We start from the raw sequence: 70,840 nt of genomic DNA, 5'->3' as shown, positions 1-70,840 counted from the left end.
CAGATAGATAAGTAGACTATGTATAGATAGAGATATATAGATGTAGATAGACAGATAAAAAGCTGTCTCTGTGTTTTTGTTCAAGTAGCTTGACAATGGAGTTGGAGCATATTAACTGGTAACTCAGTAAAACGTATATAAGTGTAGGGACATATGCACTTGCTAAGGACCAGGTAGTGGTAAGATCAGAGATGCAGGCAAGAGGACTTCCTGGACTCCTGATCATGTGTGAGGTCTCTTCGGGAATGGTTGTCTTCTTTCAGGAGGTCAAGGGCCAGGGTCCTTGGAGAAAGCATTTATCTCCTGAATTGTCAAAGTGGCTCAGAGCACAAGCCTCTTGGGGGTTTCCTCAGAGCTGTGAGAGTCGAGGGGAAAAAAAGTTTTGTCCTAAAACAACTATTTCACGGGATCTCCTGTTCTCAGTACTGAAGTGTGTCTACCTGAGCTTTGTGTGCCAAACTCCAAAGTCCATGGCCTTTACGTATGAGTCACTGTGGAGACGGGGCTTTAACCAGGAAATTCATGTGAAATGAGGCTACTGGGCTGTGCCTAATCCAATCCCCCAGAGCGCCTCCCAAGACAGTGTGGTCACAGGCCCAGAGACAGCCTCCATAGGGAAGACAAGAAGTTGGTCTTCTTCGAGGCGTGGAAAGAAGTTGGGCAGTTACTATTCTCTTCACTCCTTCACCCATTCTTCTACTGGGTTGGGAGAAGTCACTTCTGTTGTTGAATCTTTTGCCATGATGGCCAGAGCCAAGTAATTGGGACCTGCTAAGCAGAGAGCACCTGTGGCTGAGAGTCCCCTCACACCAAGGGAAAGGGTTCTACCCCATGGCACTAATGTGAGTGAGGTGGTGGGATTTCATGGGGCATAGCTCAAGGGAAGGAAGTCTGAGCTTCAGGGATGTGTTCTGAAAGGGGCTGTTAGGATATGGGTCTCAGGTCTTCCATTTTGAGAGTCACAAGGTGAGCCGTCTTCTCTGGCTGCCCTTGGCTTCTGACATGCTGTATCATCGAAGGCTCGAAGGGACTGTGTGTTGTAATGATTAATTCTTTAATATTAATGTTTTTTTAAATTAGTGCACAAAACCTGGGTTCCATCGTGATGTTCTCGTAGGAGTGTTCCTCATGATGGCTCATCTTGGTTTCCACTTATAGATACGGCTCTACACCTGGGAACACCTAGAGACTTCACAAAGCACTGAGATTTAAAAGCTCTGCATTTGAGAGAGTGACAAGAATATTGTTTGCCCGTACTGACCATGCTAAGACAAAAATTAGAAATTCTTTCCATTCACAGTCACTCAAAATACCCCTTAGCAATAAATTAGCCAAGGAAGTGAAAAGCGACGATATTAAGAATTACAAAAAATAAAATAAACAAGATCCAATGGTACTGAACTGTGATCAGAATTTCTGTGTGCTGATTTTGCTGCTTAGGGAGTGTTGCTGTGTCGGGTTTTAGTTTCCTTTTGGATCAAGGCATTTGCTGATCCCCTGACTCACACGGTAAGGAGTGGAGTTCACTGTGTTTAATACGTTGTTCCCTTGTGAGAATTTCCTCTCGAACTTGCACCGTTTACTTCCAGCCTTGTTTTCCTTTGCGTCCATCAAAGGGTTTTCATGAGGCGCTGGTGTTCTTGACCTTGGACTGTGCTGCCTCTGGAGCTGTCACTCACAGATGTCTAGTTTAAGCCCCTCCTGGTCTGTGAGTTTTGAGAGCAGCTTGTGCAGGTGACTGCCCTGACTGACAGGCATGCTGTGCTGTAAGGGAGCGGGAACCCAAATCAGTCATTACTCTCCATCTCTTGTCATCCGCGGCTCTTCACACCATAGAGAGTCTCTAAATAAAAGTCACGTCAAGCTCCTACTTCTCCATAACAGTCAGGCCACGACACAGCTTTGGGTTCACCAACAAAATACAACAAACTAAAGACACCTATAGGATCACAAGGAACCAACCAATGGCTGTAAAGATAATCTAGAGCCTGGAAGGGGGAAAAGAAAAGCAAGCCACACGTTGTATAAGCCCTATATCCTCTTGTAAGACACAAAGGTAGCCAGGTGGTGGTGGCACATGCCTCTAATCCCAGCACTCAGGAGGCAAAGGCAGGCGGATCTCTGTGAGTTCAAGGCCAGCCTGCTCTACAGAGCGAGATCCAGGAAAGGCTCAAAGCTACACAGACAAACCCTGTCTCGAAAAGCCAACAAACAAACAAACAAACAAAAAGACACAAAGGTGGCAGGAGCTTGACGTTTGGGCTTCTAATCCCCTTATATCTTGATGGCACAGGAGACAGAACACGGGTAAAACACAGATGAACCAGGCTATAAATCTTAAGTCCTTTCCTCCAGATGGCCTCCTTAACTTCCCAACACTCTACAACTTCCAAATCCAGAGCCATGAGCTAGGAACTGAGTGTTCAAAGACATGAACCTGTAGGGACATATCACAGACAAACCATGGCATTCTGTCCCTGACCCCAATAAGCTCATAGCCACCTCACAATCCAAAGATTTTCCAGTTGACTTTAAAAGTCCCTGTGACTTAGCTGTTGCAACACTGTCCAAAGGTCTAAAGTCTCTCCTGGGACTCAAGGCAATCTCTTAACTGTGACCCTTAAAAATAAAACACCAAGTACTGCATTCCCCACAAACAAAGGCTCAGGGTATCTGTCTCCATTCTAAAGGGGAGAAATGGAGGCTAGTCCTAGGTTCATCTCTGTTGTTGTGATAAAAACAGCCCAATTTAAAAAAAAAAAAACCTAGGAGGACAAGGGTTTGTTTGGCTGACAATTCCAAGTTACAGCTTATCACTGAGGGGGACATCGAGGCAGAAACTTCACATGGCTAGTCACATCACATCCACAATCAAAAGCAGAAACATGTGCCCAGTTGTTCGATCACTTTCTGTCAGCTGGATTTCTTCATTTGTAGATAGTTTAGGCTCCTTGCCTAGGGAATGGTGCTGCCCACAGCAGCCTGGGTCTTCCCATGTCAATGAACTTAATTAAGACCTAGTTACCCATAGACATGGCCACAGGCCAACTAAATGTCCACCATCCCTCATTGAGACCCTCTCCTCGGGTGATCCTAGGTAGTGTCAAGTTGAAACTGAAGCTAACCGCCACAGGAAACAGGAAGTGAAGATCAAACCAAAGCAAGAGTGGAACTCAGCAGGGTAAATATCAAATGCTTAAGTTTGATGTTTAGTTGGCATCTTGAGCTCAAGATGGCATCATCTGGGCTCAGTGGGCTTGGCAAGCCCTACCTCTCCAGCTCTATTGATTGCAGAACGTTATCTTTGTCAACCGAATTCTGCTCAGCACCTGTAGCTCTTCTTGGAAGACATCCACAGTTCTGGTATCTCCCATAACCTGAGGTCTCCATTGCAGTTTAGGATTCTTCCTCACTGTTTCCTTCACGCCCATTCAAGAGTTTCACATTGTCTGGCTTTCTGTCAGCAGCTTTCTGGGAAGTTGGCACAAGTCCCTTTCACCCTGCATCACTGGTGCACCCTGCATCCCTCCAAAATCAGCACCATGTGGATGATGCCAGAGTCCTGCTTCCAGCTTAGGTACTGCCAAGGGTCCCTTCTACCACAGCTACAATGGTTTCTGAACATCTCCCTGTATAAAACTGGGAAACTTTCCCCTAGATGGACCTGCTGGAGATGGATGCCCTGGGAGTTCTCTGTAAAGTCCCTTTCTTTTGGAATGGAAGTTTTCCAAATGAGTTTGCATTCTGTCCTCAGTCTCAGCAAAGACTGGCTGTTTAAGCTCCCCAAGCATGGGGTCTTAGCCTGTAGATGCTGTTCCTCTTATTCAAGTGCAAGTGTGAGGTTTCCCTTATGTGTCAGTCTCTCTAATGGAATACCTTCCACTGACCTTCTATCCACTATGTACAACATTAACTCTATCATACCTCTTTTTTCACCAAACCGCAAGTTTGCACATCTTTCTGCTTCCCTCGCTCTAAATCTGACCAAGAGCAGCTAGCAATCCACCCCAGCTTGAATGTTGTGCTCTCTTGAAATTGCATCACCAGACAATTTAGTCTATTACTTTTGATTTGGCCACATTCAAATTTCCAAGTCGTGCGCAGAATGCAGCCAGATGCTTCCTGGACTATAACACACAGTCTCTAAACCCATTCACAACAAAGTCCTCGCTCTCCTCTAGAGCCTTACAAACCTGGACCTCGCTGCCCTGATACAAGAGAACATGAGACAGGTTTTCTTTTAAGATTCCAGAGAAGTGAGTGTCAGGGTGGAGAGAATGTAAAAGTCTCAGGCATGAAACAGTGCTTCCTATAGTCCCTAAACTAAAATCTACTTCTACTGTCTTTCTCCCTTACAGGCTGGTACTCCAGAGGGTTACAGTCTTCCCACACCGAGCCAGCACAGCCTCCTACCCAAAGTCCCTGTCTGCCCGGGGCCAAGATTCCCCTCCCTCCCCTTTTTGGACACATGGATTCAGTCATGTAGCCGACTGTCTGCAACTCTTCAATCCGAAAATGAACTGAGAGCGACTAGACAAGCAGGCACCAGCTGCTAGCCAGGGAAAGACAGGAACCTATTGCCTCCAACTTCTTTGTAATCCTGATGGACCCTAAATGTACCTCATCTTGAAAGCAGACCATAAGGATGCATTTCTTATATTAGTAAGGAGAACTGGGTACCACAAGGGTCATGATTGGGGGTTGAAGGGGGGGAGATTAATTGGGAAGGGACAGAGATCAGGTGAGAAGATGAGCGCTGAAGTGACCAAAACAGAAAGGGGAGTGGAGGCTTCCCTCAAACACCTGGAGAGGGGCTCCATCAGAAGTTTCAGGGAGGTGAATAAGAGAGAAAGAGGTGACACACAGAGAGGTGGAGATGGGTGGGTGGGTCTGAAGGAGAAAGAGAGCCTTCAGAGATACCCCCTGAACAGAGGGAATAGCTGACTTCTGTGTCTTTTCAGATGCGGGGAGATGGGAAATTCCACTTAGGCACTCAGTGCCAAGGACCCAGATACTGGCTATGACCACAAATTCATCTGTCAGCTCTGAGGGGGAGGGGCAGGGCTTGCTTCCATCCTCTATGGGATCTATGTGCTTTCACAGCAGGGACCTGTCTGCTGCAGGGGCACAGCTTGATTTCTGGGAGCGAGGCAACTCTAGCACCTGTGATCTAACCGAGCTTGGGAGCAAGCTGCTGTGAAACAGGAAGCAGAAGACTGGCCCTTCATCTCCTGACAGACATCAAAACAGGACACACAAAGCTGATATGGAAAGAAATGGGGCTGGGTGAGAGACCCAAACCCTCACCACTGATGTCCACTGTCTTCAGCCAAGCCCTACCAGCCAAACGTTCTATAGTGTCTCCAAACACACAAGCCTCTGTGTGTGTGGGTGGGTGGGGGGGAGAGGGATATTTCTCATACAAATCATAACAGTGTGTTATTTAGCTCAGCTTAGTCATAAAACGATTTATACACGTTTTAAAAATCCTCCTCTGTGCCCCGACCACACCACCCATTATCACCTGTGGCAGGTGAGAGAGCCGGCCCTGGGAGTGGGTGAGCTAGCCCTGCCCCTCACCGGCTGCAGCACACAAGAGACCGGGCCCTTCACCCATCCTGGGAAGCACACTAGAGCTGACCCTGTTGTCCTGGGTGCAGGTGAGCCAGCCCTGAGGGTTTGAGAGCAGGAGAGCTAACCCCCTTCCCCTCCCTGGAAGGTCCCCTACAGCAATCAGGAGAGAGGGCCCTGTATCTTGTCTGGGCAAACAGTAGAGCTGGCCTTGGTGTTGCGAGTGTGGGTGAACCAGACATGAAGACCTGAAGAGCAGGAGAACTGTCCCCACTCCTTGCTTCAGGCTGCATTGGGTGAGCTAGCCGAGGCAGTTCTGGAGAGCTCGCACAGGTAATGGCCACCAGGGAAAACTGGTAGCTAACAGCCAGGCCCAGAACCATGGCTATGAGCTAGCCCACCCCAACACCCACCTCATCTTCGAACTGTTAGAGCATGTGAAGGGGACCAAACTACAGATCCAAAACAGCAGGATCTCCACGACACAGGACAACAACAGGATATCAAAGAGGAGCCCCGGTGAGAATCCATTTTCCCTGGTGTAGCAGAAGCCAGAGGCCTTGAGACAGACGGATGAGTCCAGTGCTTGGTGACAATGAACAGTTGCAAGCAGATATGAATAGACTAAAGGGTAAACTTGTGTGACCCAACAGGGCCCACTACAGCTTCCACAATGAGATTCTTCTCCCGCCCGCCCCCTTTTTTGTTAGATTTGGTTTTACTCTTTTAAGTTTTGTTTTATTGTGGGGGAAATTTGCAAGAGCAGAGGGAGGACTGGAGGGGTCAGGGAGATAAGTGGGATCAGAATGCATGATGTGAAATCCACAAGTAATCAATAAAAGTAAAAAGAATTTTAAAATATCCTCTACTGCATGAGAAATATGTACATAAATTTATACACATGTATACACATACCCACATACATCTGTGGGGGAGAGGTTTAAAGGTGTGTATGTGTGCATGTGTGTGTGTGTGTGTGTGTGTGTGTGTGTGTGTGTGTGTGTGTGTACAGGGTCTTGTACTAAACCTAGAATATTCACATTTGACTACAAGACTGACTGTCTAGCAAGCTCTGGCATCTTCCTGCCATGGCTTCTTGAATGCTGGGTTACACCTTCTCACTGATGGGGCTAGCTTTTACATTGATCTGAGGGCTCTGTATTCAGGTTCTCATGCTTGACCAACCAAGCCATCCTCCTATCCTGTGATAAATACATTTAATTATTAGTTTTCAGTTTGAAAACAAATGAGAAATTTTAAAAGCAGACACTTCAGTGTGAATCAGGGCAGTTAGTAAAAACCCATCCTCCTATTCAGGCTAGTGATCTTCAAGGCAGGATGACTCATTCAAGGCTCCACAATGAGGCAGAATCTGTCCATCTGACTGCTCTCAACTTGGGGAGGAGAAAGAGGGATGTGCCCACCAGTAGAAATTCTTCAGATGTCCGTATAGACTCTGCACCTGGCCTCAACTCCCACCTTGAGCAGGCATTGCAGAGACAGGACCAGGCAGAATGCCAGCTCCTTCCTCTACCTCCAGCAGAGCCTTCAGCTCTGGATAGATTTCTAGGGCAAGTCCAGGGACATATGCAGCAGCGACCTATCAGTCAGCAGATCAAGGCAAGATAAAAGAACGTGGACTGATCAGAGGAGGAAGCAATGGCACTCAGGGTGAAGGCAGATGTGTGGCTGGCGAGACCCTGGCACTGCCTGCACAGGATGAGGGCACTGGGCACCACAGCAGCACCAGCCCCCAAGACACTGCAACCCTTTGAAGCCATCCCCCTGTACTCCAGAAATAAGTGGCTGAGGATGATACAGATGCTGAGGGAGCAGGGCCAGGAGAACCTGCACCTGGAGATGCATCGGGCCTTCCAGGAGCTGGGGCCCATTTTCAGGTAAGGGCCTTCCTGACCCATAGCTGAGCACAGACAGAGCTTCCTGACCCTCTGGTTGCTCAGGCTCTGCAGAGTATGAGGTGTGCTGCATTCCCCAGTAGGCACCAGGCACTCCCTCCTTAGGAAGACAGGGAGGGAGCACAGGAGGTTATGGGCCTGACTCATGGAGACCATGGTTCTCCATGTGGACAGAGAAAGGCACTGCTCATTGCTGAGAGGACAGAGTGCCAGGAGTGCTGAAGTGGAGAGGAGTCAGGCAGGCAGTGGGATAGCCCTTCTGAGGCTATCCCACTTCTGATAGCCCTTCTGAGGCTATCCCCTTCTGAGGGGAAAGCAAGGGCTGGAGAGGCTGAGGTGAGGGAGCACACAGACAGGGTTGGTTTTGCAGGATGCTCAGGTGGAGGGCAGTCCACCCTCAGCAGCGCTGTGTTCTTCACCCCACAGGCACAACATAGGAAGAAGACAGGTTGTGTCTGTGATGATGCCAGAGGATGCTGAGAAGATATTCCAAGTAGACAGCACACAGCCCTACCGCAATGTCTTGGAGCCCTGGGTGGCCCACAGAGAACAGCGTGGCCTGAGATGTGGCATATTCTTGCTGTGAGTGAACATTGGGAATGAGGAGGGAGGTGAGGCTGTAGTATTGAACGCAGGATGCAGAACTGTCTGGGGTGAATGTGAAGACCAGGCATTGCCAAGCACAGATCGGTCCCATGTCATGGAGGTTGTGGGTCTGGGAAGGAGGGAGATGGCCAAGTAGATATGAGAGAAACTATGATGCTCCACCCAGCACTTACTCTGAACAGGTCTTTCCCAGGGCATGGCTCTCCTTACAACAGCTTATAGCAGTTCTCCAAGGAGGTGGGGGTTCGGAAATCCACTGGCTCAGGGCCATAGCTTCTTCTGCCATAGCCTGACGTCCAGCCATGCATCCTGCATCCCTAGAAGTGACTTCACTCCCAGAGATTTGAGGTAGACAGTCCTGGGGGTGGAGTGGTGGAGAGCAGGAAGTTGGTGGCTCTTGTGGGCTCACAATCAAACACTAGTGGTGTGGTGAGAGAGGGGAGAGCTCCCTCCTGCTGCTGGATGCACATCTGGAGAGGCAATCGGGGCTCCTGGTGACCCTGGCTACATGAGTGGCAAAGGGGTTAATACTACTGGGAGTAAAAAGGAAGTCAGGTTGTGGACAGCTACCTGAGACCACAACAAGAGCAGTGTTTTCTTAGTAATGGTTTAGAGAAATGAGTTCCTTAGAGCCCTGACTGAAATCATCTGGAAGCAAGGAAATGGTCAACAGATCGTGGGGCAGAGCCATGTGTACATGTATGTGCATGTTTCTTGAATCTGTATATTTGTGACATTTAACTTGTTAGTGTTTATTTGAAAGTATGACCACGTGATGTGTCGAGATTTAGGACTTCACTCTCTGAAGGAATGTGTGTATGCCTCAGTGTGCACAGCTGTTCTCTTAGGTTTATACACATAGGGACTAAAGGTGTTCACATATGTTTTTGAGGTCTTGTGTGGGTACATGTGTGTATGTACATGTGCATGAGGTCACTGTCCGTTGTTGCAGGCTTTAGCACACCAAAGGACAGGCATTCTGCATGTGTGGCTCAGTGTGCAAACTCCTGCCTGTCATTTACTGGAGTATCTCCATGGGAGCCCCGTGCCCTGGACTGTGGTTTGTGCATGTTGTGAGTGGTCCTCTGCTGTGGCTCCTGCCCTAGGGAAGATGGGATCCCTTAGCTGAGACAGGCAGATGCTGATGACTCAGAGACCAAACACTCTACAGGACTGACAGGGTGGGTGAGCTCAGCTAGGGCTTCTCCCTCTGTGGGGAGGTGGTATAGATCAGGTGGGCAGAGCTGACAGCAGAGTCTCCTTCTCCCTGGGTATAGATGTGCCAAGTCCACCTCAGACTTAGTGACCTCTGTCCTATACATAGAGGCTATGATGGAAGAAAGAAGTGGGCACAGGACCTGAAAAGCCTGCTTCTGACCCTGACACCCTTTGCCCCAATTTCTTTGAGAGGCAGAAAGATGGGCACAAGCCTGGGCCAGGCCTTTCCTGGGAGGTGTCTGTAGCCCTGCTCTGTGCCCTGCAGAAATGGGCCTGAATGGCGCTTCAACCGACTGAGGCTGAACCCAAATATGCTGTCACCAAAGGCCGTTCAAAAGTTTGTCCCCATGGTGGACATAGTAGCAAGGGACTTCTTGGAGGCCCTGAAGAAGAAGATGCTGTTGAATGCCCATGGAAGCTTCTCCACGGACTTTTATTCCAGTGTGTTCAACTATACCATAGAAGGTGTGTGACCTGGGGGAGCTTCCAGCTTGAGGGATACTGGGAAGGCAGAGGCTAAGAAGGAGAAAGTGAGAGACAGCATTGAGACCAGGGGCCGCCTCAGCTCAGTGATGATATTCTCTCTGCAGCCAGCCACTTTGTCCTTTTTGGGGAGCGGCTGGGCCTCCTTGGCCATGACCTGAACCCTGGCAGCCTGAAGTTCATCCATGCCTTGCAATCTGTGTTCAAGACCACCACACAGCTCCTGTTCTTGCCCCAGAGCCTGAGTCGCTGGACAAGCAGCCGGGTGTGGAAAGAGAATTTTGAGTCCTGGGATTTCATCTGTGAGCATGGTGAGGGCCACTGACCCGGGCAGCACCTTGGGGCAGGGGACAATGGTCACATGATTCCCATCAACTTTCAAGAGCAGGGATTGCTTAAGGACCTTCCCCTGTGATTCCACAGTGTGTTTAGGGTTGCATGACCCAGTAATAGTGGTCCACAAGCTGGAAGACTGAGGTACTAGGGACATGATTAGATAAGATGATGTTGATGTTGAGGGGCCTGTCCCAGCATCATGATTCCATGTTGTCTCTTATTCTACAGTCACAAAATCCATCAAGAATGTGTATCAAGAGCAGGCAAAGGGTCGCCCTCAGTCCTGGAGTGTCATATCAGAGCTGATATCAGAGGGTGCCCTGCCAATGGATGGCATCCAGGCCAATATTCTGGAGCTCACTGCTGGAAGTGTGGACACGGTCAGGATCCCACAGAGCATGAATTCCATCCTGACATCCCCTGGTGTTCCCCCAAAGCACAGTTCCCTCCTCACCTGGGTCACTCAATCCTGTTCACTCATCATAGCCATCCTCTGAGAAGCCAGGGAAATGTCTGAGCAAAGGAAAGGGGATCCTAGCTGGGGAGTTTGTGGGCAAGACCTGTACATCCAAGTCCAGGCACAAGTCAGGTTAGAAGAACCACACCAACAGCAGATTACCCCTCACTTCCTCCAATGCATGAGTGTGCTGTTGGCCTAGCAGGATGGTGAGCAGCCCAGAGTTCTCAGTTGGACTGTGGAGCAGGCATCCTGGTCAGTGTGAACGAGAGGCAGGTGCAGGGGAAGACAAGGATGAGGGAGCGATCAATACCCAAGTTGCCCACTGATGCAGAAGGGAGAAGATCGAAGTGCAGTCTAGTAGGAAACGTGGGTCCAGGTACAATTTTCCTGACTATTGAAGGACCCTTCTTCAAGGGACTGCTCTGGGCTAGGCTTCTTGATTAGGAATAGAGGCCTCTAGAGAAGAAAAAGTAAGTTCTAGAGAAGAAAAAGTAAGAACAGAGCCCACGATGCTTCCACCATAGAGTAGTATTTGGGAGGGGATGAGGACCAGCACAGGGCTAGGGAGTGAGAAGCCAGAGCTGCAGGAACAGTGTAAGCAGAGACCAGAGAGCCCATAAGAGGGAGTCTGAAAAGCCAGAGTTGTATGCACACACTCCAAGGCTTGGGGAGGCAGCAGGCTACCCGAAGCAGAGGACACAGGGCCGGATAAGGCCAACAGGGATCTGGTCCCCATTAGGAAGGGCCATGCACCAGGTCTTATGCCAATAAGCCAGCATAAAACCAAGCTGATATGCCTGATGTGGAGCATGGAGGCAGAGCAGGGACTTCAGGGAGACCCCTAAGAGACTGCTTTTGTGGGCCATATCATTGAAATAGGCATTTTGGATCTAGAGGCTCAGGGCTCATACCAGTCAGGGGTCAGTGTGAAGAGCTATGACCCATTAGAGGTTTGGACAACAAGGCCAATTAGAGGGGCACGTGGACAGCCAATGCAAATCAGGTATCAGGGAAGGTAGATGCGGGTGGCACAGTTTCCTTTAGTGACACAGAAAGACCACGTCAGTGGGCACCAGATCAGTTGGTGAGCACGCAACTCTGAAGGTGCTGAGGTGTTGGCCAGGTCTGAGATGTTAGTGGTCTTCCCCAAGACTGTAGGGCTAGAAGTTTAGGGGAACATGTGAGGAGGAGTCAGGGCTCTGAGGGTCCCGCGTTGCTATTGACATGCAAATTTCCTGGGGAAGGGTATCTTTACAGTAGGGATGCCCTTTGGGAGGGTCAGGGCTGGTGTCTGAGATTGCTCTCTGAATCCGGCAGACAGCAGTCCCCTTGGTAATGACCCTCTTTGAGCTGGCTCGGAACCCAGACATTCAGCGGGCACTTCGCCAGGAGAGCCTGGCCGCCGAGGCTAGCATCGCTGCAAACCCTCAGAGGGCTATGTCCGACCTGCCCCTGTTGCGGGCTGCCCTTAAAGAGACCCTGAGGTAGGTGCTGCCTGCCCTTTCCCTGCTATTCTGTCCCCTGTCTTTTCTGGGGTCCGAGGGCAGCCATGTTCTCTGCTCTTCTTCCTATGGCTGGATGCTAATGTTCCTCTGGAGGTTGGCTGAGCTCAGCATAGGCAGGAACCACACTCTCCAGGGACGTGAGGGAGAAAGGCACAGATGTGGACAGGAGAAGCCCTTCATCGCTGAGGTCTCTCCTGTTGCTTTCCCACCTCCAGGCTCTATCCTGTTGCCAGCTTTTTGGAGAGAGTTTTAAGCTCTGACTTGGTGCTTCAGAACTACCATGTCCCTGCTGGGGTGAGTGATTCCTACAGACTCACCAATTGCCCTGTTCTGCATCTCCTCAAAGAGGAGGCTGACCTTGCCATTGGCATCTGCCCACAGATGGTCCTCAGTATGAATCTCTACTCCATGGGCCGAAACCCTTCAGTATTTCCGAGGCCCGAGTGCTACATGCCTCAGCGCTGGCTGGAGAAGAAAGGGAGTTTCCAACACCTGTCCTTCGGCTTTGGGGTGCGCCAGTGCCTGGGGAGGCGAGTGGCAGAGGTGGAGATGATGCTCCTGCTGCACTATGTGAGAAGCTCTGGGTGGTGCCTGTGGGATCCTGGGGTGTCTGCCTCACCAGAGCAGGCACCCGGGGAGGGAAGGGCCTTAAGGATAAGTTCAAGTAGGATGGGGCCTGCAAAGTAGTGTGGGCAAGCAGAGCCTAGATAGGTCCTTAATGGCAGCTTGGTGGGTGGGTATGGTCTCTAGAGTAGGGCTGGCCTCTCATGGCCCCATAGGAGGTCCTCTTTGCAGCATGGTGGCAGCACTGAGCAGCTCTGCTGGAGATGGGCCAGTGCTCTGCCCTGCTGAGGAGGCCAGATGGATGTCCCTTGTGTTCCAGATCCTGAAATCCTTCACGGTGGAGACACCAAGACAAGAGGATGTGCAGCTGGCCTACCGCTTTGTTTTGGTGCCCAACTCCAGCCCCCTCCTCACCTTCCGGCCTGTCAGCTAGTCACACACCCTTTTTTGGTATCCCAGGAGGCCAGCAGCGTCCTCCTGTTCCGAGGACATGCTACCCCTCATTTCTCCCTTGGGGCCCTATGCCTGTGGCCAGGCTAGCTTCTTGTCTAGGATCTGACAGGTGTGATTCAAGGCCAGGGAATGGCTCTGGAGGCATACTGTCCTTTCTCTGTCACTGCCCCCACCATACACACCCAGCCTCCTACTGTGGTCATTCAAGTGAGCCCATATGCTGGCTTTGTCTTCCTGTCTGGTCCCAAACATGCCTGTTACTCTCTTCCTGACCCCTCTCCTCAAATTCCTTTGTATTGTTCGAGTGTTGTGCAAAAGGAACCCAGCATCAGAAAATGACATCTCATGTCAACAGTGAAAGCCTATGACGTCACTTGTGACACATTCTCAGGTGCCAGGAGAGACAGAACTGGCCACGAAACTAGCGTGTACGCCACACACCCCAGATGTCATGTGCTATGGCGCTGACCTCAGAGGCACAGTGGATGCTCAGTGATCACCCTCCAGTCCAGACCGTGTGCAGATTCCTGGGGATGCTGAGAAGAGGCAAGCGCCTCAAGTATGGCAGACAAACCTTGGAGAAATGTCCCGGTAACACAAGGGTCAGACATTGGTTAGCAAATTTCATAATGGCTTCTGTACACATCTGTTCTGGTCAGCAGATGAGCACATACCACAAGCCAGACTCACTGGGGGCATTGGAGCAGCAGTGTGTAATACCCTTCAGCCCCCATGTTCCTAGTCTACACTGGGGGCATTGGAGCAGCAGTGTGTAATACCCTTCAGCCCCCATGTTCCTAGTCTACACACACCACTGGTCAAAGTACAGTGTACCATTCAGGGAGGGGATGTGCCCTGGGCCTCAAGCATGCCTAACCACTCTCTTTGCCTCATTTCTTCTTAGCTGTCCAGATAAAATATAAACCATGTCTCTTATGAACAATAGAAATGTGTTTGTCTTTGCATTGAAAAAAAAAATCAATCTATCCACCAAGCAATCAAAATCCAACTGGTGAAATGGTAGAACATGCTTATAACATTCGGTATAAGGTTTTAAAGCCCTCAATGTAAAAATCACCTTAAGGGCTGGAGAGTTAGTTGGCTTAGTGGTTAAGAACACTTGCTGCTTTTGCAGAGGATTTGGGCTCGGTTCCCAGCAACCATGCAAAGCAGCTTTTACAACAGCCTGCAACTCCTGCTCTCAAGGAGACATATGACACTCCTTCTGGACTCCTTGGACACCAGCCATGAACATCTACATAAATAGCAAAAAAGTCACTTTGAGAAGGAGAGAAACCCTCAAAACCCATGGTAAACCAGTAAAAACCTATGAACGGATAACCAACACACACACACACACACACACACACACACACACACACACACACACACACAAAGAAAAGGCAAAGTAACCTCCGGCTCTTCCTGTCTGTATCATTCTTTCCCAGATGTGAAAACACTCTACTCAGGAGAGAACACAAGATGGGTGTACATCCATGGATGTGCGGCAGAACACCCCAGCAGAGCTTCAGGCCTCAGTCAGACAGCACAGAGGAGGGAAGAGCCTAAGGAACACACACTTACCACACACGGCCAAAGGTATTGGGTTCCTACCTGGAAGCAAAGCTAATGGCCGTTACTGGAAAAACTGGTGAAAATACTAATTGTCTTCTATGACTCAATTAATTCCTTCTATAAAAGGGTGTGTGAACACACACATGCATACAAGCATGCATGCATATGAGGAAAGTAGTGGGCATCAGGTGTCTGCCTCCCGCACTCTTCAACTTATTTATTGAGACAAAGTCTCTCACTGAACCCACAGTACACAGGAAAACTATCCCACCAGTGAGCTCCAGGTTACCACCCATCCCACATTCAGCTTTTATGCAGGTGTTGGGGGGCTAAACTTAGGACCTCATGAGAGCATGGCAGGCATTTTACCAACTGGGCCATCTCTTCAGTCAGTCCAAGTTCATCTTTTGTATTGGTGAACACCACATTGATGACATGAGATGTCAGCTCCAGAGGAAGTTGGCAAAATGATGGGGTAAAGTCTTGGTACCTGTCTACAACTCTTGGGTCATTCCAAAATGACTGCAAAAAGCAAAGCGAGTAGGAAGAAATACATGCATGGGCTATTTCCTTGCCGCATTTAGTAAGATGAGCTGTGTGTCTATATAAAGGAGAGGGGTTGAATAAATGATGACTTGTTCTCAAGAGGCTGGATGGTCCAGGTCCTGCAGCTTCACCTTGCAGGGAACAATATGTAGTAGGCCACAGAGACCAAAGCTTCCTCTTGTCCTTCTTTTCCTCTCAGATTTCAGTCACCCTTCCATCCCTGATCAGAAACATCAAGGAAGTGAGAGGTGGCTCAGCACTTCAGAGCGCTGGCTGCTTTGACAGAGGACATGGGTTCAGTTCCTAGTACCCACACGGCAGCTCACAAATATCTATAGCTCCGCTTCCAGGGGATCAACACTCTCTTCTGAACACTGCAGTCACTGCACACATGTGGCTCACAGACAGACATGCAGGTAAACCATCTACACACATACAATAACAGAGACATTTAAAAATAAAATGTGTATATACAAACATACCCACTCATTCACATGCAAACAAACCGAAGTGCAGAGCACGTTATAATCGGGGCCATGCTCGGGTCTTATGACACATCTTGCTGTTTCTAATACTTACCAAATTTAATGACGTCTGTATGACACTCAGAAACAGCTCAGACAAAACCCCACATAGTTTCAGATATGTGAATCTCAACTTGTCCTTGTCTTCTGTCTTCGTCTCAAAGTCTTTTAAGTCAGCGTTTGTTGATGTTACCATGAGCAAGTTAAAATAACCCGTAATAAGTCAACATGAGTCCACTCTTACCTTACTGGTGACATGAATCAGATAACCCTGTCATTTTTAGACTCTTGACCTTTTAAAGTTAATCATAATCCAATGAGGCTTAGTGACATTAAGAAATTAACAAATGAACCAATTAAAAGAAAGCTGTACCTTGGAAGAAAACTACAGTCCTTGGAAGAGAACTATATGAGAGATTTTAAATAATTTTGGATCATAAACTATCTTGTTACCAAGAAAGGCACAAAAACTGTGTGTGTTGCATAATATTATTTTATGTTGTATTTGTTTAACTCTGTGAAGCTGTGTTACTTTGCCTGTCTGAAACACCTGTCTGGTCTAATAAAGAGCTGAATGGCCAATAGCAAGGCAGGAGAGAGAGATAGGTGGGGCTGGCAGGCAGAGAGGATAAATAGGAGAAATCTGGGAAGAGAGAATAAAAAGCAGGAGCAGAGAAGGAGGAGGACTCCAGGGGCCAGCCGCCCAGCTACACAGCAAGCCACAGGGTAAGAGTAAGACTTACACAAGTAAGAGACTGGGAAAAGCCCAGAGGCAAAAGGAAAGACAAGATAATTTAAAATTAAGGAAAGCTGGCTAAAAACTAAGCCAAGCTAAGGTTGGGCATTCATAATTCAGAATAAGCCTCCATGTGTGATTTATTTGGGAGCTGGGTGGTGCCCCCCCCAAAGAGTAAAAAACATACAACAACATGTGTGTGTTAACCTGTGCTTGTTGGTCAATTTAAAAATTTTGAAAACAGGGTTTGTGAATAAAACCATTATGTTAAAAAAAAAAAAACCTCAAAAAGTCAGTCCTGAAACACCTAAGTACTAATATTTTAAAACAGGCAAATGTTTTATGAGCTTATGAGTGATCCTAAGTCTTAGCATCCACATTAAACTTTTTAAACATACAATATAAATGTTAAACATAAAACAACAAAATAAATCATATGTCATATGACCATTGCTGGCAAGCAGACAGCTGATGAAAGTTACTTCCTTGGTGGTATGGACCAGAATTCTGGAAAAGAAGCTGTGTCAGCAAAGACTGATTAAAACTGCAGTTGGGGCTGGAGAGATGGCTCAGCACTGGCTGCTCTTCCACAGGACCCAGGTTCAATTCCCAGCACCCACTTGGTGGCTCACAGTGACCTGTAACTTCAGTTCCAAAGGATCTGACACCCTCTCTGACCTCCACTGGCACTACACACACGATGTATAGAGAGACACAAGCAGGCAAAACACCCAAACACATCAACAAAACAAAACAAATCAACAAAAAGTTTGAAATAAAAAAGCAAAACGAAACAACTGCAGTGATGTGGAGAGGTTGGAACGTTGCAGCTCCACAGGTGAATTCCCTCCCCTTCAGCTAGCTTTAGCCTCCAGAACAGACTGTCCTTGACCATCTCTGTGTGAGAACTAACATCCTGTGACTAGTAGACAGAAACCTTGAATCTATTAACTTAACAGACCACTAGCTTCCACCAATTCAAAAGTCCAAAATGTCATCAGATAACATCTTGGGCCTACAGAAATGTTTCCCCCATCTGCCTATAGCCGCCTCTCCACTGTACCCACCAATGTGTTTTAAACTTGCCTTGATCTATGACTATCTTTGTTTTGTAAAACTACAGAATCTTCATGAAAATGTTTCCATATTGAAACATGGAATTTGGGGAAATTAAAATCTGTGTTCCTGGGCCATGGTCACTTAAAACAGCTCCAGAATAGACTATCCTTTATTCCCTTAAGATGAGAGTTGCAATTTTGTATGTGTGTATGTGTGTGTTAGCAATAGCAATGCCCTGAAAAAAAAATCATGGTTATAAGTCATTATGATGCAAATTCTGGGACCTGGGAGAAGTCACTTCCTTTTGTGTGGACACAGCTTTATTTTTTTCCTATAAAATCACCCACCATCTCTTCTTTATATAAACAAAAGGCTGGGAACATAAAAATTTGATGTTAGAGTCCAGCTGCTGCTGAGGCCACATGCATACCCAGAGGAGCCTGTCCCCTCTCACAGTTATGATAGAGACACTGGTTTTTGGTCCCTAGCTAACAGACTTTCAGGTGCCAGGATTTATCACCTGTGCAAGTGAGTTTACATGAAAGCAGATATTGATGGTTACACCTTGAAGAGGTGAACCTTGAAAATATTATGCCACTTCAAAGAAATTATATATATATATTTCATATATGAAACACAAAAATTATACAACTCTTAAAAAAGTTTATATAATATATATGTTAAGTTACCAAAGACCAAGCTTCATGCAAGTTCAGTCTTAGGTAATGTCCAGAATATAAACATCAATAGAAACAGGAAGTGCAGTAGTATAGGCTGGCTACAGAGTGAGGACAGCCTGGATGGCACAAGACAGGGGTCACGAATGGTCCTGAAGTTTATTTTGATGAAAAAGCATTTGAAAATTGACTATGGTGATGATGGGCATATCCATATACACAATATACAAAACACCTGCATTTTACATATTAAGTGGGTGAGTTGTGCATTATGTGATTTGTAGCTTATAAAGCCACCAAACATAATTATTAAAGTTGCACAAAACAGGCACAGAGCCCTCATCTGTGTTATGGCATGGATGGTATCATTAAAAAACAAAAGGCAGACTGAGAGGCCCACAAGATCCTCAGTGTGATAGGTGATAGTGCTTGTGCATGTCCACTTAGGTGTGGTACTAAGCATGTGAGGCACCCCAGTCAAAATGCTCTTGCAATGGAAACGTGCAAATATGATTGACCTTTACATCTGTAGACTGCCCGAATGTGGGTAGCCTCAGCCCAGTCTGTTGAGGGCCTTGTGAGCAAAGGCTGAGGAACATCGAAATGAGATTCACATCTGCACACTGCAACCTAGACACTCTGTGCTTCTAGCCTGTGGGTTGAAGAAATTGGACTCACAGCTGCCTTGTCAGACCAGACCTAAACCCAAGCCTGATGCCCTGGCCCACAAGTTTAGAAAGAGCCAGACCTATCAGAGCCAATTCTTTTTTTTTTTTTCTTTTTTCTTTTTTTGATTTGGAGACAGGGTTTCTCTGTGTAACTCTGGCTATCCTGGAACTTGTTCTGTAGACAAAGCTGGCCTCCAACTCACAGAGATCCACCTGCCTCTGTCTCCCAAGTGCTAGAATTAAAGCCATGCACCACCTCCACCTTCAGAGGCGATTCTTTCAGGCAAATCTCTCCATCTATCTTGGTGATTCTCTGCCTCTCCCTGCCATACTCTCTAGCAGCGCTGGTGTGCATGCATTGGCACTATTCCTGAGCACTTTAGACATGAAGAGAACCCACACCCAAATAGGACCACATGCATGCACACATATACATAAAATATAAATGTAATAGAAATTTAAAAATTAGCAGAGCCTGCCAGGGGTTAGTGTTAGCATTCAGGCATACCTGGCTTGCCCCTTTCAGACCTGTCAGGATTTGCTTGCAAACATTCAGGCAGATTCCTAGCTAGTCCAGTGTCCTATGGCCCTATGTATTCACATAGTCTGTGCACATGTGCTAAGTGGCTGTGTAGTCTCTGTATGCATGCACTAAGTATTAGTTTAATGCAGCATAATGCAGCACAATGTTATTCATTAATTTTCCCATGTGAGAAAAGTCATGAGGCACAACAAAACCCACTATAAAAGTTTACTAAGAGAAAGAACAGAGGGGAATATGCTTAGGCCTATGGAGATTGTGCAAGGAGAGAGAGGAAGAAGAAGAAGAAGAAGAAGAAGAAGAAGAAGAAGAAGAAGAAGAAGAAGAAGAAGAAGAAGAAGAAGAAGAGAAGAAGAGAAGAAGAAGAAGAAGAAGAAGAAGAAGAAGAAGAAGAAGAAGAAGAAGAAGAAGAAGAAGAAGAAGAAGAAGAAGGGAGGAGTCTGTGACCCGCCTTTTATGGATTCCCCTGCACATGCGTGTATGTGCTCACATAACTATGCCACTCATGCACATAGATTTCGTGATCATGTGGGATGACCAAGCTTCCTGCCTGGCAACTGGACAGGACATGCACTGCCATGTAGCTGGGGGAGTGGCCAGCAATTCCAACATTCCAGACTCTTTGCTTATTATAAAAAATGGCAGGTGAATGAAACTGCTTCCTGCTGACTTGGTGGGCATCAGTTAACTCTTGGGGGTATGGAAGGGGGCTTTTGGGGTAGCTGGACATCCTGAGGTAGTAGATTGTCCTCTGTTACTTTGGGAATCATCCATCTTCTCCTATTGCTCTGTGGTTGTTTGGGTCTGACAAGATGGATCTGACCTGTCCAGGTGGATTCAAACTGGCTCTGGAGCTCGGAAGAATTTTTAAACATATTAAGAAGCAGTCACAGTGAATTTAAAATCTTGAGCTGGTGGCCATGATATAATGTTTAATACTCTGCTATATTGGTTAGCGTTAGTGTTAGTGTTAGTGTTAGTGTGTGTGTGTGTGTGTGTGTGTGTGTGTGTGTGTGTGTGTGTGTGTGAGAGAGAGAGAGAGAGAGAGAGAGAGAGAGAGAGAGAGAGAGAGAGAGAGAGAGAGAAGAAGAAGAAGAAGAAGAAGAAGAAGAAGAAAGAAGAGAAGAGAAGAGAAGAGAAGAGAAGAGAAGAGAAGAGAAGAGAAGAGAAGAGAAGAGAAGAGAAGAGAAGAGATTTGGAACATGCTTTTAATTTTTACCTGAGATAAGCCTTATCTGAGACAGATGTTAAGGCACCTGTTTCCTTTATTAGTTTAGCATGCAGGAAGCACAGCTGATCAATGGCTGAGGGCATTTAACAGTAATGGATTGTTATATTAAAGTCTGTTTTTTGCAGAGTCTAAACCCTTTTGAGTCTAGGGGTGTAAATACCTCTGGATGTTACCACCTGGGTATACTTGATGGTCCTTGGCCTCTGGCTTTATGGTGGTCCTGTAACAATTAGCTGAGTAGTTAATTAGGAGACCGAGCCAGGAAGGAAAAGCTTGTAGAGTGAAACCTCATTCTTCTGGAATTGGTGGCAAGGCAGTGGATCCTTGTGCCCTCTGGAACTTGAGAGAGAGAGCAGGGCCTTGTCTGTGTCACTGTGCATGAGGAGGAGAAGCACTGCTGACAGGTCTGGAGTGAGGCAAATGGGGGGAACAAATGAAATGAAAGCTCCTACCTTCGCTGGAAAATCTCTTCCTATTAGGTACCCTTGAGAGTACAGTTAAGTGATGGGGTCTGGTTAAGTGGGTAAGGCTGTCCCCCTACCCTGACAATAGGGAAACAAGGACAAGGTGGGACCCCAAAACTTCCTCAGGACTGAGTAAGTGGCTCAGTGTCCAAAAGGAAGGAAATGGATCACCCCATACTGTAATGGCTATCCTGAGTTCCCTGCAAGAGATGGCACCTTTAATCCTCACCCATGGCCAAGCCTAGAAGGTCAGCTGGAGGGTGGTCTAGGTTCGATGCCCCCATGCCACAAGGTGCACAAGGGCAGTCGGCTGATCAGTGTCCCTCTTGGTGGCACTTTGGACGAGGCCCAGTTGGTGGCCTGGGTGGGACAGGGCACGCACAAGCCCAGTGGCTTTCTCCATTACGTTTAAGACAGAGCCTGGAGGCTTTGGGCAGCCTATTGGATAGCGTGTGCCAGCATTTGGCAGTTACGTTTACAGGCTTTCTCATCTCTCCCATGGTACACCTTAAATGCCACAGCTAAGACTTCTGCCTGATGTCTTGGAAGCTCTGGGAGACATGAGACAGATTTTATTTATTATCTTGAATTACGTTTTTTAGCTTTTGATGGTTTACTGGTCTGAGGGCAGCCTTATGAGGACCTGCCAGGAGGCAGGTTGTAAACTGATCTCTAGCTAGAGAGCCACTTAGGGTAAGAGAAGGTGGGAGCCAGAGTTGGGTGGTTGTAGCAGCCTGTCAGATATCAGAGAGTGGAGGGACGTCAGTTCGGCAGAGGAAGCCTTGTGTCTCATGACTGCAGCAGAGAGAATAAAATAAAAAACTAAAAAAAACAAATGTGATCCAAGACTCCAATCTCAGGCATTCCCAAGATCAGGGAAGGATTGGCCATTGGCACAAGTCATTCAATGCTTCGTCAAGCCAGAGAATGAGGGCCAGGGCATATGTAGCTCAAGGACCCCACCCCCCCATTCCCCCCCACCCCCGGTCTGACAGCATTCGATGCTTTGTCAAGAGAGAATGAGTCGGTGTGTGTGCAGCCCAAGGGGCCCCCTGGGGGTCCGACAGCAAGAAATATATCTCAAGCTGCAGTCGTGGGAAACAGCTAGGGATAGGAAAGGAAAAACTCACCAATGGGAGCAGCTGGTGTTGTGCAAAGTGGTCCAGCAGCCGGGCAAATGAAGAGTGGGCTGTAGTAGATGGAGCCAAACCTCGGTACAGGGTCCCAGATGCAGAGCGCTGGGAGGGCCTGCTTCGTCTAGGTATCAATGTTAGTTTTTTGCTGCACAATGTTATTCATTAAGTGGTGCTGTTTACTGTGTGAGAAAAGCCACGAGGCACAACAAAACCCACTATAAGAGTTTATTAAGAGAAGGAACAGAGGGAAATGTGCTTACGCCTATGGAGATTGTGCAAGGAGAGAGAGGAAGAAGAAGAAGAAGAAGAAGAAGAAGAAGAAGAAGAAGAAGAAGAAGAAGAAGAAGAAGAAGAAGAAGAAGGGGGGAAGGAGTCTGTGACCCACTTTTTTTGGATTCCCCTGCACATGCGCGTATGGGCTCACATAGCTATGCCACTCATGCACATGGATTATGTGATCATGCAAATTACGTGACCACACAGCACACGGATTTCATAGGAAGTAAGGCCCCAGGATGAACAAGCCTCCTGCCTGGCTACTGGACAGCACATGCGTGACCATGTAGCTGGAGGAGTGGCCAGCAATTCCAACACCGAGCCCCCTTTAAAAGGTGGACCCTGCCCGCCTCTCTTCTTTTCCTCTTCCTCCTCTTCTTCCTCTCTCCTCAGCTCTTGTCTCCAGAGGTGCACTCTGTGTTTTTTCCTTCCCCTCCCCCAACGAATCTTCCACATGAGTTCTGTCATGTGGTGTAACTTTTTTGGGCCCCTTGGGTCCATTCCACCAAAGTTGCCTTCTGCTGTTTTAAAATCATAACATTGGTGCCATGACTCTGGCAGGCTCTCCTAGTGGTCCCTCCCGCCCACAGGCGGTCTGAGGCACACTGGGACCCTGGACCCAGTCTATGCGCAAAAGGCTCACTTTCCGGCTCACTGATCACTCAGCACCCCACCCACCAGCAGCAGCAATTGGGTAAGTTTCCCCTTCAGTTGGTGTAAATGTTTCCCTGAGTCCCAAGAAGTGACTATTGATTGTCTGGCACCCCTCTGGTACTCTTAGATCCCACAGCTCCTCTAGGCCCTTGTTACTTTTGTGACCCCAATCCTGATCCTTTCCTGTGGATAAGACTCCTCTTAGAGCTTGGTTGTCGTCTACGCCTTCTGGCTTCTGCAAAAGCCCTGGTACCAGGCATGGAGCCTCCTCTGGCTTCGCCAGGCTAAGCCCAACCCCCATTGAGTTGGGTGACGACCCTCTGAATGACTTGGTCCTCATTTGGTCCTCCCTGAGTCCTGGGGACCGCCATGACTACAGGTTGCAGTGACTCTCTCCTTTCCTTCTCTCATCCATGGGAACCGTGTCTTCTATACCCTCTCATTCCACCTTGGGATGCCTCTCGGAAAACCTCCAGCCTCTCCTCCTGGCACCTGACCTGAAGGCACCTAAACTTACACACCTTTGCAAACAAATTTGGCCTCCATACCTCTTAGATAACCAATCCAAATGGCCGTGTGACAGCACCCTTGGTCCCAATTTTTTTTTTTGGGGGGTGGGGTGGGTTTCTCTGTGTAGCTTTGGAGCCTGTCCTGGAACTCGCTGTGCAGTCCAGGCTGGCCTTGAACTCACAGAGATCCATCTGCCTCTGCCTCCTGAGTGCTGGGATTAAAGGTGTGTGCCACCACTGCCCAGCATGATCCCACTATGTTTTTGGAACCTTTATGACTACTGTGAGCGATCAGGGGAATGGACCTTTCCCTACATTCAAGCTTTCTCTTTTCTTCGCTCCAAGCCTGCTCTCTGTTCTCTTTTCCTGTTTCTCACTTAGCTCCTGCTAGCTATGAAGCCTGCTAAGCTGCATTTCCCCCATTCATTAAGTGAACTCTCTCAAATAGAGAAAAAAAACTGGAGTCTTACCTAGTTCTTACCGACAGCTAACTCTGCTTCATTCGTTAAAGAATCTCAAGGTTGGTTTTAGCAGCAGCAGCAGCAGCAGCAGCAGCAGCAGCAGCAGCAGCAGCAGCAGCCTGCCTCTGCCAAAGCTGTTCCATCATCACCTGTCACCAGGTCCCTTTCCACCACTAGCTATGTGACATGTACACCCCTCAAACGCGCCCACCAGGCAGAACTCGTTCTCTTTGCCTCGTCTCTTACCTTTTATTCCCCTCCTTGTCTCTGATTCCCTCTCTTACCTCTTCTTTTCTCTCCTGCCCCCGCTTCCTCTTGTCTGCCTGCCTCTCTCCAGTCCCCATTCCAGTGCAGCCTTGCACTCTTTGGCTCTCCCCTTCCCAATAAACCTCTTGCACTAACTGTTGCGTGCGGCGTGTTTGCACCGTGGCATACCGTGGCAGGACCCACCAGAGGTACCCACTTCACTCTAGAACCCCACCTGCTGCCCCACCCACAACAGATCCTCTCTCTTCCACCTGTGACAAATATGCCTTCTGGTCTACTCTCTCTCTCCAAATGTCCTGTCGAGGTCTGCTGCAACATGAGAGTCAGAGATGGAGAAGCCAGCTTCGTCTCACTCAACACACACCAGTTCCCCCTTTCTATTAATTTATTCAACTCCTGTTTAAGATATATATATATATACATATATATATACATATATATATACATATATATGTGTGTGTGTGTGTGTGTGTGTGTGTGTACATATATGTGACTTAGATTTAACTCTATATGTGTGAATGTAAGCTAACTTTAACTCTGTGTGTATGTGTTTGTAACTTGGATCCAACTGTACCTATCTGTGCATGTAACTGTTGTTTAGAAAAACATGTTTTAAACTGATTGGCCAGTGACCAGGCAGGAAGTATAGGCAGGACAAGGAGAGAGGAGAATTGAGGAAGGAGGAAGGAAAGGGAGACCGGCTGGAGCCACCGCCAAGACAAGGAAGATGTAAAGTACCGGTAAGCCACGAACCACGTGGCAAAGTAAAGATTAATAGAAATGGGCTGAATATAAGAGTGAGAGCTAGACAATGATAGGCCTGAGCTAATGGCCAAGCAGTTTAAATAATGTAAGAGTCTGTGTGTTTATTTTATAAGTGGGCTCCAGGACTGGCGGGACTTGGCGGTGGGAGCTGGAGAAAAATTCTCCAGCTACAGAGAATTTAAGTAAGTGGCAATGTGTGTTTGATAAATAAGGTATTTGATAAATAAGATAAATATTTTATAATGGAATGCCTGGTCCCCCGAGAGGGCTCTTTCCCCAGAGTTGGGCATTTGGGCAGAGGCCCCCATGACCTGTCAAGGCCACACCCCAACTCACAAGCCCACTTTCTCCTGTTCTGATTTCATCCTGGGATCTTTCCCTTGCCTCTTTTCCTTGTCTTCCTGGGTGACAGCCTTAACAGCTTGGTACAAACCCAGGAAATGGCTCTTTTGGTTTCTTTATTGAGCCCATTATCTATGATTAGAAGGTTTTATTTTGCTACTAGAAGAGCTTCAATCAAAGTCATTATTGTAAGGCTAAACCTGACAGGAACAGGACATAAGGTCCTAGTCCTATGAAAGCTGCTAACTTCTGTTAGGGGACAAAAGTAAATAGTCAGTCATCCTTACAACGATCAAGTTCTTTAATTGTAGTCATGCTAAATACTGAAATAATTAATTACAAGGATAAGCCCTACTTAGTCCTCCGTGTATGTTTTCAAAGTCAAGCTTAAAACAAGTAACTAGACACAAAGTTTATCTATTCAGACATACTTAATGGACAGTCCTCAAATGCTCAGAGATCTGAAGAATATGCCATTTAAAGCATTTAATTAAAAAGCTTTTCATGATAGAGAGACATGCCAGTTCCTGCAGCACCCCTATTTCCTCCAAAGAAGACGGATGGGCACAGAAGAACCTTCACCTGGAACTTGCTTCAAATGTGGCACTGAGCAAAAACTGCCTTTCACCTCAATCGCTGCCAAGACCCTCTGCAGAGCACGGGCAACAGGACACTGGAGAATTGACTGCCTCGAGTTGCCTAGACAAAGGTAGGCTGGTCCTTCCACAAGTTCCTACTCCACAGGAAAGTCTGTCGGATCTTCTGAGGCCTGGCAGCTGGAGACTGATGTTGCCCTGAGACCTCAGCCCTCAACGACTATGGAGGACCTTGAGGTGGCTGTCTAGGTAGCCAGCAAGCAAATCTCTGTCATTTTCAATCGCTAATTCAGGTAAAATTAATCCTTCTTGTGGAGGGGCCCCAAAACAACTTGACCACACAGCAGCCATGACAGGCTTAGGGGCCCAGACACAGCTTCTGTGTCAGGCTTATTGGCAGGCAACATCCAGATCCAGGAAAAGCCATAAGCTGACACCACTCAGAGATCCACCCAAGGATGGAGAAGTACCTGACATCCCAAACATTCCAACCATTAGACAAGGTGGCCAGATGTCCCTGAGTCTAGCACACACCTATTTTTGTTTTACAGATATCCCTAGACAAATGTCAGCCAATCAGGGTCCTGAACCCTGGAAATCCCCTCACCCCAACCTCTGCTATGATAAAAACCCTGCCCTGCCTGGGCTCAGGGCTCTCTGTTCTCACTGCGTCCTGGGACAGACAGACAGACAGCCCAGAGCTTGAAAATAAAGGCTCTTTGCTTTTACATAAGAGATTCGGTCTCTGTGGTGGTCTCTTTGGGGTCCCCGTGATCTGGGCAGAACACTTCCAGGACTCTGATGCTGTCTGATGAGTAGATGAGTCATAGCTTTGTCAGATTAACAGCAGCAGTCAAGGCATCAGCTGCCTTCCCAGTTCTGTGTGTAAAATAAAGGTCATGGGCCTCACTCTCCTAGAGCTAATACTAAGTCTAGATACAGTTCACCTGGCTACCAGACTCAAAAAAAGAGATAAACTCACAAAACAAGTTTTAATGTAACTTTTTTTTTTCCCTTTGGTTTTTCGAGACAGAGTCTCTTTTGCGCCTTTCCTGGAACTCGCTCAGTAGACCAGGCTGGCCTTGAACTCGCAGAGATCCACCTGGCTCTGCCTCCCGAGTGCTGGGACTAAAGGCATGAGCCACCACTGCCTGGCTTCAATGTAACTTTTTACCATCCTTTATTTAAGGAACTAGATTTGCAGTGACTGCTCTCAGTGGTCAGCCACCTGTATATCCTGGTGAATTAGATAAAAAGAAGGTGCTTTAAGATCTGTTGATGTGTTGGGGCTGGAGAGATGGCTCAGAGGTTAAGAGCACTGGCTGCTCTTTCAGAGGTCCTGAGTTCAATTCCCAGCAACCACATGATGGCTCACAACCATCTGTAAGGAGATCTGGTGCCCTCTTCTGGCCTGCAAGGACACATGCAGGCAGAACACTGTATACATAATAAGTAAATAAATCTTTAAAAAAAAGGTTTGGTTATGTGATAATAAAAAGGCTTAAGTGGTGATAAAAAGAAAATGTTTTGAGACATATAAAAGAATGAAACGTGTTCCAGAGTCCTCTCTTTCACTCTGTTAGTGTTCATAACTTTAGCGTTAACTGATGGAATTCTGATAAGCTATTATTCTAGCTCTGGTGGAGCACTCAACATCATACCTACCACTATATGACAACAGCCACAAGCTCAGGATTTGAAATTCCCTTTGGTTGTTTTCGAACTACAAACTTAAAAGGTGCTTTTCATCATGCCAAAACATCTGTCACCGTTTTCTGGATAGAAAAAGATGCAAATAGTAAATCTGAAGGCTCAGAGTCACCTTTGGCCTTGACTCAGAAGAGCTGTACCCTGTAGATCCCCTGCCTGTGTGTGTCTGTCGCCTTGAGTTCCTGTCTGCACTCCAGGCTGGCCTTGCCCCGCTAGTTTTGGCTTGCTGCCCAGGCAGGAAGAAAGGGCAGGAAGGAAGTGACTGAGCCTGGGAGGGATTGATTAGGTCAGTCCAACTGCAGCCCAGCCTCCTACATAGCTCCCTACGGAGCTGCAGCTGCAGCATAAACACGGGGCTGAGGGTAGATTCTGTGGCTCAGGAGAGAGACTGGGAATTCCTGAGTGTCGCTGTTGGGAATTCCTGAGTGTCATGGTTGTTGTCATGTCGAGTGGGTTCACTGGATCCATGGAAAGAAGACTCAGAGGCGCCTTAAGAATGAATTTAGCCTTTGGTGGCTGCAGGGGGTGTTGGTTAAGCATGGCGCTCATGGCTGGCAGAATCATGAGCCATGGTTACCTTTCTAGAGCTTTATTGGAAGAGAGAGAGAGACAGAGAGGCCGCACGGAGGAAAGAGAATATGGAAGGAGAGAGTGCGGAAAGAGAGGGCACAGAGAGGGCACGCCTGCTTTTTAGGCTGGGACGCCATAGCAGGCTGGTGACGTAATTAAGGACATAATCCTTCCAGGGGGTCCAGCCTTGAAGGAGTGAAGCGCTTTCACTTTGCCTAGGGCATTTTTATTTTCTCTCTATTTAAGGTTTGGCCAGTTAATTTTCGTACCTTCAAAGCAACCTGAAAGGAGCTTGCAAAGATACAATGCCAAGTGCAAATTCCTTGATTTCTCAGGTACCACGGTTTTCCAGGTTTCCTGAAGAACCAAGTTTTGCAAAGGGCTTTGATCCTTGGGAAACTCTCAGACAAGATTCACATAGGGCCATAAGAGAAACAAAAGGTGCCCGTTAAACAAAGGATGGGGTAGGGCTAGGTGCTGCTCTCTGGAGCCAGGCCAGGAGTAGCTCAGCAGGCATGCAGCCACACCTGAGCAAGGGCGAAGACTGTGTGTGCACTGGGAGCATGGCAAGGAACGGGAGGGAGAGCCATAGCCACCCAGGGAGAGAAATAAGCGAGAGAGAAGGAACCGGAGGGAAGGGGCACACAGACAGCTGTTTAGAGTCTGAAATAGCTAAAGACAGAAAGAGAATGTTAACGCTTTCAACCAAAATCATTTCCGGATCCCTTGTGACTCAAAGACTTGAGTTTCTACAACGTAAATGTCAGTACAGATTATAAACAGTGGAAATGCTAATGTGTCTAAAACTTATCTTCACACAAACTCAAAGAATTCTTGGGAGCTCCTGGGAGTCAACTGGTCAGATGCAGCACTCAATTAAGTACTATCAATTAACAGCCTAAGCCACCCCACATTTCCTTAACCTTGGGAATCCCCTCCATCAACTACCAGAACCTAAGAAAAAAAAAATTTTTTTTCCCCTAAACTTAACTTTATCTTCTGCATAGATGGCAGCAACTCACCAGGTCCAAGCAGCGCCAGCCGGTTCCAAAGAGCCTGGACAACAGTAAAACAACCAGCTACGCCAGGATGTGGCCAGCACCCCAGCTTTCTCAGGTTCGCCAAAGATGACCAGTGCCCTCACGTCAACAAGAAGCAGTCTCCAGAACTCTATGTCCTCATTCTGTCTCACCTACCAACCCTTAACTCCTCACCTGTTTGTAATAAACAGAGAGGAGGAATGTTCGCATTCAGGCATAGCCTGCCTGCCCCTTGGGGACCTGGCAAGACGCACTTGCTAACATTCAGGCAGATACCTAGCCAGCCAAGGGTCCTACAGCCTCATATCATTGCATAGTCTGTGCGCATCCGATAAATGGCTGCTTTGTCTCAGCCTCCTCTCTCTTCAGCTCTTGTGTCCAGAGGTGCACTCTGTGTCTCTCCCTTCCCCTCCCCCAATAAATCCTCCACAGGGGTTCTGTCATGTGGCATGACTTTCTGGGGCCCCTTGGGTCCAACCCATCAAGGTCATCTTCTGCCATTTTTAAATTATAACAATTAGCCATGAGCAACAACATCCTGTCACCTCGGTGAAAGCAGGTGGTGTGGAAGAGACAAGTCAGTTGCTGGGGAATTTGTCCCACAGCACAGGGAAAACACAGAGGTGACTGTCAGGCCCAGCAATCCAGGTGCCACGGCGTGCCAGGTACCTTCCCTGTTCCCTTCTCCCTTGACCTGAGGACTGAAAGGATCTGGCAAGGACTTAGGCATCCCAGCTTAGCTGGGACCTGACTTATCACTCTACATACTGACAGACCTCAGAACACTTCTGTCTTTTGTTCAAAACATTCATATACCAAGGCTGCCCGATGGTTTGGACCTACCTACTGAGATGAGCATTTAGCCTACAGTGTTGAAAGGGTGGCAAGTAGCTGAAACCATGATCCCACAAAAGAACTCCTAAGGATATAGAAGAGGAATGAGCTTGTCTGAGTAGTGAACCTAGGCTGAATGATCTCACACAGCAAGAAAACAATGGCCAGGGGCATTTTCAACAAACAATGTCTTTATTTCTTTCCTACAACAAGCTATGAAGGGGCCCAACAGATGCCCTGAACACTGTCTCTGCTTCACAAGGAAGCAACAAAGAACAAAGTTGCTTTCAGCTGTGGGAAGATGGGTTTACCCCAAGGAGGGGCTCTCAGATCAGTATGCAGCTGGAGAGGATTAAGGCCGAGTTCTGGAGAAGGTTGAACTCCCCCAGACACACAGCTCTCACAATAACCCCTTCCCCAATCACAGGAGGGAGAAACAAGTCCCTCTCTATATTAGCAGGTCCTCTTCGTTGCAAAGATTGCTCTTGCAGCACAGGGTATAGTAGAAGTAAGTGGGGGTTGGAAGATTTCTAGGGTTATTGAAGGATAATTAAATATAAACGTGCAGTCCTGTACGCAGTTCTTGTAGACCAGGAGCTCCCCAGAGTCCACACCTAGAAAGGATGACATCAGGAAAATTACCACCTTCACATCTTCATTGTAAATCCACCACCACAGTCACCTACAGCTTCATAACCTTAAATTGAGACATTGTAGGTGGATTTTTCTGTCCTGTCAACCAGCTTCCAAATAAACCACATGGAGACTTCTTATTAATTATGAAAGCTCAACAGATAGCTTAGGCTTGTTTCTAACTAGTTCTTATAACTTAGATTAACCCATTTCTATTAATTTATGTGCCGCCACATGGATCATGGCTTGTTACCTCATAGCCTACATGTCATGCTTTCTCTGCATCTGGCTGGTGACTCCACCCTTTTCTCAGCATCCTCTCTACCCTGAAAATCCTGCCTAGCTATTGACCATTTAGCTTTTTATTAAACCAATAAGAGTGACACTTTTTCACAGTGTATAAAATGATTATTTCACAACAAGACATTGTGAAGAATGCTTGAGAGAAATCACTCTAGTACACAAGAGGGCCTGATTGCTCCAGTACCAACTTCTACACTTACCTTTCTATGAATTGCTACCATCTTTACATCTGTCACTGTCCCTCCCCAGCTGACACTTTAGTCTCAGGACGCACAGCTTTGCAAATGAAATATCCTGTTCAGTTCTGATTCTAATATTACCCTAAGTGTTACCAAGGTCTAGAATGAAACACTGACCAGAAGCTATGCTCTGTGAGACTCCAGAGAGGATTAAGGGTACAAAGAAGTGCCCACATTCACGACTGCAGGATAAATTCTTTCCTAACCCCCCACCTGGCTTTCCAAGCTTTGGCATCTATGTACAGAGCACAGAGGTGAATGTTAGTAGAATTGTACTTTGCCTTGCCATTGGGACTTTATGAGGAGGAGGATAGACATCACCTAGTCTCCTCGCCTCCTACCCTAGAGAAAACTCTCAGGACTCATGGTAACATAACCTCTAGTTCTGCCTCAAGAATGTCATGACTCAGAATCCGTTCATTACATCACTCATTAAACAAATATTGAGTGTTAGCGGGTCAGAGTACACACAAAGTATTGGGAACATTCTGTGGGCATGGACAATGAATGTTTTGAGTCCCAGGCACATACACCTAATAGAATTGCCTGCAATGAAGCTGGTATTCTGTGTGGCACTATGAGAGCCTACAATGACAGAAGTGACTTGTAGACCTTTCCTTAATTACCATTGGGGCTTATAAAAAAAAAAAAAAGATCAGAAAGCGCAGAGAATTCCTGGGAACACGCCCTGTCCCAGGCACAGCTTCCTCCTCTGTCAGCCTGTACCTCAGCAGTACACTTCATAGTCGACAGACCCAGGCTGACATTTTTCCATTACTCCATGACCTCAGCTTTCCACAGAGGTTTGGTGCTCCACGTGCTGTATCCTTGCACCTGTAGAGTGTCACCACTGGGGTCTCATGCAGGATGCTTTGGTCTCCTTAGATGTCTGCCTCTGCCTTCTCATCCCCCTTCACACATCTCTGGCAGCCACTGACCTTTCTAATCTCCCACTTCTTTTTCCTTTATACCTGTTCCTGTGTGTGTGTGTGTGTGTGTGTGTGTGTGTGTGTGTGTGTGTGTGTGTGTGTCACACACATGCTACCCACATGCATGAAGAAGTCAGAGCATAGCTCTCACGAGCATGCCTCACCGTCCATTTTGTTGAGATGAGGTATCCCTCCTGTCTCTACTGCTCTGCTTGCTCCAGGCTAGCAGACCTACCCTCTTCTAGCTGCTTCTGCTACCTCTGCCTCCTGTCTCACAGTAAGAGTTCTGGGATTACAGATGCATGTCATGATGTCCTGCTAACTTAGCTGTTTTTTTTAACATATTTCTGACAAAATAAGACAAGTTTAAACATTAAGATCTTCACTGTACCTCGTAGGTCCTTTTCTGGGGGATATTGTTAGTCAGCGTTCCACTACTATGACAAAATACCAGAGACAAGAACTTACCAAGAGAAAAGGTTGGGCTCATGAGTACAAGGTCAGTTGGTTTCATCGCTTTTGGACCTGTGGTGAGTCTGTTGTGGTTAGAGCAGGCAAGAGAGGAAACTGCTAGCCTCACAGCATCTGTGAAGTAAAAGAGAGAGACAAGAAGTGTCTGGATCCTTTCAAGGCCACACTCCCAGCATGACCTAAGTTCCGCCCACAAGGCCCTAACCCCTAAAAATCCCAGCGTTTTCCATTATTGCCAGAGACTGGTGACCACATCATAAACACACTTTTAAAAAAAAGTATGTGTCCTAATCAGAGTAGATATGGGTAAAATTTGGGGGTAAAGCCAATCCATACCAACTTGGAGGAAATGGCTCAGTCTTTAAGAATGTGTGCTGTTCCTGCAAAGAACCCAAGTTCAGTTCCCAGCGCCCACACCAGGCAGCTTGAAACTGCCTGTGACTTCAGCTCCAGGGATCCCACTTCCTCTGCTTACTGATTTGGGCACCTGCTGTGACATACACAAGCACACACAGACACAGTCACCACATACTTAATTAAAAATAAGTAAATCTTTTAAAACATTACCTTTCTTTCCCCAAATGAGTTCTAGGGTAAACTTCTGTTGTTTAAATTTTAGCTAAGATTATTATTATTAGAAAAATAAACTTCAAATGTATTGTTATTATTATTTGATGTGTGTGTTCATGTATGGCTGTTCTTGTGCCATAGTACTTGCGTGTAGGTCTATACAGGCTGGTTTTGTGTGTCAATTTGACACAAGCTACAGTCATCAGAGAGGAAGGAGTCTCAGTTGAGGAAATGTCTCTATGAGATCCAGCTGTAAGGAATTTTCTCCATTAGTGATCAGTGCAGGAGGGCTGAGTCAATAGTGGGAGATGCCTTTCCTGGGCTGGTGAACCTGGGCTCTTATAAGAAAACAGGCTGAGTAAGCCATGAGGAGAAAGGCAGTAATCAGCACCCTCCATGGCCTCTGCATCAGCTCCTGCCTCCAGGTTCCTGTTCCTTTTGAGTTCCTGTCCTAACTTCCTTTAGCGATGAACAGCTATGCTGAAGTGTAATCCCAATGAACCCTTTCCTCCCCACCTAGCTGCTTGGCCATGGTGCTTTGTTGCAGCAATAGAAACCCTAAGACAAGGTTGGAGACAGTTTTCAGGAGGCAGATCTCTCCTTTCTCTGTGAGATCCAAGGATTGAACTCAGGTCATCAGGCATGCATGACAAGTGTACATGGATAAACAGCTAGCTTTAATTAATTGCTTGCTTTAATTAATTTGGCCATGATGGTTTGGGTTGGCAAGTGTGGTGGTTTGAAAGAAAATAGCCCCCTAGACCCATAGGGAGTGGCACTATTAGGAGGTGTGGTTTTGTTTGAACAGGTATGGCTTTGTTGGAGGAGGTGCATCACTAGGGGGTGGGTGGTCTGACCTTGTGCTTTGTACTTACAATTTAAGCATAGTCAGACCTTTGAAAAAGGTTTCCATGTGACAGTTATCACAACAAAGCTTTAGGCAGAGCGACAGCTAATCTCCCTTGCCAGGTAGCAGAGCACCCGTGACTTCTACAATAAGAATGAGTTCTGTTGGCTGATAAGCAGAGCTCAGTGTTAGGACCCAGAGGAAGGATCTGTGACGAGCAGAAAGATAGATCTATTAGTGGGGGATGCAAAGCACATGAAAGCATAAGAAAGACACTGGAGAGTCTTTCTTGGGGATGAGTTCTAGTCTTTGAGAGACAAAGCTGAGGATTAGGGCCTAAGCGATTGAGGGGACTCAGGTGGGAGCTAACTCCTATTAGAAGAGCAAAGGATCACCAGGTTGTTGGATCATTTTCACTCTGGCATTCCAGGTGAAAGGCATCATGCGTTCCCTTCCCTTGAAGAAAACAGGCCTGTGTGATTGACAACCCTGGTTTCTCCAGTGCTTACTCTAAGCTGGGCTTCCTGTGACAGGCAATATTTGGCTGTCATCACTTTAAAGACATTGGTTCTGTCCCTCTGGAACATGAGTAAAACATCACCTCAGCTATGGGTGGGACTGTGTGTCCACTTCCTGTCCTCCGTGCTGGGATTTTGTCTGGCTTGAACTTGTGTAGGTCATTGCTGTCACAATTGTTGTGATTACATAGGTACATCTGCCCTTTTGTGTCTGGAAATCATTATTTCCTTGACATCATCCACCACCTCTGGCTCCAACAACCTTTGTGACCTCACGTCCACAGAGATCCTGGAGCCCTGAGGAGAGGGAAGTGATATGGATGTCTCATCTAAGGCTGAACACTCCACAATCCCTGCATGTTGACCAGTTGAGGGTCATCCACCACCTCTGGCTCCAACAACCTTTGTGACCTCATGTCCACAGAGATCCTGGAGCCCTGAGGAGAGGGAAGTGATATGGATGTCTCATCTAAGGCTGAACACTCCAAAATCCCTGCATGTTGACCATGGAGGGTCTCTGTGTCAATTGTCCTAAATGTAAGAAGCTTCTCTAATGAGGGTTGAAAGACACACTGATCGATAGGTATGACAATAAGCCATAAGTAGTCATTTTAAATGCAATGTCAATTTAGCAGAATAATAGTCAGAGGTTTTTTTCCTTAGAGGCCACAACCATAAATTCTTGGCCTCATTGACAGCGTTAGGTATAGATTCCATCTTATGGAGAGTGCCTTAAGTCCACCAAAGTGGTTGGTTACTCCATATCATTCATACCACTAGTGCAGCAGTGAGCATACTGAAGGGTCCAGAATTATAGAGACATAAAATTACAAACCTAAATAATTAAAGCTGCCAGTCATCAGCTCCGTCAACAACTAAAGGTTAACTTCTAAGAGTGGCTCTCTGCTTTACAGGCAGCGCCTCTGTCAACAGCCATAGGTAAACTTTTAATGATAACTCCCTTACCCCTTAGAGCCGACAACTGCCGTCGACCGAGGTTAACTTTTAATAGTTGTTTCTACATGACTCCTAGCATGCATCGCATGCCCGATGCTTACTTTTTCCTATAAAAAGGAGCTTCAACCCCACCCCTTTACCACAGTTTCAGGAGGCCAGTCTCTGCTTGTGGTCACAGTTAACTGGTATTCTCTCTTTCCCTGCAGTGATTTTTGGTCTGTAGACCAGGCTGGCCTTGAACTCAGAGAGATCCTCCTGGCTCTGCCTCCCAAGTGCTGGGATTAAAACATGCACCACCACTACCCTTGCAGTGATTTTTTGGAATAAAGTTGGCTTCTGGTTTAATAGACTTCAGCGGTCTGACCCCCATTTCTTGCACGCCATTGGACCTAACAATATCTTGTCAGGCAGGTCATTAGTACTGCTCACTGGCTTCACAACTGAGTGGTATTGATGATGACTTTTCTCCTTTGTTAGAATGCATAGCACCTTCTAGCCCCATGAAAGCCAGCCAATGGGTGGGGAGCTTCCAGGTGAGTGCCAGCTTGATTCTCCATTGTGTGACTCAAGAATGTGATGTCTTCAGCAACAGGGTCTTACCATAAATTGCTTGAGTGAAACAAATAGCATCGGCAATAGTCTGAATTGTTTTTGGGGGGTGTGTGTCTGCGGGCCCTGCTGGTCAGAAACCCATTTCTGGTACTGGGGTTTTTATTTGGTAGCATGTAGTGTCTAGCTGGGGTATTGTGCTTCTGTTATAGGGTAACTCCATTTAAACTCTTTGTGCATCTGTATGTGTATGTATCTGTGTATATGTATATATTTTAGAAAGCTCTCTAAACTCCAGAACGGGCTTTGTCCTGGTTTTGTCTCCCTTTGTTAGGCATTGCCATGGCTCTACAGGGTTATCCTGACAACTTTTATTATCAGACAAGCTCCTCCTTTGTGACCTTTGGTTTTATTTATTTATCTGTTTTTAAGGGATGTGTTCTAATTATCTTTCTGTTGCTATGATAAAACACTCTGATCAAAGCAACTTAGGGGAGAAAAAGAATTACTTCTGCTTATACTTCCAACCCACAACCCGTCATTGAGGGAAGTTAAGGCAGGAAATGGAGGGGTGTTGCTTACTGGCTCACTATTGGGCTTACTCAGCTGGCCTCCTTATACAGCCTAGGACCACCTGCCTAGGGATGGTACAGTCCACAGTGGGCTGAAGACTCCCACATCCATCATCAATCAAGACAGTGCCCTGAAGGGCCAATCTGATGGGGCCATTTCTCACCTGAGACTCTCAGATGACTCTAGGCTGGGTATCATGTTGACAGCTGAAACCAACTAGGACAGGGTAGGTTAGACCTTGGCGATTGTGACTCCAGCTTCATTCTACATATTACTCAGAGGGAAGAGCCTAGCTTCATCCCATCGGCCTCAGTTCTTCAAAAACTACAAGCAAGTCCACCACCAGCCCTGCCAGCACAGAGGCTCCCAAGGCTCCATTCTACCCTGAGAACTGGCACTCCAAGGCAGGCTTAGCAGGGACATTACTCCATCTCCATCTAGGGGGCAGAGCTCAGGGTCTGCACTCCCCATGGACCACTATGGCTGTCATCAGAAAAGATTCCCTATGAGGTCTGGTTCACACATCTGCATCCCTTAGGACTGACTGGACTCAAGCTGAGACACTTCTCATATGGTGCATGGCTCAGGACACCCAAGCAGAGGTCCAGAAGAGAACCCCATAGCATGTGGGTCTCTTGCCTGTATGTTTCTTGCTGTTGCTACTACAGTGAGGCCCTCAGGGGCCCTGGGGCTAAAAGGGAGAGTCCTGGGGAGGTGAATTCCACCCAGACATGAAGGAAGAAAATGCAACTGCCAGGAGTTGGAAAGATAGAGGCCTCTGGGCAGAGAGGACAGATGGATCCTCCATGCTAGGAGTGTATAGCAAGAAGAGCAAGGTATGGGGGAGGGGACCCCGAGACACAGTGCTGGAGGACAGCAGGGGTGGTGTGGGTGTGTCCGCAGGGACAGTCATGATTTTGTTGCTCTCTTGTTTTGCTTTAATTAACCAGCTTCCCACTCCCCATATTTTCTGCAGGATGGCTGGGGAGGGGAATTTATCAGAACTGTCACAGATCTTTTGCAAGCTACAATATCGGGCATGTCTGCTGTGTGCCTCAGCCCACATGAGATCAGAGGTGACCTTGGCAGAACCATGCAGCCGGGATTCTGTGCACGCCCTTGGGGTAGCAAAGCAGTCAGCTCTTCCCTCCTATCTCAGAACGTTCTCCCCAACTCTATCCTTTGCACAATCCCTAGCTAATCCTCGAGGGTTTCTGAGTCGGATCCCATGGCCCTTCACAGCTCACCCACAAGCAGACTGGAAATTTTGAAGGAAATTTTCTTTTGAAGGAACTGCACGTTCCCAGAGGCTTCATCCAACACTTGACTCTGGGTTCTGTATCCCCTGGATTCTCCAGATTCCAACATCTGTTAGCTGTGTTACGTGGATGGGCTGAGGACTGTCTCTTCCCCTTTTGCAAAGAGTGATTCTGCAGGGCCCACTTGACTTGGGGGTGGTCCATGGTGGCAATTTCAGCACTCAGAAGCCTGAGATAGAAGGATTCCTGCATGCTCCAGGCCATCCTGGGCTATATCATAAATTCCTGGTCAATATGAGACCCTGTGTCAAAAAAAAATCTAAATAAGGAAATAAATAAGCCTTAAGCCTGTGTAAGGGCATTTGTGTACTTCTCTGAAGGGAATGCCTCTCTCTCCGAAGCATAAAGAAGAAAACATTAGGAATCCTCCAGTTAACAAAAATGAGCCGCAGACATCCTTATCCTTACTGCCTTGGTCTTCTCCTGGGCTCCCATGTAAGTGTGAGACTCCAGTCAGGACACTGACAGGAACAACCCAGAGGAGGAAATCGATGAGGAAAATGTGATTTTAACACTTGCCCCAGTTAGTGAGGAGCCTGCCACATAACTTCCAATGAGATCAAACACTCAAATAACCAATTTTCCCTCTCTGGAAACTTGTGAGCTGATCAAACTCTCACAAAATCCAGATAGAAGAGACCATCCCTTCCCCTATGGCTGCCCTGTGCCTGTCAATGACTGGAGTGAGGGGCTGGAGTCAACAGTTCAATAGAGGTTTATTTAAGACTTCAGGGACATGCATTTCCTCAACAAAAATATGATGTTCTTAATGCATTATCTGTGGCATTGAAGCTGGGCTCCAGGAGGGGAGGGAGGCACCAACCTCAAGACAAGCAAAAGGTGGAAGAGAGGGCGCCTGAGAGCTGAGCTGTACGTTCAGCTCAGGAGTCCATGTTTGGAGCTTTGGAAGAATTGTGCAGGAGCTGTTCAGCCTGGGGCTGTGAATTGTCCTTCTCCCATTTGTGAGGAGGCCTTGCGCTACAAGCCTCTAGGGCCCGGGGGTTCACTATCCATGGTAGACTGCTTTCTGCAGATATGACAGGCTGAGTTCACTTGATGTTTCACATGGACCAGACCTGGGTCAAGGATACTTCTAGGCGATGATCTCTCTTTCCCTGTTACCAGCCTGGGCTCTCACATCCCCAGGAACAGAAGAGATAATATTCTAGGTCCTGAATGAGTTCAAAGGAATAAGAAGATCATGACAGAAAAAACTGTCACTGGAGTGAGAACCTGTGCCAGAGACACTATGGCACTCCCAAATAGGCCACCCAAGATGGCGACAAGGTTTTGTGTTGACCTGGAGAGGTTAGAAGAAGCAAAGAGAAACCTGTGTTCCTGATAATGGAAAAAAAAAAAAAACAAAAAAAAAAACAAAACAGGTCATCAATCGTCAGAAGTTCCTCCTCCAATATCTACCAGGACAAAAGATGGAGTGTCCACAGACAAATCAGCCTGCATCTAACATTGTTTGGGGTCTTAACCATCCTCAACATCTCCTGATACCTTGAGTTGGACTTTTAAAATATTTAGTTACCTGGGATATGGTTTTGTTTTATTTTTTCTGCATTTAGGGGCAGTTTCAGAACAGTAAAGCAGAAAGAGTTCCCACATACTTCCTGTAAGTGTCTCCCACTAAACTTTTATTGTATATTTAAGAAGGAGGAGACTTCCTTCTGCCCTGTGGGCAGATAGGTGCTGCTCTACCTTCTCAGGAATTCATAGTCCTGTCGGGGGAGTGAGTTCCTCTTTGGGATTTCCATTCCAATTTCTAACCTGACTCAACTCCTTCTCTTTCTCCATAGATATCAAACTGCTGGACACTCACAGGTGGCAGCTGCATCCACACCAGGGGTCTGCTTACCTGGTTTCTGTGCTGGCTGATCCCTTGTCTGGGTCCCTCCTCCTTATGGGCTCATGAAGATGCTGTGTGCTTTCTGCATCCCAGAGATGCACTTGGACATGATTTTGAATTTGAAATGGTCAGATGTAGAAAGAATGTCAGCACTTCCTGAGTCTCTGCTTCACAGTGCCCTAAAGACATCTGCTGCAGGATCCATGGAAGAGCCTCCACGGCTTCAGTGGAGAGATGGGTACTCCATGGAGCATTTGGCTCAGTGCTGGGGTGAAGTCTCCTTCGTCTACACATCCTGCACACTCAGCTTGCAGAAATCTGAGCACATTTAAGAACGGCTGCTCATTGGCCTTTTGTTCTCTGTAGAATACTGATCAGCAGTGTCATTGCCTATAAAAACATAAAGTAGCCAAGCCCCACATATTTATGTGACACATGGTTGTTGGGAACTCTCTGTGCCCGGCACAGAGTGATGTGTCAGTGAAAGGGGAGTCTTTGCTCTCAGGGGGACCATACACTGTGAACCTAAGCTACAGAAAGGTGTGCAAGCATGATGAGCCTCATTATTTTGTTAATGTCAAATATAGACACGATATAATTGCTTGTGGTAAGAGAAGGACTCACTGAGATGCAGTGCAGCTCATTCTGTAGGCCAGACAGCAGGAACTCTATGTGGAAACTCTCAATGGGACTATTACTCATAGTGCAGTAAATACAGTGACATAGGAGTGTGTAGTGTCCTGCCTATCTTTTGTTCAAATACACCCTACAAACACAATACCCAGATGCCCCCGACTCATAACAATTGGGCCTACAACGTCATGATTTTGTGACATTGTGAACATATCCACACACCATTCTCTTCTTGACATGGTTCTATATTCAGGAATTGACATGGGCAATCAGCATGTCAGTATGAAGTGGCCTGTGGATTAGGCAATTTTGCCCAAATCCAGGAGCAATTGTGTATAAGTCAGCATTCTCACTGTTTGTGCACAGAAGGTCAATAACGAAACAAGTGTATTAAAAGCCCATAAGAAGCAAAGAGAATGACCTAGAATGTACGTTCGCGGCACCATTAAATGTCAGCAGACAGACGCATAAGACGAGAAATGTGTGACTGGGACAAGGCAACAAATGGCAGTGTAAGTCCAGCTCAGGGTCTGCTCAAGAGGATGGGAGGAAACATTTCAAACAGCAGATGACGAAATCAGTTTGGTAATCAGAAGACCTTCATCCTCAGAACCTTTAGAAGTCGCTTTAAAAAGGAAAAGAAAATGATCACAGATAAGATAAGGTACAAGGAATTTAGGAGAACTGAGAAATCAATTACCCTGACTCACGTAGATGCCAACTGACAAGAGAGGAACACTCTGGACAGAAGCTAAGGAGCAGCAGGCTGCCACTAGCTCGGGCGACTTCAGCTGCGCAGCTGTGCTCCTCTCCTTGGACAAACAGGGATCGGCCCATCTGCCCTGAGAAACCTCTTTGACCCTCTGTGTCTGGCCACAACACCAGACAGAGTGTTAGCCCTCTAAGTCATAACTCTGAGCACCATGCATACCCAGGCTGGTGAGTGAGAACTTAGCAGAGATGCTCAGTGGTGTACACTGCCCAAGAGATGTTCAGCTCCAGCTCTAGGAGCAGCTGTGTAGCCTGACCCTGGGGTTCAACCTCTCTGGTCCTCATCGTTCCCATAAAACTGCAGAGTGACGCTGCAAAGATCTTGGCAGTAGTTAGGAAACACAATCACAACAATGGATAACAGATTGTTACACAGTTACACAAGGGAGATGTGGTGAGACTCTACCATAACACAGTTTTTTCTTTCATTTATTTATTTATATATACAAAGTCTCTTGCTGTGCAAGTCAGCCTCATGTGGCTCCTAATTTGCTGTGAAGCCAAAGATGACCTTGACCTTCTGGTCTTCCTGCTTCCACCTCCCAAGTGCTGGGGTGACAGATGGGCACTGCAATCCTCTGTTGACACAGAGCTGAGGACAGGACCCGGTGAGTCACGCAATACAAAGCCAACAATCTCCCATCTGAACCGCATCCTCAGGCATTCATTTGGTGGTTTTATTTTGTTGACACCAAGTCTTGTGTTCCCATTTTATTGACAGGCAAGAGGAAGCCCAGAGAAATTAGGGCCTGAGCCTGAGGACATGAAAGTGAATGGCAGCATGAGGTGGCCCTGCCCAGGTTGGGTCTACCATGTCAGTGGGTCATGGGATGTGAGCAGTGGCAGCGTGGAAATCCATCCTTTGGTGAATGCTTGAGGGACAGACACTGTAATAAAGTAAAATATGTGGGGCCTCTGGAGCCTATGGAATACCAGCTCCCTGACCCAGTCTCCAGACATCTGTGGCATCAGCATCGGGGATGGACAGCTCAGAGGCAGTGGGTCCCCAGCACATGCACACTTTGACAAGAAAGCCAGTGAATGCCTGGATTCTGCAAAGAGTGTGGCTGAGGAAACCCCAAACACAGTTGCTCTGTACAAGCAGCCAACAAACCTGAGGAGCTTAGAGACCGCATGGGACATCCCCATGTGAAAAATCCCCATTTCAGGAGCCACAAGGATCCTCATGCAGCTCCAGTCACTGTCTCGTGTGCCCTGTTCTCTGCTGATGATATCCCCTCTGTTGGAGTCCTGTGGTTTCATCAAGAAACTATAGCCTACCAAACTTCAGCTCCAAGCCCCACTCTCCAGCAGGGCTCTGCTCTTTTCTAGGACCCTCGTGACCTGCACCAAGTAGATTCAGAGCTCATCCACCAGCTCCACCCTTCATGACCGACCACATGTCCAGGAGCAGCCCTTCTGCCTCCATTCACAGGAATTGATCTTTGGCCCCTTGTGAGGTGATCAGTGGGAGGTCACCTGAGTTCAGTCCTCTGTCATTCCCAGTGTACTGATCTGGTCCTCACAGCAACAGCCCTGTGCAATAAGGTGATAGCAGCACCATGTGATCAGGTCTAGATTAGGCACAATCCATGGAAAACACCATCATAAATGTACCAGGAATGGAACAAGGGTGTGAAGTGAATGACAAACATAAACTCACTCTCTGCTCTAAACATAGGTCTGGAATGTGAGGGAGAATCCAGCCAATGGGGTTACCCACCCAAACTGCTTGGAGCATAGAAGTTATTTCTGGGTTCATTCTCCACATCTGGGCATGGTGTTGACCAGGCTTTCAGATATGAGGAGAGGGGCAGACAAACACTGGAAGGAGGCAGCTTCTCTTTGATGAAGGATGTACAATCAGTCACTAGAGCTGACTGATGGGGTCCTGGAGTTGGACCACAGGCAGAGAAGTGAGGAAACACGTAGGTAGAATTTCTGTGTCCCAGCAGCCGCTCTCAAATAACCACATAGAGACTTAATATTAATTATAAATACCAGGCCAATAGCTTAGGCTTGTCTCTAGTCAGCTCTTACAATGTAAATTAACCTGTTTCTCTTAATCTAGTGGTTCTTTCAGGCTCATTTACCTCATCTATGAACTTCCCATGTTGCTTTTACTGAGTATGACTAAAGACTCCTCAGACTCCATCCTTCTTCCCAGCATTCTCTGTGCCCTGAAAATGCTGCCTAGTTATGGGCCAATCAGCTTTTTATTAACAATGAGAGTAACACATTTTCACAATGTACAGAAGGATTATTTCACAGAAGAAATACTTCAGGCTTCACCCACAGCTGAACAAAGCCTGTGCTCACCCTCCTAATTCTGGCTGTTCTTTGCTCCAGAATAGACTTGAGTTCACAGAAGCTCCTGAAGTCCCAATGATCTTGGTGTCATCCCCAGATAGAATCCAGAGGGTCCATCCCATGGGCAAAGGTACCCTGGGCCTTTGGCTACACAGCTGGCATCGCATGCAACAACTGTGCTGATGCCAGGGCTGACCTACATCTTGTTCTAAGGAAATCTGCCCCACATCTGCCCTTCCCCCACAGCCAGACTGGAGGCCTCTCCACAGGGTTTCCATTTGCCAAGGGTCTTTGAACTCAGGTTAAAGCAGCACATTTCACTCCTGGGCGGAGAATCAGCAGGCAATGGCACACTGGAGCTCAGTTCTTCTTAAGTGGTGATGCTAAGGTTCAGGTTCTCTGAAGTAGTTAGAGAGAGGAAGCCATGGGATGTGTAAAAAGAAAACCCAAACACTTCATTGGGCCTCCTGAAGGGCCAACCACAGCCCCCAGGAACAGGTCCACAGCCATGATGGCTTCCTTGCACCAGCACTTGGAGGCCAGCAGATGGCCCCCTTGCAGTCAGAGCTCTGCATGCAGCACCCTGGACAGTGGCGAGGGTCTCCTTCAGCCTAAGGCCTCTCTGCCTGTGGTCCAGCTCCAAGACCCCATCAGTCCTAGTGATTTTGTACATCAGCGACATTCTCTCTTGGAATCCTGCTGACCGGAGTTGAAGAAGTACCACGCCTAAGGCTATGAGACATTCCAGTCACATGATGGCACCTGGGCCCTAAACTCCTAACTCTGCAGCTTGTGAGCCTGTATGGGAGCTCTGCTTTTATCCCCTGAGATAGAGAAAGCAGATGCTGAGGGTCAACAGTGCCCAGCTGGCATGGAGGCTCGTGGTACTGTTGCAGAGGTCTGTGTTGCAGCAGAAGTCCCTGGAGTGATTCATGCTCTGATGGACATCAGGACAGGTAAATGAGCATGTTTTTGTCACACTCGTTTGCTGGCCTGGGGGTGCTGGAAACAGAGGACAGAGGACCATTTACTAAGACCTATAAGACCCAAGCCTGGCCCTATCAGCAAACACAGACCACCTACAACCTCCAGTTCAAAGGGACACACAGCATGAGGTCAGGAGGGTCAAACTCAGGTTGTGACCAGGAACAGGGCTCAGAATGTGATCAGGTTCAAGGCTCAGTATGTGGCCAAGATTAAGGATTAGTATGTAACCCAGGGTGAGGGTTTAGTGTGATGAAGACCAAGGCTTGGAGAGTGACCAGGATTAAGACTCAGGGTGGACAGAATCAGGGCTCAATGTGGGACCCAGTGTTAGAGCTCAGGAATTGCAACCCCCTCTCCTACTTTCCCTCCCCCTTTCCATTCTGAGCAGCCAGAACTCTCAGGAATGCTTAGAATTGTCACCTCCCATGGCTGTGCTACACACAGTGGCTCACTTGGAACATCCCACCCACGCTAAGACAGTACTGCGGGTTCCAGAGCACTCAAAACAGAGCACTGAAAACCCCTGAACAATTGAGGGGGATCTCAGGGTCATTTCTGCCCAGCAACCCCAATTCCACCAGCAAGCTTTGCCTCACCCTGGCATCCCCAGGTGCAGGATGCAGGATCCAACCCCTTCCCCTAAACATCCACCTGGAACCAAGATACTTACAGTACCAGGAAGTCAAGCAGTAGCGGGTCATGGCGCTGCAAGATGTAGGCTGATAGCAGTTCTCTGTGGCACTACACTCGTGACACTTCAGGGCCTGCGCTGGAGGGACACAGCAGGGTCAGAGACAGAGACACTCCATAACCACACCAGCCAGCATGGGATCCACGGACAGTTGTGTGCAAAGCACTGACCATCTAGCAACCCATTCTGTTCTTCAACCACACACGTGGACAGCCTCTCAGCAGCCACACTGGGGTACTGGGCATAGGGCCCTGTCTATGGTCCAGGAAACCACAGCTCTGAGCAGCCAGCGGTCCATGCTGCTGGTCATATGCCATAGGAGAAAGTCACCAGCCAAATGGTGCTAATTCCACCAGACCTTTGCAAGAGTGACAGCGAGCCCAACAGTACACCCAGACTTAACAGTTGAGTAGGGAGAACCAGTGAGGTGGCTCAGCAGGAAGAGGGGCTTGCTGCCAAGCCTGAAGACCCGAGTTCAAGTTCAATCCCAAAATTCACAGGGAGGAAGAGAATCAATTCCATCAAGTTGTCCTCTGACCCCGACATGCACACTTGCTCACGATCATATGTAGACAGACAGACAGACAGACAGGCAGACACACAGAGAGAGAGAGAGAGAGAGAGAGAGAGAGAGAGAGAGAGAGAGAGAGACGGAGGGAGAGAGAGACAGAGGGGGGAGGGAGAGAGAGAATATATTAATGTAATAAAGAATGTAAGGCAAGGGAAGGTGCCACAAAAGGGTGCCATGGCTAGACTGTGACCCACTCCCAGCTCAGGCAGCCTGGGTGTGAGGCCTCCAGCAAGGCCTGTCTCCTATGCCAGTACCTCCTCTGGACAGCAGGACCACCACATCATCTGGGGGCTTGTCTAGCCAGATCAGGATGTCAGCCAGAGTCCTCAGGGGCTCTGGTGACCTAGGACAGGGGTACCCACTTTCTGGCTCACCTGAGGAGCTCAGCAGAATCAGGAGCAACAGCCGAAGCAGGTGAGTCCTCATCTTGGGCAATGGGGACAAGCAGAGCTTGTGTCTGTATCGACTGTCACTGGACAAGCCTATCTTTATAGTCTCTTCTGGTGTGGTGGGTGGGGCCTCGGTCCATCTGTCACCCCTGACTACCTACATGTGTCACCTCTGGGGGTGTGGTTGGAAGGTAAATACCTCCAAGATTGCCTTCTCCAGCACTCCTAACCCTCTGCCCAATGCCCATCTTCCCCCTGCCCCCCCGCTCCCTGCAAAACCCCCACCCCAATCCCAGTCAACTGTGTTGTTCTGACTCCATCCAGGCCATCACTCAGGAACCATTGTCTGTCCCTTTTCCTCTTAGGAAATGTTCCAGGCACGGTTGAAATACTGGGAAAGTGTCTTCTCATGGTGCAGCGGAAGGAGTCCCAGATCACAGAGCCCATAGGCAGCATCCTCTCAAAGTTCCACTCCTTGGTGTATAGAAGACATTCCTGCCTCATGTCCTCACATGTCACCTCTTTGTGTGTGCCTTTGTCCTGACCTCTTCTGGTAAGGATACATGTCAGATTGGATTGGGTCACCTAAGTAATGGCCCTGTCCCTTAATAGTCTCTTAGAGGGCAGTCTCATAAGAGTCCCAACCCAAGGGACTGGGCTCTAGGGGCCTCAACATACGAATTTGAGGGAGAATTCAGCTTATGTGCTGGCTAGTTTTATGTCAACTTGAGACAAGCTAGAGTCATCTGAGAGAAGAGAGCCTCAGAAGAGAAAATGCTTCCATAAACTGGGGCTATAGGCAAGCCTGTAGGGCATTTTCTTAGTGATTGATGGGGGAGTGCCTAGCACATTGTGAGTGGGACTACCCCTGGGCTGGTGGTCCTGGGTTATACAAGAAAGCAGGCTGAACAAGCCATGAGGAGCAAGCCAGTAAGCAGCACTCCTCCAGCACCCCTCCATGGTCTCTGGATCAGTTCATACTTCCAGCCTCCTGTCCTGTTTGTGTTCCTTTCCTGACTTCCTTTGAAGATGAACCATGGTACAGAAGTGTAACCAAAATAAACCTTTTCCTCCCCAATTTTCAACATGAGCCAGATCTTATGCACGATTAGAAAGTGGGAAGAGACAGAAGGGTATGAAACTGACTTCCTCCAAGCCCCTCCAGACTCTCAGCTCTTCCAGTAAGTACTGGAAAAGTTCCCTCGATGGCCTTCAAGGTGACAGAAGAGGTATCCATAGTGACATTCACGCTATAAGTAGAAAAAAAGGAGACACAATGGAGAACAGTGGGCTGGGAATGCTGGGAGGGGGCAGTGGGCAAGGGATGCTGGGGGCCAGTGAACTGGATATGCTGGGCATCAGTAGGCTGGGATATTAGAAGCTGCAGGCTGGAAATGCTGGAGACAGGGGTCTGGAAAGAGGTTAGTGTCCATTTTCTCTTCAGAGGCTGAGCAGGACTCATCTCTATAAAGATTCCATGATGCCAAGTGTAAAATTTGGACTTCCTTCCCATCTTCCAGGATATCTAGATGTAAATTTCTGTTCCCATTTTATGGCAATGAAATGGGAAGCCCAAAGAGAAGAGGGACCAGCCAGGTTTCACTGTGAGTTAGGGCTCCCCATGCCGCGGAAGCTGCATCTGCCCATTGCTTAGAATTTCCCCCTGACAGACTCCAGGACCCAGGACAAGGAAAGTATCCTGCTGTGCCACAGGCTTGTGTCTGGCTCCCCTCCTGGGGTCTCAGCCATATTCAGACAGGCTAGTGAACATACCCATCTCAAACCCCAGTGACAGGATCACATCCCACCCAGACCTTGGCTAGCAGCCAGGCACAGTGACCTTCTATACCTGGGACAACTGTGCAGTGAGAGCCGTTTACACGAGATAGTCCCCCCCAGGGAAATGGCCAACTTCATAGCAGTTCCCAGACACACTGTCTTAGGCTGAAGGCTGTGTGACCTCAGCCACTCTGCTGTCGTGATTACCTCCTCTGGACTAACGACGCTCAGGAGTCAGCCTGGTGAGGCACACATTCCGATAAGGGACTTGGGCAACACCTTGTCCAGTCATAGCTGCCTGTGTGTTGTCTTGGTACTCTAGACAACCTACACAGAACAGTAGAAAGTCAGAAGGTCTGCAGCCTGCCCGGAGCTGTCCATATTCCAGGCCTAAGAAGTATATGTCCACTGTCTCTCCCAAAGTGATTACTAGGTGGTAATAAACTAAAGATTTAGGGAGGGGAGACGGCACTAGGAGTCCTAAATATCACAATGGAACTTTCATAGGGGTGAGGCAGAGGGTAGGGGAGACGGCTCAGTCAGCAGAATGTTTGGAGGCGTTTTTGTTTTGGTCTCTTACAGTCCAGGCTGGACTTGAACTATTGATTTCCCTCCCTCCTCCTCCAAAGAGCTGAAAGCACAAACGTGTACTGCCACACTCAGTGTAGCGAGTTTTTTTTTTTTTTTTCGAGACAGGGTTTCTCTGTGTAGCTTTGCGCCTTTCCTGGAACTCACTTGGTAGCCCAGGTTGGCCTCGAACTCACAGCGATCCGCCTGGCTCTGCCTCCCGAGTGCTGGGATTAAAGGCGTGCGCCACCACCGCCCGGCTGCGAGTTGGTTTTTTTTTTTTTTTTTTGGTTTTTCGAGACAGGGTTTCTCTGTGTAGCTTTGCGCCTTTCCTGGAACTCACTTGGTAGTCCAGGCTGGCCTCGAACTCACAGAGATCTGCCTGGCTCTGCCTCCCGAGTGCTGGGATTAAAGGCGTGCGCCACCACCGCCCGGCGCGAGTTGGTTTTTAATAAACTTTATTATGGTTGTAACACACACATATCTACCTTACCTTTGCAGCTACTTAAACAGTTGAGTGGCAATGAGCACATCAATGTTGATCCACCATTACCATCCATTCTCTCCGCAATGTCTTCATCTCTCCAGATTGAAATTGTCCCCATTAAACACTGAACCTCACCATCCTTTCCAGACCCTGGCACCCACCATCTCACTTCCTGTCTCTGTGGATTTGACTCCTCCAGGCCCTCTCAAGGGCTTCAAGTTCCCAAGCCAACCTTGAACTCACTATGTAGCTGAGAGTGTGGTCTCGAATGTCGGATCCTCCTGACTCTACCTCCCCAGTGTTGGGATTATAGGAAGACATCATCATGGCCATTTTATGCAGAACTGGTTGTCAAACACATGGTGGGCTTGAACTCTACCAACTGAGTCACATGCCCAGTTCAGCTTTTGTCTTTTTGCAACCTGACTTGTTTTATTTGACAGAATTCCCTCCTGACCCATCATGCAGCAGCTCATGTGTTCACATCTCTCCTGATGGTGTGTTACCAGGGCTCAGGTATTTATCATTGATACATCTTCTTGCTGTACTGTGCCTTCAGTGTACACCATATTTGTTAGAGTCAATTCTTCTCATTTGTTTCTGCCAAAGTTAACATTTGGCTCCCTGCTGCCTAAAATTTTCTGCATTCTTTCTTTTTCTGCCCATTCGCTTTTAGCCTGTTTATGTCTCTGTCTCTGAAGAGAATTTGGGAGCAGGGGAGTGTGGCTTAGTAGTAAAGACTTGTCTAACATGCATAAGGCCCAGGATTTGACACCAGCACAGATAGATAGATAGATAGATAGATAGATAGATAGATAGATAGATAGATAGATAGTAGACAGACAGACAGATGATTAGAATAGATGATACATCAGTGGTTCTTAACCTTCCAAATGCTGTGACCCTAGACACAGTTCCTCATGTTGTGGTGACTCCAACAATAAAATTATTTTCCTTGCTACTTCATAACTGTAAATTTGCTACTGTTATAAATCATAATGTAAATATTTTTGATGATAGTGTTGCCAAAGAAGTCATGACCCACAGGTTGAGAACCTCTGTGAGAGATAGATATAGACGGACAGATAGATGAGTCTCTCATGGACAGTGAATGGTTGGATCATTTTTCAAAGCAAATTCTAATCACCTCCAACTCTTTTTTGCATGTGCGTGTGGTATATACCTAGTGCTGCTGGTGGTGGTGGTGATAGGAGTGGTGGTGATGAATGTGGTGGTGATAGGAGATGTGGTGCTGATGGTGGCGGTTGTCATGGTGATGATACTGGGGGTGACAGGGATGATATCATTGGGGGTGTGGTAAAGATGGAGACAGTAGTGTTGGCTTTTTGACTAACAGTGGCAAAGGTCTGGAGGAGTCTATCACCAGCTTTTCCTAGCTTGAGTCAATATCAAGTGTTAGTTAAAGTCTCATCCTTCAGGATCCTAAACACTTGGACTTTAGCCCCAGCACTTATTCAAGCATGATGATGGCCATGTTAGTCATGTTGTGTGCCTCACTTAGCGACCGAATCAATGTGATGGGGACAATCAGCCGGAAATTAACTGTCATGGTGAGCCTAGTCCAGGAATGGTGTGAGCGTCTTACCAAGAATGCCATGTCTTCAATGACTCTACTCTGTGTATCAAGAGTTGTCTGGGTGTGGTGCTAGCACCTGATATCTCTTTCCCTAAGAGACTGAGGTGGGAGAATTGCATTGAATTCAAGGGCTAGCCTTGGCTACAAAATGAGACCCTACCACAAATGAAGGACTCAGACTTTCATTATTTCTGGCTTTGACCCATTCCGTTGATGTTGCTATGATCCACCCATCTGCCTCCTTTGTTGCTTTCTTCTGCCTCAGTGGGGCGGGGTGGCATTTCCAACAATCCAATCCCCTGTTTTCTCTTGTACAGCTTCTACCGACAATGTCACCGTAGTTTAACTGGTCTCCAGATTCCACCCACTTACCATTGCACCTGCGTAGTAGTGCTGATGGTGATGGGTGCTGCTGCTGGGGGTGGTGAAGGGGATGATGGTAAGGGAGTGATTTGGGGAGGGTGATGGTGATAGCAGTGGTAGTGATGGTGGTGGTGGTGATTGGGGTGGTGGTGATTGGGGTGGTGGTGATGATGATGATGTTGTGTGGAGGTGATAGTGATGGGGCTGGTGATGACGGTGATGGTAGTGGTGGTGGGTATGCTGGTAGTGGTGTTTGGGGTTGACTGTGGTGGAGATGATGGTGATTGGGGTGGTGATGGTGATGCTGGGGGGCAGGTGGTAATATGTTGATGGTGAGGGTGGGGTGATACTGGGGGTGACTGGGACAGTATCACTGGTGGGGTGGTGATGATGCAGACAGTAGTGGAGTTTTCTGAATAGTGCGGTGAAGGAAGTGGAGGAGTATATTGCAAGCTGTGCACCTGTCCCCCATGCTGGCTCACACCAGAGTGTGCCCGCATGCTGTGTCTCTCTGCCACCCCCCTTTCTCCCCTGAAGACACTGACTCTCAGTCACAGCCTCTCAAGCCTTCCCTAGTGTCCATTTCCCACAGATCAAGTCTACCCCGGTCACTGTGGAGTGTGAGGTCTGTTTCCTCTGCTCAGGTTGCGATGGAATCCAGACTCAGACTGTTTGGTTATATCTGGTTCTGCCACCTCCTGCCGTGTGTCTCGGGGGGGGGGGGGTGAGTTTTTTAACACCATGCCTCGTTTTCCTTTTCTATAGCTTAGGCTTCATGAGAGCACCCACTCCTAAGGCTTAGGGGAGAATCCTGTGAGTTTAATAAGCACTGATCCCTTAAACATGCTTCGTACACCTTTAGTGTTAACCAACTCGATCACCACAACACTCACACCACTCAAGCTCTTAGTCCGCCACCAAGTCCTAGGCCTCATAGACCTTCTTGGCAGAAGTTAGAAGAGTGTCTTAGACCTCCTGTTCCCCTGGTCAGGCTGGGCATCAACTTTGTCATGGCCTGAGCAATGGTGTTACGGATTGTGATGGGGGAGCCGCCTCCTGCACCAAAGGGCAGGTCTAAATTGGCTCAGCTGACACTCCCAGGCACAGCACAGGCCCCAGCCCAGAGTGTAACCTTCAGCCTGATACACTGCAGACCGGAAAGGAAGCTGGAGGTTGCTGGGAAAGATGTCCATCTGTTTCCACAGTGATGGTAACATGCAGCCTTGACCCGATGAATCACTCGTGTTCTACTGAGTCACAGCATCTCCACAGCTCTACAGAGGACCCTGGAAGTTAGGCACCTATGACCCTGTTTGGACCCCTCCCTATCTCTCTGGCTCCTAGCCCAGGTTCTCTATACAAGTCCACACCTAGAGGACTCTGGCCTCTGGAAACGCCACAGTAGATTTAGTTCTCTCACATCTGCAAGGCTGTGGTGCTTTCTGTAAGGCTGACATCATCCCTCACCCCATGGGAGAGGGGAGTTATGAGGGACAGCCTCCAGACAGCTCCCTGTGGGACCTGGGAATTGTGTCTGCACATGCCACACATCTGGCCAGAAGGAGAGCCCTCCTTGTTCTCAGAAGCCACTGCCTCAGGTCGCCCTCTGCCTTCAGCCCCTACCCCGCCCCACCTCCTACCCCACCCCAGCTCCCACCCCCATGCATGGTGCTTCTTCCAATCTCTCCATAGCCCATGGGCACCTCCGAGCTGGAGGACCACTCAGAGACTGGAGAAGCTCATGTTCCAGCTCAGGTCAGGCACGCACCACCTCCATGCTTCTGCCTCTCACCTGTAAGACAGAGACAACGTCTTTCGGGACAGTTGAAAGAAAGTGGTTTATCAGGCGTGCTGGCCAAGCCGCAGGCAGACTCAGTACTGTCGACATTCTTTCCTGGATGCTGAGAACTGCTCCCTGGGCCCTTTTCTCTCTGCAGCTCCCAACTCCTTGCCTCTCTCACTTGCTCTGTTCTCGCTCTCCCTGCTGGGTGTGGCCAGGCAGCCCCACTAAAGCACAACCAGCTCTTTCCTCCCTGACCTGCTCTCCCCCTTCCATCACCTTATCTTCCTCCAACTGTCCCTGCCATGCTGTTCCAGGACCACCCAGCCCTTCCTGGGTGTCACTTAGTCATCTTCCATCTGAGTACTTATATTTCTCCTCTGCTTCAAGATGGCTCCTCCCCAGGTCTCCCGTCACATCATCATGGGCCTGGATCAGCACAGTCCCTCTGGTTCTCCAGCCATTTGCTGGTTGGTCTCAGTGGCCCCATTCTCTCTGTCTATGCTGCCTCTACTGACTCAGATCCTGCCCCCACCTGTCTCTATGGCTCTCCTGTCCTAGGCTGCAGAGACCCTGACCAGTGCAGCTGGGAGTGGTCCTGGACTCCCTCGGCCTCAGTCAGACCTCCGAGGCTCTGGCTGTCCTCTGTATTTGGAGCTTTTCTGAACATCTTACTGATGCTGTGTTTCATCTAACCCATGGCGTGTAGCATCGGCTGGAAGGTACATAAAATACATCTGCACAAGTGTGTGTCCTATGGTTTTCACAGGGTTGTACCAGGGCCATGTCTGCAGCCAGCTCAGGGTCTCGGACCTCATCTGTTCTTGGATGTGAGAGTCAAGCTGGGAGCTCTCTCCTCCACTGAGTGGACCTGTGCAGTAACCTCCTACATGTGTCAATGCTTATGACTATGGCAGGAGGTCTTCATCCATTCTTCTGTTGATGATCAATGGGATCAATTCCAGTTAGAAATGAACATGATTCTAAAAGTGTTTTGAAGACACTTCCTTTTCAATTTTCCTCTCTACAGAAGTCTGGGATTAATATTGCCAGGATACGGAAACGCTGATGTTGACAGTATAGTCAGCTTCTTGTTACTGTAACAAAATGCCGGCCATAATCAACTTGTGAAGAAAAAGGTGTGTTTGGGCTCGGGTTCAGATATCGTCACTGAGCCAATTTGCCTGTGCACCTGTGGCAAGTCAGTATACCCTGGCAGGAGCACCCAGCAGAGCGAACTGCTTGACTCACATCTGAGAAAAAAAAAAAAAAAAAAAAAAAAAAAGAGGAGACCAAAACACTGTCTCCCAAACCCTTTCAAGGGCACACCCCCAATAACCTAAAACCTGCTGTGACACCCACCTCCTAAAGGTTCCACACCCCTCAGAAGCTCTTCTCTTGGATGAACCTCTAGTGTGTGGACCTTTGGGGACAGTCTGGATCCAATTATGGCACTGGTAAATCCTCTGCAAGGCCTTCTGATTGGCTCACTCCCAGTACTCTGTGCCTCCACCTCGCTGCTCATGCTGGGAACTCTGCTAACTTTAGTTCTGCCGGGTATCCTTCCCACTCACCAAATGGGTCCTGGCCCCTCCTGGGTATAAAGGGCACAGAGACAAAGTTCGGGGACTGAGTAAAACAAGAAAACACAAGATGCCCCATAAAGTTTGAATTGTCCTAAATATGTCACGAGAGGCACACACACACACACAAAGACAAAACTGCCCATCGCTTCTCTGAAGTCCAGAAGTAATTGGAGCCCTGATAAGTCAGGGGAGCGTGTGAGGAGGGAGATGTGAAGGAGACATGACGCCTGATGTGAAAGGAATATGAGGCCCTACATGAGTGAGGGCATGAGGCAGGATGTAAGAGAGGGCTGCCTCCTGAGTGACTAGTGGGTCTTAACAGGCAGCACAGACCCCTGACTCATCATCCCCACAGCTGCCTGGTGGGCCAGGTTTTCACCATCCCCTCCACCACAGTGAACCTAGCAAGATGGAGGGGTCTGGAGTTGCTCCCCTCTGGCAGTTAGAGGAACTTCTCCTTGTAACATGTCACCCTTTCCCTGAATGCCAAGGCCACAGGAAGACGCCAGGCCTTTGGAGCAGCAGAATGCATAAATCACACACACACACACACACTCATGCATATACATACACATAGACACACAAATGCATGTACACATATATACGAGCATATACACACAAACACAGACAGATGCAGAGCTAAAGAGCTGGAGTCTGTTGGACAGTGGGAATGTTGTTCTATTTTGCATCCCTTAAGTTCTGGGAATGGCCACTGAACCACGTGCCCAGCCATGCTGCAGGATTTTAATGATGGAGCTAGCATCTTAAAAACCCACACAGGGGTTGGAGCACTGGAGGAATGGTTCAGTGGTTAATTAACACTCTTCTGGTGGAAGATCTGAGTTTAGTTCCTGACTGAGTGACCTGAGGGAGGCCTGAAGTCCTCAGTCTATCCTAAAACACTTCTCTCTCTCTCTCTGTTTCTCTCTCACACACACAAAAACACCATTGCTCCACATTCAAAGTAACACACATGAACACACAGACACACTACATGCAACATACTCTGCAAAGCACACATAACACATGTACAACACCTTTGCACATCACACACACAACATTCATAGATAGATTACATGTAGTTCAAACACTATAAAACAACATCGTTGCAACACAGAGTATGCCATAATCTTCTATATAAAACAACACCATACAGAACCCATGGATCAGACAGGACATACAGTGCACACATACCACCTACATACTGTACAATCCCCACACGCACATCACAGACACACACTAGGGGCCTATACATTACACCACAAACTCACACACTCAACTCTTTGAACTTTGTTCAAACTGTTTTCTGGCTTATCATGTGGCCAGTATTTGTGAAGTCTGTGTTCTGCAGTAGTTAGATTAAGTTTCTTCAGCTGTGGTATGTAGAGACTGAAAAGTACCATGGCTGTGAGAGCTTCTGCCACCAGGGGGCACATGTAGCCCAGCTCAGGACCCTGAGATGCCCACAGGAACTTAGCTCCACTTGGGTTCCCACAGAGCCCAAAGCCAAGCCTGACTCCGGCTGCCCCTGCCAATATGCAGGAAGGGGTAGGGGTGGGGTAGGGTGGTGCCTTCAGCTCTTCTTCTGATCACCAGCTCAGAGCCATGGGTCTTGCCATGGGACAGCCAGAGACTACACACCCTCCTCACCCATGCAGCTCCTCCACCCGCCCAGAGTAGGCAGAGGATCTTGGCCCACCAACCCCCAGAAGCTGGCCCCAGAATATCGACTCAGTGCTATCAGAGCTATTACCCTCGGGCCCCAGCTGACTCCCCAGTTCAGACTCAGAGGCTGGTCCTGAAGTTTCTGTTGCTGTGATGAAGCAGTGACCAAATCCCACCTGGAGAATGAGGGTTTAGTTCCTCTTACTGGTGACAGCCCATCACCAAGTGATGCCAAGGCAGCAACTCAAAGCGGCAACTGGAAGCACAGACCATGGAGGATGCTGCTTACTGCCTTGCATCCTTGGCTTGCTCAGCCAGCTTTCTTACACAGCCCAAGCCCACCTGCACAGGCATGGCACTGCTCACAGACGCTGGTCCTACCACATCAGTTATCAGGTAAGACAATGCCTCACAGACATGTCCACAGGTCAACCTGATGGGATCCATTCCTCAGCTGAGGGTCCTTTTCCCAAGTACGTCAAGTTGACAACCAAACTTAGCCATCACAGAGGCCCTCTTGTATCCAGGCCGTCCTTCTAAATGGGACTGAGTCTCAGCCAGCCACCTGAGGCCTAGAAGTTATCTGGAGTATACTGGGATCTCCAGTCCCCAGGAAGACTTGCTGGGGGGCTTGGTAGGATGGGGGAGGTGGAGGGAAGAGGGTAGGCACCAACCCGCAATGGGAAGTCCAGAGGAGCCCAAGGAGCCCCTGGAAGCTAAGGTACTGAGCCCAAGCTGTCCCATGGCCATCCCGTGTGCAGAGGACTTACGCAATAGCTCAATGAGGGCCCTAGGCCAGCAGACCAGGCACCCTTAGAGGTCACAGCAGGTTGGAAGGGGCAGAGGAAGGCTCTTTGGACCAGGTGGCAGGATCAGGAGGCAGAAGTGGAGGTGTGCAGAAAGGACATTACACCTCCACAGCCCAGAAATACACCTGGGAGGGCTGGAATGTAGCCGATCTGGCTACAGAAGAGGCCTTTCCCGTGTGTCTGGGCAGTGGAACCAGGTGTCTAGGACATCTGATCTCCTAATCCAGTGTGGGCAGGGCAGCTTCTGCCACACCTGGCACCCCACCCATTCCCCTCCTTCATTCCTCCCCCATCACCTCCCCTCACCATCCTCCTCACTTCGGGAAATGAAACTCAGCCTCTGGGTCTCCCTCCACCCCTCTCTTACCACCACATAAACCAGGGCCTCAGGAAATGGAAACTCTGCCCCAGGCTCCTCCTCTTCTTCCCAAGCCCCACCCCCACCTGGGCTCCCTCTGCAGTTTCTCCTGGCTACCACCTCCCACCTGCCCTGGGAGGAATCCAGAACCTATGGGCTTGGCTAGCCCCTCTGGCTTGCGGGGGGTCAGGATGGATGGGAATACACTGAGTAGTAGACAGGGCCTGTGGGAGGCCAGCTTCCACCTCTTCAAGGGTTCCTAGGAGGAGGAGAGAGGGATAAGAAAATGTTAGGAAGAATGATACGGAAGAGGAGAAAAACAGAAACACAGGATACTTTCTTCAGGAGGACCTGGATCAAAACCCACTGGCCCCTCCTGCCTCTTCAAAAGCGTTTTTTACAACAATGCCAAGGGGCGGGGCAGAAGACCTCCCCCTTGCTAGATCAAAGCACACCACACAGGCAAGTGTAGACCCTTCCAAACCCCTAACAACCATGCCTGTGGTCAAATCATCCCCTTATGCAGCTCTGCTGGGTAAAGCAAGCTCAGATTCTCTGACCCTGAGTAATTAATTTGGGCTTCTACAAGAGCCAAAATTCCACAGAGCCAACCTTAACCCTCCCTAACCCTGAGAGACAGATGGCAGCCACACTGTGCCTACTGCAGAGAGGGTAAGAGGACAGGATGGGTAACACCCCCCAGTACAGAGCTAAAATACAGCAGGACAGGGGCCCCAGTGTCCTGGGCAAGTAGCTTGGACCTCCCAAGCAGCTTCACCCCTTTCTCTGGGCCTGTAATACCTGCCCTGGTACCCTCCAGATGTCCAAACAGGATAGTTTTGCTGCCACCCAGGAGTGCGTGAGGTCAATGGCTCTTCCTTTACACCTACCTGGATGCCCCAGGTCTCCAGTGGTTGGCAAAGTCTGCCCAAGTTCCCAGTACCTCACTTTACTCCCTGGGGGCTCCACTTCTCTTCTGGTTCCCTTTGGAGGCAGACCACCAGGGGCTTCCGTGAGGACCCGGGGCTGACAGGAGCTGTTTGAGTTGTCTCTCTCTCTCTGCTGGATCCCACACAGGCACCTGGAGAATGGTTCTCTATGGCTCTCACACCCTTCTCATTCACCACGGGGGTCACAACCTGCCGGGTCCCCGGGTGTTTGCCAGCCCCTCTCAAAGCCCAGGACCCATCTCTAACGGTCACCAACCCCTGCAAAGTGTGAGTCCTTCAGCTTTATCTCGGAGCCCATCTTGGGGTGGGTGGAGCAGCAGGTGCTGGCTACCGGATCAATGAGTCAAGCTCACAGGGACCAGGTGACTCTCGTGATGTTTTAGTTAGGGTTTCTATTGCTCAGATGAAACACCATGACCAAAGCACCTTCATACGATGTGAAAAGGTTCTTCTTTGGTACATGCTTAAGCTTTTCTAAAGTTAAACGTTTTCAAAAGTGTAAAAGATATTTAATTAAAAATGAAAAGGAAGGGGGCTGGAGGGATGGCCCAGTGGTTAGGAGTGCTTCCTGCTCTTACAGTTTGCCTCCCAGCACTCACGTTAGATGGCTACAACCGCTCCAGCACCAGGGTTCTGACATCCTCTTCTGACTTCTCTGCATGCATCTGTACGTACATACTCACACATGCTCACACACACACACACACACACACACACACACACACACACACTAAATATCTTCATTTACACTTTATTTGATATGTATTGATTGGTATTTTGCTGCATGTATGTCTGGGCACCACATGCATGCCTGGTGTCTGTGGAATCTGACACAAAGAAGGTGCCAGATTCCCTGGAATTAGAGTTATAGATAGTTGTGAGCTTCTATGTGGGGGCTGGGAATTTGTCCTAGTTAGGGTTACTATTGCTGTGATGAAACACCGTGACCAAATGCAACTTGGGGAGGAAAGAGTTTATTCAGTTACGCTTTCACATCACAGTTCATCTTCAAGGGAATTCATGGTAGGAACTCAAACAGGGCAGGAACCTGGAGGCAGGAGCTGATGCAGAGGACATGGAGGAGAGCTACTCATAATGACTTTCTCAGCCTGCTTTCTTATAGAACCCAGGCCTACCAGACCAAGGATAGCACCACCTCTAATGGTCTGGGCCCTCCCCCATCAATCAGTAATCAAGAAAATGCCCTCTAGCTGGATCTTATGGAGCATTTTCTCAATTGTGGTTCTTTCCTTTCAAATAACTCTAGCTGTGTCAAGTCGACATAAAACTAGCCAGCACACCTGGCTGGTATTCACACTCAGGGCTTTCAAAAGTATTTAATATTTAATAAAATTAACTCTTTCTTGAGCTACAAAATGGGTGGTAATTCATGTAGGATCCTCAGGGAACACAGAACAGAACAGGGAAGGAGCAGGTGACCCCAGAACCAGCAGAGGGAGCTCTGGTTCTCACACTAGGAGGTTGAGGGTGCCACAATCCATGTGGAACCTCTAAAGCTGAAGACAGCCACTGGGGCAGGAGCAAGGGAAGGCCAGGGACACCTCTGATCTGTATTTTCCAGAGTCACCAACCCTTTGCATCTACATGATGGCCTGTACTGATTGTCTCCTTTCACAAAACTCCCTCCTTCCCTCTGAGGTCAAGGGCCTCTCACCTCAGTCATTTCCTCAGATTGTTTGGTTCAGACCCCCTATTTCAGTTCCAGCCCTTCTGACTGACTGTCATCTGTGAGCTAGAGAGGGCCTTGTCCCTGATGAAGAGGCCACCTTTGAAGTGCAAGACAGGCTGTCCCAGGCTTCCTTTCTTCAGAAGACTCAAGAGAGCACCAGTGTATCACAAGTTCCCAGTGGATAGCCGGCCTGCAGTCACTCAGAAAGGGACCTATTCACTCTCAGAGTACATGCCAGGGTCCTTAGCTGAGTCCGTGGAGCAGGCCCAGAGCCCATGAGCAGGCTCAGGATGAGCCTTGTGACCAGATAGAAGGGAAGCCAGAGTCCATGCCAGCAGCTCCAGCCTGTGGTTCCTCCACATCAGCTGTCCCTGGCTGCCATGCTCACTGACTGGTGAAGGTCTGTCTAGGCCTTGGTTGGCCTTCATCTTTATCTGCCCTTCTCTCGGCTTGGTTGATCCCAGCCTTGGATTTGCTCTTGGCCTTGATATTAGTCTTCATTTAAGCCTTGGCCATGTCCCTTGTCCTACTCTGTACACAGCTATAATATAAAATATCAGTGGGGATTTAATTCCAATCCTAGTCTCAGAATGAGTCCCAACAACTCCTATGGCTCTCCGAAAGAAAGATGCATGGTAGAGTATTAGAGAAAGTGAAAGTTCTGGAAGATGCTGTGACTGATTGCAGCACTGAGTGTCAAGCGTTGCTGACACCAAGGCAGGACAGCCTTACAAGCATCCAAGACAGAGTCCTGTTTTCAGAGTGTCCAACTGTGCCACAGAAGCCTGTGGTACAGGTAGAACCATTCAGAACATGGGCTGTGGTGGACCTGGATCCCAGTACTTGTCTTGCAACTTATTACTTGGGTACCACTAGCAAAAGCTCATCCCCTCCCAGTAGCCACTGGCATACGTCAAAACCGAAGGTAGGCCATCACGGCCACTTTACAGGCTTCCAAGATATAGTCAATGATATAAGGCATGTCATGCACCTTACAGTGCTCAGAACACAACAGATGCTCCCAATAAAAATGATCTGTCCTCCTGGGCTTAGCAGGGCAAATCAGGGGACCGCCCTGCCTGCCACTGCCTCAAATCACCAGGGTCCACACTTCCATGCCTTCTCTGCCAGGAGCTACCATCCCATGCACCTCTCTCCATCCTTGGTCCACCTGCTCACACTCTCTAGCAGTTTCAATTCCATGAGCTCATTCTGCAGCCTTCCGGAGAACAGCTGCAAGAGCCTCACTTTCACCTCCTGAGATGGACCCTGGAGCATCTTGTAGCTCAGGGAGTGCCCAGTCCAGCAGGAAGAGTGAGGGTGGTCCTGCCATGCTGGAGGTTGGCACCCAGGACTGACCAGCACTGTACTGGAACATGGAACTTTGCAGCCCAGTGCTGCAGGATAGGTAGGAATGGACACCGGCTTCAGGAGAGTGAGGTGGCAAAGCACACACTTCAGAGGCTCCCTGGGTGGCAAAGAAGGGGCCAGATCAAGGACCCATGCGAGCTAGACCAGTATCTAGAGCACTGAACTGAGCTTTCTAGCAAGGCGGGCCCAAGATAGAAATTCCACAAATACCCATCAAACAACCAGCCACATTTTCTATAAATACATATCCATCAAACACACGAATACAAACCCCACTCTTTAAAAGAGTGGAAAACCAGGGACATATTTGTAATTCCATCCCTAGGGAGACTAAATCAAGAGAGTCACAAGGTTAGCCTGTTATAGAAAAAGATACTTGTTTCATTTTTTTATAAGAAAATCAAGTGTATACGAACTGTGTATAGGCCTTGTGTTCTCCATGGTAACTCAGCTAATGGTTCCAGCTTCTATTCCAGGAAGTTTAGCACAAATACATTTTCCTTATGTACACATTTTTTCCAGGTTTGTTGGCTTGAGATAGCATCTCATGTAGCCCAGACTGGCCTCAAACTCCCTAAGTAGCCAAGGATAACCTTGAACCCCTGATCTTCCTGCCTCTATATCCCAAGTGCTGGGATCATAGACATGCAACACCACACTGCTTTATGGGGTGCAGGAAATTGAACCTATGGCTATATGCACACTGCCAGCTCCTTGTCCACATTTTTGTTTGTTTGTTTTTTTGGTTTTTCACGACAGGGTTTCTCTGGGTTGCCCTGGTTGTCCTGAAACTTGCTTTGTACACCAGGCTAGCCTCAAACTCACAGAGATCTGCCTGCCTCTGCCTCCCAAATGCAGGGATTAAAGGCGTGTGCCACCATGCTTGGCTCCTTGTCCACATTTTTAAAAGGAATTTTTTATATTATTGTATATGTGTGGATGTTTTCCCTGCATGTATGCCTGTGGTTCCTTTGTGTGCCTGGTGGGTGTGCAGGCCAGAAGAGAATATCAGATCCTCTAGAACTGGAGTCTCAGTCATTGTGAGCTGTGGTGTGCATGATGGGAATCAAACCCTGATCCTCTGAAAGAGCAGCCAGTGAGCTCAACCTCTGAGAGGTCTCTCCAGTCCCCATCCACAGTGACACCAGCATTTCTCCCAATGAGTGAAAACATCTCTGAAATAGTTGTAGGAAAGACTTTGTTGCCTAGCAATGCCTTTCCTCTCTGTGGCCGGAACTGTTGATCAGAAGTGGAAACTGAGCCAAGCCTCCTCCTGATTGGTTTGTGTTTGAATTATAGATCCCAAGAAACACAAATTCATTGCTTGCTCCCTTGATCCTTTGGCCGTTTATCATCCATCCACACACTGCTTTCTAAACAGGTCTTGGATATGACTATCTCTACCTGTGCTCATTGGCCCTGGCTGTTCCTGTTTTAAGAAAAGTCTTTGCCCTGAGGATGGGGTGCAATGGGACAAGCACATGCCTAGCACACATATCACCCTGTGTTTGAGTCTCACCCTCTCGAAAAAAGTTTGTGCCACTCAGGAGGATGAGATTTCACCTTTTCTGTGTGACCTTTGTGCTTTCAGGCGCTACGTTCTAAGATCACACACACACACACACACACACACACACACACACACACACACACTCCAAAAAAAACTTTAATTCTCAAATGTTGCTGTGTAACTGAATCTCCGTTTGCAACAGACCATTCTTCTAGGGGAGGACCTGCAGTGTTTTCTGAATTAGGGTAAGTATGAGTCCCTCAGACTCTGACCTCTGTTTCTAAGAGAACTGGTTTCAGCTCACTGGGGCTCTTCAGACACATCCACCACCTCAGCCCTCCTTACCTCACCCCCAATCCCTAATTCTGGTCATGGATTTGGGTTCAATGGAAAAGGTACAGTGTCAGAGACATCCGGGCATCCAGGAAAGAACAGAGAGGAAGTGGTGGTGGGGAGGAGAGAGAAGAATCACTGGACACTCATGGGAAAGGGGACAGGGACAGGAAGGGACATGAGAAAAGCCTCTACAGATGAGGTAACTGAACAGGGCCCAGGATGACAGGGATCCTTGTCCCAGAGCCCAGCCAGTCCCACTTGTATTCTCCCTGTAGGGCACAGATGTGAGTGTATGTGTGTGTGTACAAGATCATGTTCCATCTCCAGCTAACACGGCTGTGGGCCCAGCTCACCTTTCAGCCTGTGTCCTCTCACACTGGTCAGCTACAGGAAAACCCTGAGTGCTGAGCCGAGAGCCAGCGGCCAAGACACACATGCTGCCCACAGCTGCTGGGCTGTGGAAAGCTGAGTGTGAAGATTTCAGGACTTCTGTAAAGAGGTTTTAAACGTGCATTTAAAATTAAATTACCTGCCAGGGAGGTGGATCAGCTGGTAGAGGTACCTGCTGCTGCCAAGCCTGATTGAACCTGAGTTCAATCCCCAGCCCTGGAGTGATGGAAGGAGAGGTCTGACTCCAGCAGGTTGTTCTCTGACTTCCATACTCAAGCCAAGGCACATGCTTATGCACGCACACATAAATCAATGTAATGAATAAGTTTTAAAACTTAATTACAAGTTGGGTGTAGTGGTGCAGACCTATAATCCCAGTATATGGGTAGTGGAGGCAGGAGGATCAGGAGTGGAAGTGACCTGAGTGGATTATATGAGACCTTGTCTCAAAAAAAAAAAAAGCAAAAGCAAGAAAAACAAACAAACAAAAAACTAAACAAAAACCAAACAAACAAAACAAGAGATGGCTTGGCAGTTGAGAGCACTGGCTGCTCTTCCTGCTCTTCCAGAAGGCAGAGGGTTTGATTTCCTGCATCCACATAGCTGCTCACAGCCATCAGTAACTCCAGTCCCAGGAGATACAATGCCCTCTTCTGGCCACCACAGGCACTGCATACACATGCAGGCAAAACACCCATACATACAAAATACAATTTTTAATGAAAAAAAAAAAGTTTAAAAAAAATTTATCTGCATGAACATAAATAATTGCACCAAATAATAATCAAACATCAATAAATTTTAAAAGCGAAGGTAACAACAACAGCAAGCTAAGATAACAAGTTCTCAACGCCTGTTTCTTCCTGCTTATTTCACAGTTATTCCTGGTCTAGAGGCCATCTGGGTCTGCCAGGTTTCTGGTGGAAACCTCAACAGTGCTGCTTAGTCTTGTGATGTCTCATGGGACAGGTGAGGTCACTTCATGGAAACCAGTAGACACCAAAAACCATGAGCTAACTGTTCATTTTGGGGTGACGCAGGTACCCTGGCGGCACTCAGGCTCTTGAAAGTGACCCTGAGAAGCTCACAGGCTCAGCAGGCTAGGCTTGGGTAAGATGTTACTTCACTCTGTCATCTGTGTCCTATTGGGACAAACAGACATTTGTTCACATCTCCCAGGAGGTCATGACAGATCCCTAAACAATGCATAAGGGCCATCTCTAGTGTGTCCTTTCCAAGGAATATGGAAGGAAGGAAGGCATGCTCCAAATTGGGGTGTGTCCTCAATAGGCTGTACCAGGATTCTGTAAGATGAGAGAAGAATGACTTCCTTCCCAAGCAGATCCACTTCCTGTTACTGTCACAGCAACATCACACTTCCGTTCTTCAGCCTTTGAGCGTGAACTTGAACCATCAATCCCCTCCAGGAATGAGCTAGATCACATCTTGTGTGGTCTGGAGTTTCACTGCCTCACAGCTGCCTGGCTTCCCTGGTCTGAAGACAGCATCTTTGGAACTCACCAGTCTTTGGTGTGAGCCGAACTAATAATTCCCTCCATTTACATACACTCTACTGGCCTGTTTCCCTAAAGGAGCCTGACTAGTACATTTCATTGGGTAATCTTGGAGATGGAGACAGAAATATCAGGAGTTTAAGATCATCTTTGACCCATATAACAAGTTTGAGAGCAGCCTGAGCTGCATAAGACCCTGTCTGTCTTAACAACCAACTAAGCAAAAAAAAAAAAAGAATGAAAAAAATATGAAACACACATGCATACACACACTCACATACACACAAACACACACACATAGTCCACTCTAATTCTAGCCCAGCCTCAGGCTGACCCCAACCCTGCTTACCAGACTGAATGTGAAATCTCCAGGTCACTGAACTGAGAACCCCAGGCTATGGCGCTTTACAACACCAGTGCAGGGACCCGCCATGGTGGCAGAAGCCAACTGGTCTGCCTTGCCAGCCTGTCTGCTGAGCTCATTTGGCCTTGGCCTTGGTTTTGGCTTGGTCTCAGTGCCGTGAGTATCATTTGGTGTCAACCTCCATCTATACTGTGTCCCTGACCATATCTGCTCTTTGTTTTTGCCTTGACATTTAGGCGTTCTTGGGTCTTGATCATCAGTGGTCTTAGACATTATCTTCTTCCTGTCTCGGTCATGAAGGTGACTGTCCTCACATAGCTCTGATCTTGGCCTTGACCTTCATCTCTACGTGCTCATCTCAGAGCTTGTATGTCTTAGTGTGTTCCCTGGAGCCAGCAAAACCTGCAGGTCCCTGTGGGTGGCTGTCCTGTCGTCAGACAACATCTTCAGCAGCTCACATGGATTAAATCTTCAAGATTGACTCCCTTGGGTGGAGGCTGAGGAACTGTCAGTTCTATTCATAGGGTATCTTGGTTACTTTTCTATTGCTATGATAAGACACCATGACCAAGACAACTTATAGAAGAAATAGTTTATTGAGGCTTATAGTTCCAAAGAGTGAGTCCAAAACCATCATGACAGGGAGTATGGCCTCAAGACGGCAGGCATGATGCTGGAGCAGTAGCTGAGACCCTGCATCTGATCCACAAGCATTGAGGCAGAGAACTAACTGGGAATAGCATGGATTTTTGAAACCTTAAAGCTTGAACAGTTTCACCAACTGGGGACCAAGTATTCAAACTATATGATCCTATGGGTGGGGGACATTCTCATTCAAACCACCTCAGAGGGAGAGGCCACCAACATGCCCTGGCAGAGCATCTATAAGTGACTGGATGGGGTGAGGTGTCCCTGGCCAACACCCCTCTCTAGGGCTAAGGGCTGAGCCTATTGTCTGCTGTGGAGACCCCTCAAACATACAGATACACACACACATACACACACACACACACACAAACACACACACACACACACACACACACACACACACACACACACACACACACACGGGTTTTTGAGATCTGGGCAGAGCTGAGAATACGGGCCATGAGACCAAGCTGTAATATAGCTCCACTGGTTCTCATCTATCACCCAGGGGTTAGGGTCAGCTACTCCTTTAGGAAGGGGACCCCTGCTGTGCCTGAACAAAGTCTAGGGCTGACCTAAAATGTACCTCTCAAGATACAGTCTCCACAGATGCTGCTACCACCTGTCCCATTAAACGGTGGAGCAAGCCTGGCAGTCTGAGGCATTTCTACATGGCTGGTCTGGATATCTGGGCCATGACCCCACCAGCGTCCAGAGAAGGACTCTAAGGTTGAAAGTGGCAGGTCTTCAGGACCCTGCCTGCCTGCCAGAAAGGAAAGTGGTGTGAAGATGACACTCTGAGGAGCAGAGGAAGCATGTCACACTCCACACTTTTGTTGTTCTCTGACCCCTGACCTCCATGACCTCCAGGTCACCTGTGCACACAATCAGCCATGGATACCACAGACATGTAGAGAGGCTGGGGAAATGGTAGAGGAGAGGTGAGGGAAGGAGGGTATGCCGAGCACCCTGTCTTGAATCCGGTCTTCCCACTACCCAACAAGCGAGGCTGACCACAACCACCTGGTTTGACATCAAGCTGCCTGGACCACGTCAGCTTCCATTAACTGCTACTCTACCTGAACTCCAGGACAGGCTCACTCCTCCTCCACCACCCCACTGCCCTTTCTCCTCTCTTACTGTGTTTCTCTTTTCTCTGATAGCTCCGTCCCTTCCACATGGGCAAGCACCTCCAAGCTGTTCCTGCCTTCACAGAGCAACCCAGGAACACACTGGCCTCTTCTAGCAAGCCTGAAGCTTCCCACCCTGCACTGTGTTCAACATTTACACCCTCCAAACGGGGGCCAAGCAGACTCTCCACAGGCCACAGAGAGTGCTTCCGAGTTTGAGACCTGAGCACTGAGCAGGCACTGGAGGATCCAGCAGAGACGAAACGGCCCAACAGGGCAGCACAGCCTAGTGTGTGCCCACAGAACTGCCATGAAGGGGCCTGCCCAGGAGACCACCTGTTGAGGACCCCACAAGCAGGCACACTCCTGGAGGGCCACCCAGCAGGGACACAAAGAAAACAGGACAAAGCAGCCTCAAGCTTGTGAGGCGGCTACCCAGGGCGGGCTCCAGCTGCGTTTCCACTGGACAGTGGGACTTCCTCGGGTTTCCAGAACCCTCTGCTGCTTGTCTCCGTTGTCCCCATGTGTTTAAGGAAAAGGTCCAGAGCCTAACCCGTCACTCCATCCCACCCTCCACCCCCTCAGGAAAAAACACTCGTGGCCAGAAAGGGCCTGAGAGACCCAGGGACATAATGGACTGCAGCGGAGGGCTGTATGTGGGTGTCCAGAGCGAGACACCAGCCCTTTTAGGACCCTCTGCCCCATGCAGGCCCCTAGGCGATGGATGCTCTTCCCAGTTTGTCCTGTATGATGTTGTACAGGGGTTTTGTGGCTCACTAGGCAGGTGCATCTAGACACTGATGCTGCCTGGGAAGGCTGGAACCAGTGAGTAGGATAGGAGGAGCCCTAACATCGTGTTTTGTCAACTTGACACAAGCTGAAGTCAATCTGAGAAGAGGGAACCTCAATTAAGAAAATGCCTCCATTAGACCTGGCTGTAGGCAAGCCTGGGGGGCATTTTCTTAATTACTGGTTGATGGGGGAGGGCCTTCAGGGGGGATCGGCAAGGGTACAGGGTGCAGTTCTCAGTCAGGGTTTAGGAAAAGAATATGACCCTGGCTCCAGAGTGTAGGAGTGGCCTCACTAGGGGAGGGGGTTGCCTCACCCTTCTGCTATCCCTGCTGCAGCATGATGAGTGGACGAGAGCATCTGACAAGGAGCAGGGCGCCATTCCAGACACCCTGAGAGCAGGTCTTTAGGACCCCGCGGTGGGCATTGGCCACAGTTCCTGCAGAGGGGCTAGAGGCAGCTGCTCAGTGACTACACTGGAGCCAGGGGACACAGCTGCTCTTCTGTCTGGAGTCTAGACACACCTGCCTGTCTTCCCAGGCCCTAGCCTGGACCTGCGGTGCTGTCCGTCAACGAGAGAAATGTGCGGTGTCCACTGGAGCAAAGCCTCTGCTTTGAAGACGAGCTGAGAATGGACAGGACCCAGGGCAATGGAGCATCCCAGCCCTCCAATGCAGGTGAAGAGACAGAGTCCATGAGAGGGTCAGGAGGGACAGTAGGTTCAGAAGCTCTGCTGTGAGGCACCCCGACCTATGGAAGGAGGACGGACATGGCAGGGCTGCCTCCATGTCTCTTCTGGGAACCACATAAGAGACCCTTGAATAGGGTCTTCACAGGCAGTGGGCTGTGTACTTGGGAGGCGGCAGAAGGGTGGAGGAGGGGACACAGGAGGCCTCAGGAATCCCAAGCCAAGTCTCATCTTCCTTGGGGAATGAGGTCACAGTGACTTATAAGGGCTCTTCCCATTCCTGTGAGATCTTCCTAAGGGCTCCAAAGGTGGCCTACCCTAAATATACCAGGGAGGGTTTTGGCCAGCTGAGCCCCTCAAAAGAGGGGTGAAGGGTGTAACCTGTCACAACCAAGAGCAAATGCCCCGAGGAACTTGGGAGCAAAGACAGAGGTGAGGGGCTCCTGTTTAGCCTGGGCTCCTCTCTCCTCTGCACTTGGCTGTAAGGATCTACCAACCCGGCACAGACATAGCAGTTCCTCCCGAAGAGAGAATGGGTGTGATGAGAACCACTGGTCCCACCAGCATAATCAGGTGTCCAACCTCAGGCTTGCTCACTTTCACACCCACGCTCACATGCATGCTCACATCTGCACTGCCCAGCAGATACAGGCTAGATGTCACTTGCTCACCTCACACTCCTGACTAAGAGGACCAGGGAGAAAGCATGCTAACTGGATTGGCTGCCCTTCAGTCCACTCAGTCCCAGCCTCCAAGCCCAGCATCCCAGTGTCCACTGGACACCAGAAGCACTCTTACGTCTGTAAGCACCATCAGACATGAAGTTCAGGGTTCCTCTAGCAGCACAAGGCAGCCATCCAGAGAAACAAATGCTTCCCAGAAAAGCCCCTGTCCTGCAATGGCCTTCAGTCCCACTAGGGGATAATCAGGAATCCCTGTCACTTGTCTTGCTGGAGGCTTGGCTTTGTTTTTTTCCCCTAAGCCTTAGCCTGGTGGCTTTGTTCCCTGCCAGGGCCTAGCTCTGCCTACTCACTTGGGTGTGGCTCTGACCACCCAGTATTTACTTCCCGCTCACTGTCCTTCCAAGACTACCACTTTCCCAGAATCCTCCAAGGGAAGGCTTTTGTCCAGGTTCCCTGGTTGGAGTTGAAGTTGGAGGGTGATGATCGATTCAGGGAAGGCCTGGTTCCTTCCTTCCAAATGCCAGAGTGGGTTTGGCAAGCTGGGGACAGGAGTGGCCAATGCTCTTTCCCTACAGTCCCCTCTCTGCCTCTGGCCAGGAGGAGAAGATGTATGATATTTTGTTTGTGTTCTGACAAAGCTTGCCTCGAGATTGAGGGCGGAGCCAGCCACTAGTTAACCACAGAGGCCAGGCAGTGGTGGCACACACCTTTAACCCCAGCACTTGGGAGGAAGCAGGAAGTTCAGGAGTTCAAGCCCACCCTGGGCGGCCAGTCCAAGCCAGTGTAAACCAGACTGAACCAGTCTAAAATAGAAACAGAACTAGGTGATGGTGGCTCACACCTTTGATCCCAGCACTTGAGAGGCTCTTGCCTTTAATCCCAGCACAGTCTGGAGGTGGAGACAGGAATATAAGGCAGGTGGAGACAAGATCTTGGCCCCATTCAGTCTGAGGATTTGTGGAGACAGGCCCCCGTTCGTTCGTTCGTTCGGTCTGAGATTTCGAAGAGGTAAGAACTCTCTGCTGGCTGCCTGCCCTGCTCCTCTGATCTTTCAGCTTTAGCCTGATATCTGACTCCAGGTTTTTATTGTTCAGATGAATAAGGATCATGCACCAAGGAGACCCTCCCCTTTCCATTACATTCCCCTTCCTCTGCAATCCCCTAATGTGGTATAGGCACCCTAAGGGATCACCAGGAGTGGGGACTGTGGGAGCTCCAAAGACTGTTCCCTTCACAGACTGGGGAATGACTAGACAGGTGGCCAAGCCTCTCTGCCAGTCTGTGACAGACAAGAGCCTTTCTGCCAGTCTCCCAAACCCCGCCTCCACACTCCACTCCTTACCCAGGGAGAGCATGAGAGAAGGTCTAGGAAGAGTCA

The 70,840-nt window shown here is 48.5% G+C and overlaps 3 protein-coding genes across 3 annotated transcripts in view; 2 read left to right on the top strand and 1 right to left on the bottom strand.

The window, feature by feature from the left end:
• Positions 1-1,407, top strand: part of LOC128116262 (cytochrome P450 11B2, mitochondrial) — a 7,269-nt gene extending 5,862 nt beyond the window's left edge. Inside the window, exon 9 of the mRNA XM_052747438.1 lies at positions 1-1,407. This exon is cut by the window's left edge and continues 542 nt beyond it. The gene's annotated coding sequence lies outside the window, so the exon portion shown is untranslated.
• A 5,605-nt stretch (positions 1,408-7,012) lies between these two features.
• LOC128116261 (cytochrome P450 11B1, mitochondrial-like) lies at positions 7,013-14,024 on the top strand. The gene is made up of 9 exons (XM_052747437.1): positions 7,013-7,469; positions 7,914-8,069; positions 9,577-9,776; positions 9,902-10,105; positions 10,359-10,510; positions 11,908-12,074; positions 12,311-12,389; positions 12,477-12,665; positions 12,979-14,024. The coding sequence occupies exons 1-9, from the start codon at positions 7,231-7,233 to the stop codon at positions 13,090-13,092; spliced, it is 1,500 nt and encodes a 499-aa protein (XP_052603397.1). The 5' UTR covers positions 7,013-7,230; the 3' UTR covers positions 13,093-14,024.
• A 29,618-nt stretch (positions 14,025-43,642) lies between these two features.
• Positions 43,643-46,445, bottom strand: LOC128116612 (lymphocyte antigen 6D-like). The gene is made up of 3 exons (XM_052748018.1): positions 46,394-46,445; positions 45,428-45,526; positions 43,643-44,772 (listed from the first exon to the last, which is right to left on the bottom strand). Exons 1-3 carry the CDS (start codon positions 46,443-46,445, stop codon positions 44,588-44,590), a joined length of 336 nt encoding a protein of 111 aa, XP_052603978.1. The 3' UTR covers positions 43,643-44,587.
• Between the last annotated feature and the right edge of the window lie 24,395 nt (positions 46,446-70,840).

This window comes from Peromyscus californicus, unplaced genomic scaffold (assembly GCF_007827085.1).
Source record: "Peromyscus californicus insignis strain IS unplaced genomic scaffold, ASM782708v3 Scaffold_20__1_contigs__length_68692818, whole genome shotgun sequence".
In the NCBI taxonomy this organism is placed as follows: Eukaryota; Metazoa; Chordata; class Mammalia; order Rodentia; family Cricetidae; genus Peromyscus; species Peromyscus californicus.
Note: the sequence above shows the minus strand (reverse complement) of the source record. Positions and strands in the feature narration are given on the sequence as shown.

Coding starts and splice junctions, on each gene's coding strand:
- LOC128116261 (XM_052747437.1), top strand. CDS start 7,231: ATGGCACTCAGGGTGAAGGCAGATGTGTGGCTGGCGAGACCCTGGCAC. Junction 9,777..9,901: donor GTTCAACTATACCATAGAAG/GTGTGTGACCTG, acceptor TTCTCTCTGCAG/CCAGCCACTTTGTCCTTTTT. Junction 12,666..12,978: donor TGATGCTCCTGCTGCACTAT/GTGAGAAGCTCT, acceptor CTTGTGTTCCAG/ATCCTGAAATCCTTCACGGT.
- LOC128116612 (XM_052748018.1), bottom strand. CDS start 46,445: ATGAGGACTCACCTGCTTCGGCTGTTGCTCCTGATTCTGCTGAGCTCC. Junction 45,527..46,393: donor GATTCTGCTGAGCTCCTCAG/GTGAGCCAGAAA, acceptor GTGTCCCTCCAG/CGCAGGCCCTGAAGTGTCAC. Junction 44,773..45,427: donor CTGCTTGACTTCCTGGTACT/GTAAGTATCTTG, acceptor CTCTGTTTCCAG/CACCCCCAGGCCAGCAAACG.